Raw genomic sequence first — 72,089 nt, forward strand, 5'->3', positions numbered from 1 at the left:
GTTTTCCAAGATGTAAACTTCAAAATGTTAGGGATCCTTAGTGTTCCTTATTAATCCTATATAATTGATCATTCATGAATTCAACTGAAAACATTTTTATTCCATATAAATATACAAACACACACATATATATGTAAATATATGTATATGCACATACATATGATTAATAATCTATTTAACCCTTTCAGAATATATATATATGTATGTGTATGCATAGACACACAGTTAAAAACCTATTTAACACCTTCACAACTTAGATTTTTTCATCTGCAAAAGGGAGGGAGGTTAATTTCTTTAAAAAGGTTCAACTCAAATTTTATGGTCAGCTCATCTTTTTTTAGAGGTCTTTTAATTTTCCAGGTTGTACTGTTTATATGTGTGTGTATGTGTGTATATATGATTTTTTAGTCATATTCACTTCACTGTGCAGTATTTCACTAAAAGCTTCCTGCATATACTATGGTTGAAACTAAAGAACACCTAGTAGCTCAAATAAACTCATTTAGACTGTAAATTCCTTATGGAAAGAAACCATACTAAGCACACAGCATATGCTCAGTTAACTCTTTGTTGTTTAAAGTCTATAATGCTTCCTTAAGTAACATCTTGCATAAATGTGCTACTTACTGAATACTTGCGCTATTCTTAAAATGCTACCTTTCCAACTTCATAAGGAGTGTCCCAATTCTAGTATTTTGGGCTTTGTTGCTGTTTCTAGCCAAGGCCCCTAAATTTTGGGAGCAGGGGCTACACTTGGACTCCCTTCAACTGTGAATAAATTTAACTGAGTTTAGCAATTAATTAGCTGGAAGAGCTAAAATATTAATTTCTGAGTTTTTTTTCTTCTCCACCTCACAAAATACCCTAGTCCCAAGCAAAAACATTATCTTTGGCTGACTCTCAGAGTGCCATGTCTTATCTCACAAGTAAGAATTGTGGGTAACAAGAAGGAAAGACTTAAGAACAGAAGATAAAGGGAAGGAGAGATGAAAAGAATTTGGAACTTAAAACTTTAAAAAACCCTCAAGTTATTTTTATATATAATTGAGGGGAAATATTTTTTAAAAATAAAGATAGATGTTAATAAACTCTGTTCATTTTAAAAGTTAAAATTAATGAATCAAAAAACAATTGAAACTGAATGTTGCAAAAGAAAGCTTGCTCTGAAGGTGAGATATGAGAAGATACCTCCCCTTGTTCCTTTACAAAGGTCGGGGTCCATATTACATGTGACACTTGTTTTCTTCTCTGGTTTGATAGGTTTCACTAAATTTTTTCCCCTTCTTTCTCTTTTTACACAAATTCTTTTTTATAATGAGTAGGTGGGAGAGGAGAGGAAGAGATACAGGGAAAAATCTAGAAGAAGTAAAGACAAAAGATATAAATACAAATCTCTTAAAATTAAATGAATCACCTGCAAATCATATGCAAAGCAAAATGCAAATTGCTTTTTTATTTTTTTGAGTCAATAGCTCATGTACTTTTGACTGCTTGGCAACACTATTATTCGATGGTTTTAAGTATAAAATTAATCTATCTTTGTCACTTGAAGCCTGGCTGACAGATTCTTTTTTCCTAATTTTGTTTAGAGAACAAAGTGATAAGCAGATTTAGGAATCATAACAAAACCAAAATATATAGCAGATGTAGGTCAGTCAGTCAGGTGCTTCTTTTTCCCTTGTTCTTAGCTGTCCAGTCCTTTCATGATGACTTAAATTCCAAAGGTCTGAAGAGAAAAACCAAATAATAAAGAGCTAATCCAATTCACCAAGTCACATATATGTATATATATTTATATAATATGTAAAATATATAAAGATAAGAGTTGATCCCTGGAGAACCATACTCTCAAACTTATTATAATCCAACCGAGAAGAGGTTGATTTTATATATATATATAGACAACTATAATACATGGAGAACATAGTATATAGAGGAACTTGAGAAAAAAAATCATTTTTAATCGAGTTCAGTGAGGATGGGAGGAAGATGTTAGGAATAGCTTCATAGAGTTAGTGGGATCCTTCAAGAATAAAAGGTAGCTAAGCAACACTTAACTACCAAATACTAAGTAATTATTAATTAATTATTTAGATGAATTAAATTTAATTAATTAAAAAATTAATTATTACTAGTTAAGTAATACTCAACTATTAAAGGTAGTTGAGACAGACTGATCCGTTAGGAGGCTATTGACATAATTTAGATAAGTGATTAAGGCTTCAAGCAGTAGAAGTAGAAACAGGAGGATATATTTTTGAAAGATGTGGAAGTAGGACCAATAGAACTTGTTGTTTATTTGGATGTATAAGGTAAATGGAGAGAAAAAAGTCAAAACTGATTTTGAGGTTGTAATCCTGAGCTTCAGAAGTGGTACCTTCCAAAGAAATAGGGAATTTAGGGGAAGGGGAAGGTTTTGAAAGGATGAAGAGTTCACTTTTGGACATAACGGTGAGATGGAGATACATCTGGGTGGAGGTGTCCTGCAGGTAATTCCACATTCTTCAGTAGGCCCAAGTTGAGTGGTTACAGCATTTGGTTATCAGAAAGGTTGCCAGATCTTAGTGATGGAGATAATTGGAGGCAAAACTAACCTACAAAAATACCACTGTTGCTAAAATGTTTTAGATTAATAAAGGAATTATTGGAGTAAGAAACTAGAGATATGCAATAGTTTGCACTTAGTAGGAACTCAAATATTTCTTGATCAAACTTAATAAATGCTTGCTGACTGAATGAATGTTGTTCCAGGCTTCTGATTTAGCCACTGAAGTTGTATTTTTGGCTTGGCAATGTTTGGCTGAATGAGAGCCATAATCTCTCTGAGCCTAGCATTTTCTCATTTCTAAGAAGTGAATAGTATTATTACCCTCTCTTCTGCCTGCTTCACAGAGATATGATGAGGATGGATTACCTTTTTTAAAAAAAATCTATATCATGCTTTGAGCTCCTCAGAAATAGATGTTTTATAAATGAGGTGTTATTATGTTTAATGAAACAGATAGTACCATCACGTAATGGATAATACCATCCTGATGGATATTAGATACTCAGAATAGTCATAACACATATCATCAATCATAAATTCAATACACTTGGATCAGTATTTAAGCCATATTTTGTAATGACCAATCTTGGTCCAAGAAAACAGAGGATGAAATGCACTTTCCTCCTTCCTCCTTTTGACAGAAGTGGGGGATTATAGGTCTGGAATATTGTATACACTATAAGACATGGTCCCAGTGTTAGTTTTATTGAACTTTTTTGTATGATTAGGCTATTTGGAAGTGAATGATTTAAAAACAAAAGGTGATAAACTTTATCTTTCAAAAAGACTTCTACATTTATGCCATGTCGATTAAAAAAAAAAAAGGTATTGTGGAACTTTTTATCAATTATCATTTTATCAAGCTCTTTTTGTTAACCCAGCTCCCAAATCCAAAGACCAATCAATATGAAGGAGATAAAGGACCTCAAGTGGTAAGATAAAGGTCTTAGTGAAAGTCCCAGAAGGCTTAAAGAAAAAGTTCAGCTACAAACCCATGATTGTTTTTCAGTCCAATGGTCCCTGAATCCAGGGTCTTCCTTTGAATTGGGGGGAGGAGAAGAGGAGGAAGAAACAGGACATCTAGACTCTAAAATTATCAAACAATCAGAGGGCGTTCTCAATCTCACCCCTGCAGAATAGCTAATCAATAGCTAATCCCAGCACCAGTTTCCCACACAATCATATCTACCTTTATCTCACCACCCTTACAATTCCCTCCCAGTTTTCAGCAAATCCCCAACCCCCTACCCCACCCCCACTACTGAGCCTAAATAACCTGAAAAAAACCTCTATCCCCAGCAGCCGAGGAGGTACCATTAGGAAAATTCCACCTCCACACTTAGGAGGGCAGTGACTAGAGGATAAAAGATCTGACTTGCCTTTTTCAGTTTTGGGTGGGATAGATTCAATCACACAGGGTCCAGAGGTAGAAATGGATTAAGACCTATGTCATAGCTATTTCATTACCTTTCCTCACCCCACCATTCTCCTAATCTCTGCCAGAGGTACCGCCATCTTTCTAATATACCAGGTTTTTACATTAGTGTCATCCTTGACTCTTCCCCTTCTCTCATCCTACTCATTGAATTAAGATGTCAAATCTTATAAATTCTCTTTCCACATTTTTCATATCTCACTGCTCTGCATTCACACAACTAGGCTTTAGTCACCTTTCCAATGGACCACAATAAAAGCCTTTTTAAAAATTGTTTTTTTTATTTTATTTTAAAGCTTTTTAATTTTCAAAATATATGCATAATTTTCAACACTTACCCTTGCAAAATCTTGTGTTCCAAGTTTTTTTCTCCCTCCCTTCCCCCACTCCTTCTCCTAGTAATCCAATATAAGTTAAACAGTGCAAATCTTCTATATTTATTTCTGCAATTATGATGCACAAGAAAAATCAGATCAAAAAGAAAAAAAATGAGAAAGAAAACAAAATGTTATCAAATAATAAAAAACGGTGAAAATACTATGTTGTGATCCAAATTCCATCCCCACATTCCTCTCTGTGGGTGAAGATGGCTTTCTCTAGCATAAGTCCATTGGAACTGCCTGAATCATCTCATTGTTGAGAAGAGCCACGTCCATCAGAATTAATCATCTTATAATCTTGTTATTGCTGTATATAATGTTCTGTAAGAAATAATCAGCAGGATGATTTCAGAGTCCTGGAGAGACCTACATGAACTGATGCTTAGTGAAGGGAGTAGAACCAGGAGATCATTACATCAACAACAAGATTATGTGAAGATCAATTCTGATGGACATGGCCCTCTTCAACAATGAGATGAACCAAATCAGTTCCAATAACTTATCCAGCCATTCTCCAACTGATGAATGCTTCTCAGTTCCCAGTTCCTTGCCCTATTAAAAAGGGCTGCATTTTTGCACGTGGGTCTTTTTTTTTTTTTTTTTCCAGTAAAGTCCTTTTTTAACTGAGGCTATTGTCTTTTTCTACTCCAACCGACCATCCTCCACTAAGCTGCCAATTATGCTCCTCAGTCCAAGTCGGAACATCTCTCTTTGCTCAGAAACTCCAGTGGCTCCCTGCTGACTTCTGGGATCAAATATATTTTCTTTTTTTTTTTTTTTCATATTCTATTCATTTTTATTTTATGACATACATTTATAATTAGTAATACATATATGTAATTTATAAATAGTAGCTTAAAATGTTCATTTAGACTTTTGACACAGTTTATATACTACATTAAGGTGTGTGCTCAAAGAAGGTGCACAATCCAAAAACTCTGGTTTAGTCTATGAATTTTCTAGAAGCATGCTCTGTTAATTCTTATGTCAATTCACAGATTTTTCTTCTTTATGTTGTAGGAGAATGATTTCTTGATGCCTCTGGTTTCATTTACTGAAGTGGTAAATGCTAATCATCTGGCCAAAAAAAGAGAAGGACTCAAAAGTGGCTACAGGTTCTGTGTATGGAGCCAGTTCTTACCTCACTGTGTATGCTGACTGTTGTTTCAAGTCTATTTACACCCCCAAATTGTCAAAAAATTGTTTGATTTATTGTTTTGTGGATTAAAAAAGAATATATATATATTTGAGAATAGGTTGCTAAATAGCACATTATTGTTGTCGATTATCAGGTGCAATAAGCCACAAACATTATGAGGATCTGATATTGCAGTAAACGGTTCCCTGATTTGCTCCACTATAAAATCAAAAAGTTGGACCACAAATTTTCCAAGTTCACCCCCAGGTCTCATATTAAATGATATTTCTGAGCATTTTCACGCATGGTTTTTGAGATATTCCCTCCTCCTAGGAAGTAGGGAATGTGGGGGGAGGGACCGCCTCTGAGAGATCGGCTCTAAGGACAAACAGCTAACGGAGGTATTGTGGGATAAGCACTTACTGAGAGGTATTGTGGGAGACTAGAATGAGTGCTCTCTGATCTGTAGGTAGGCCTGCATTATTCTAGTTGTAATTCTGCTTACTTACTAAGTGAAAGATCCAGGGAAGATAAGTAAATTTTAAGCCACGGTTCTGTCCTCCGTAACAGAAAGATAAAAACACCCAGGTTGTAAATGCTTTGCAAGTTGTAAGTTCTACATAAATAGTCCTGTTGAGGAAGAAAGCCATGTTCCTCGCTGCCTCGTCTATAACACATTTTTCGGGATTTCGTGGGCCACATCTGGGATTCCAAGGAGATTTCGGTTTCTGTAGCCGAGCCCCAGGTGAAAAAAGGACATAAACGAGCGGGGTGAATCCTTGTTCCTCTGCCTTCTTAGGCCAGGAATCCAGTCTGCTCGTAAACTCCTTGAGGGCAAGAGACCAAGCATGCCCTGTTCTTTTACACTGTGACCTGCATAGAGGGCTCAAAGTACACGCAGAAAGACCCAGCCTAAGACAAAGCAAAGAAATCCGTTAACAGGTTGGCCGTTTCTAAAGGTCCACTTCAAGGCGGAAGCGGAGAGAAAAAAACCGCTGTGTTTATTTCCCTGTTGTGTTTGCAAGGGCCCGAAGCCTCTCGGGTTACGGAAAACAGACAGGTGAGATTTTTAGCTCTGGGAGCGAGAGAATCCAGTCCTCCTTTCCGGCGCAGGGCCGGCACCTCCAGCCACCCCGCTCAGCAGACAGACACCTAAGGAACGTCCCTGCTAAGCAGACTGCAAAGTGCCTGGAGCTGCGGAGGTCGGCTTCCAACCTCAGCCACGCTGCTACTGTATAAGTTTGGAATGTACTATATGTTCCCACAAAGCCAGCACTGGTCTCGCATGTGTGTGCAAACGGGTTCAGAAGCCCGACTATCTCCCTTTCCCTCCTTCCTCCAGGTTTGTTCCAACCCTTCCAACCCAGAGACCCTCCCGACTCAAGAAGGTGCAAAGTTCTCTTAATTCCCCCGTGCCCTGTGGTCCCCCAAAGTGTGTCAATATTTCTCGAATGCTTTACTAAACCTAAAAATAATTTTTTAGTATTTTTCCCTACTCTCAATCCCCACCCCCATAAATTGTGCTATACCAACAGGGCAAGGAAGGAGGCAGGACCCCATTATTATCACTGACGGTGAAAGGTGCATTTTGGGGAGAGAAGTATACATCAGTCCGGTCCCTAAATTTTAGAAGAGAGCATTTTTCAACTCTTCTTTCCAAATCTCTTTCTCCCCCCTCCCCATCAAGCATTTGCAATCCCATGAAATTCTGCTTTCCTTCTCCCCCTCCCGCCATGATTTAAGCAAGCCCAGGGAATCATCCTTAAGCACCCAGAAGAAGGGAACGATTCGATTGCAAGGTGATCTGAGACAAATCCACTCATCTCCCCGGCCATTTCGCAAAAGGGCTGGGTGGGTGGGAAAGAGAACACGATGCACGGCTTAAAAAAAAATAACCTGAGTTGGGATTTCCGTTTGGGATTTGCACTGATTATTTGTGGAATGGGGGAAATAGCATATATGTGTGTGTATATGTGTGTGTTGGGGCGAGGGGCATCACGAAAAAATGTTCTTCCCTTTTAAAAAATTTTTTTCAGACGTTAAATTCTTTTGCAAACATTCATGCCTAAGGAAGGGTTGGAACAAACCTGAGCCGCCTGAACCGGTCAGACAGGTAAGGAGGCTTGTTGACACCGTTATGTTTGCAGGGCGCATGCTCACTCCCAAGTTTCCTGGTGCATTTTCTATTCCACCTTATGAAACTTTTTTTTTCTCCGTGTGGTCTCACCCACGATTTAAGAAATAAGCGACGAGCTGGCGGAAAGATCGGGGGCCCAGCTGGGACACCGGAGGGCTAGGGGCCCTGGGGGGAGTACAGGGGAAAGGCGAGGCTAGGCGAGGCGAGGAGAGGCGGGAAGGTGGGGTGGGGAACCCTGGAATCCCCGGGCAGGAGAAGCAGCCGCCTCTTGCGGAGTTCTGAGAGAGGAAGGCGAGAGGGAGACCAGGGGGCTGCTCCCCGCGCGGAAAAGTTCAGGGGCGCGAGCTCGCCAGTCTGAGGGGGGAGCTTGAACCAGGTAAAGGTAAAGGGTACTCGAACCGCTCTCCCCCATTCTTCCAAACCCCACCATGCCCAAAGTCTTCCTGGTGAAGAGAAGAAACCCAGTGGCTGCGATCCGCAGTTGGGATGAGCTCCCCGACGAGGAAAGAGCCGACACCTACATCCCAGGTGAGCCGAGAAAGCGGAACGGGAAAGGGACCTCGCGCGTGGGTCCCCTCTCCCCAAGGGGAGGAAGCGGGGGCGCGGAAGGACTCGGGCATGGCTTCCCATCCCCGCCGCGGGGATTGGGGAGGGGGGGGACTGGAGAGACCCAGGAAGGGGGAGGCGGGGACTTTGGACAAAGTGCCCCCAGTGGGCGCTGTTACTCGGGCTCGACGGGACCCCTGACTGTAGATGGGGGGAGTGAGGTAGAGCCAATCCGAAATTAAGTAGGGGGATTCTGCGGGGATACTATTCCCCTGATTTGGTTTTTCCTCCTCCCGAGCACTCCAGCCCAAGGACCTTCCTTCCCCTAATTCATTTCTGCTGGAAGCGGGAGATGCAATTCAGCGGATCGAGCAGACCCTGCAGCCTGCCCGCCGCTCTTCAGAAGGCTTGCTCCCAGACCCTGGCGCACTGTGCCCGCTCGTGTCTGCGCAGCGCTCCCCCGCCAAGCTTCTTGGCGACCCCCGAGCCCCCGCCGGGGCTGCTCCCGGGACAAAGCCGGGAGGGGACCGTCCTCCTGCCCCCCCCTTCTCCAACCGTGTTGACACGTTTTCAGGGCTCCCCGGGGCTTCCAGCCTCCCCACCCTAGCGCCTTTCTCACTCGGGAACACTTGGCACGGCTCCAGGTCCCGGGCCGGGGCCGAGGCCCCGCCCGGAGGTCAAACAGCTCGCCCTGCGCTCCCTCTCCCCCGGGCCCCGGGAGGACCCCGAGGGACTGACTCGCCCCTGTTGTGTTCCCCTCCCCCTCAGTGAGCCTGGACTGCATGCTCCGCTACCGCACGGAGGACTACCGCAGCGAGAGCAGCAGCAGAAGCAGCAGCAGCAGCAGCGAGAGCGGCGGCGGCCACGGGGACCCCGGGGGCGCCCACCTCTGCTCCGCGCAGGAGCCCCAGGCGGGAGCCCCGGAGCCCAGGACCGACGAGCAGCCGGGGCTGCACCTGGCAGGAAAGCGCCCCACCGCCAGGTCTAAAATCAAGGTACCGGATAGACTGTGCCCCCTCTCCGCCCCCGCCCCCGCCGCGCCGCCACCGCCACCACGCCCTGGCGTCTACCCCCCTCGCGCTCCTCGCCCCTCCCCGCCCCCGAGCCCGCTCCGCGCCGCGCCCGGGAACCTGTGCACGCAACCGTCGCCGGCTCGGTGCACCTGACTCTGGGCCCGGGCCAGCTGCGCCCTCCGGCAGCCCCGGCGGCCGCCTCGGGCTCGGGCCCGCCGCGATCCCGACGGATTGCTTTCTCATCACTAATGCATGTGTGCACAAAGGGGAGCGTGGCCGCGGACGCTCCGGCGGGGTGCTTTTATTACACCTTGGTAGCTTTCTGCTGGTTACAAAATGGCCCTCGCGCGTCACTCGGCGAAGCGTCGGGCGCAGTTTTTGTCGCGGTTCCGCAACTGCCGTTTGTGCGGGGACTGATCCCGCAGCGGCTGCACATCCAAGTTGCCGGGAATCCATATTGAAAATGTTAGGTTTTGAACGGACCTGGGAAGGGCTGCGCTCCCGAGGGGCTCGCTGCGTAACCCCAACTAGTTTGCATTTCCATTGATCTCCGCGGTTTCGCGGCGTTTACTCGGGCCGGAGGTGGAGGGAATTCCCACCCTTCCGCTGAGGGCAAACTCTGGGACATTCTCCTCTAAAGGCAGGGGAAAGACAAAAGGGGCCTAGCCGAGGTCGGGAAAGCGGTTAATTGAGAGCGGGATAGCATCTGTACCTCGGGACCTTGGCTGTGCTCCTGCGCCAGCCGGGACCGAGCCTCCCACCTGATGGGGCTCCTTGGGAATTGGTGAGACCAGGCTGTTTTCGCAAGGAAAGAACCTATTTCAACTCGCGTTTAATTCCGCGGGTTTTCTGCCGAGTGGGGAGGATGCGTGTCGGGGGCTATTTGGGACTATTAGGAGCTTGTGGGGTGGAGAGGGCCCAAATCTCCAATCTTTGAAGTCAATCAGTGATGTTTCTAGCTGAGGTAATCTCGTTAGCTGGAGGTGGCCTGTCTCGAATTACTATCTCAGCATCTTTGATGACATTTATTTAGTCTTATTCAGTGATTTTTACGGTTCTTTTCCTGGACCGGAAGAGAGGAAGGATTTTTTTTTTTATTCCCCTTACTCCCAATTTCCTTTTACTCTATTCCCACTTGAAAGTGAAAGGCATCGAGGGAGGTGTGGGAAGACTGGAGGGTACCCCACTACGTTATCCATAAACTTGTCAGAATGAGAAGATCTTTTTCTAAGTGGGGCTATTAACGGTCCTGGTCTTCCTCCTCCCCGCCACTTTGTGTCTAAGGGACAATAAGGCTAGGGATTAAAGCGAATTGTGCCCTTATTGAATAATTACCATTTCCCCTCAATCCATAAAGATCAGAATCGGAATTTTCTTCCTGGTCTTTGCATTTCTGCGTTTTCAACTAATTGTGTCCCCTCTTAGCTGAGTTCCTAGCCCCCCACTAGCAAAAGGGAATTTCTGCTCTTGTTTGTACTCCCAGTACCAGACATTTTGAAGTCTGAGCAGAATGTACCAAAAGGATGGCCTGTGGGGATTATAGTACATGTAGGATTAACATCAACCCATGTGACAGGGTGAATTTCGAGAAATTTGGGATTTTTTTTCCATGTACATTGTTAATCACAACCTCTCATCACAGCTTGAAGCTTGTCTAAGGAGCACTGCCTTTCCTGGAAGAATTATGTGTCTAGTTTGAATATTCTCCTTGGGCAACCTGCTATTATGATAAAAAGGACTCAGGAAAGTAGAAGTGATTTTTACCCAACGTTTTATTAACTGCCAAGGACACACAGACTAGTATTGTGCAGTTTGCTGGGGGAAGATTGTAGGTTTAATTTAATTTGTACATTCGATGAAGGAAAGGATTTCAACAGGTGGAACTGGAAAAAGATTTGTAAGCAGTGCAAAGGTTTGCAGAGTGGAGAGTGTGTGTAGGGAATGGTGAGAAGTTCAGTTTGCTTGAAGCAATTAAGTGGAGGGGGGCAGGATGGTATAGGGCCTGAAAAATAGGGAGGTGCCAGGATGAGGAGTGCCTTGAATGCCAGGGGAGGGAGTTAGAGCTTTACTCGGTTGGTCATAGAACCCCAGAAGGGTAATGAGTGAAGACTAGTGATTTAACCAGATTATAAGAAAGATAAAACTAGCAGAGATGGGAAGGATAGTTGAGGGGGAAGAGAGGTGGGATTATTTGTTTGGAAGCTATTCTAGTACAAGCAGATGGTAAAGAGTTTGCCTTTACTGGGGTGGTGGCAGAGGGAAAAGAGAAGAGACAAATTTGAGAAATATCACTGGAACATTTGGTAACTAATTGGATAGGAAAAGTGAGAGAGAAAAAAAAAAGAATGAACACTCTTGTTTTAATATGAGAGACTCCCAGGATGATGCTGCCACTGGCAGAAATAATGAGGTCAGAAAGAGGAGCTGGGTAAGGGGAAAGATAATAAGCTTGACTTGAGATGGCTTAGGTTTGAGTTACCAGTAGTAGGACATCCAAGTAGGGATCTTCTCAAGGCAGTGGGAGAGTGATCAGGGCAGGAGATTTATTGGAAATCATCTTCAGGTTTCAGAAAAGAAGGAAAGAGAGAAATATATATATATAAAGAGAGAGAGAGAGAGAAAGAGAGAGAGAGAGAGAGAGAGAGAGAGAGAGAGGAGACAGAGAGAGAGAGAGAGAGAGAGAGAGAGAGAGAGAGAGAGAGAGAGAGAGAGAGAGAGAGAGAGTGTGTGTGTGTGTATTCTCTGTGTTTTTCAATCAGAAAAATGGCTGTTTCAAGAGTATCAAGCTTCCTGATTTTTTTTCCCCTACCAACGGTTTTGTTTTTGTTTTTTCTTTTTCCTGGAAAAAGCCCATCACTCTGATATGCCAATGTGTCAAAATCATCTTAAAGGCTTTGTGCTATATGGGCAATTGACCCTTCAGGTTCGAGATGAATCATTGGTTTTTAAACAGAGAAATCTCCATAGAAATGAATTTTTTTTTTTAAAGTAGTTTCCTTGCTCTATTTTTTCTTAAGTCACTTAAGAGAAAAATATCAGAAGCCTGTTTAACTAAGTGTTTAACAAATTCCTGTTCAGGTGTTTGAACTGAGTTGTTAATTTATGATGGGAGTGGGCATTGTATTTTTTTTTTCTTTTTTTTTTTCTCTTTTTTTCATGAGCATTGTATTGAGAGCAGTAAGAGTTTATTGCTTTGATTAATGGATGGCTTAGGTCTATGACTACCTTTTCAAATATGAACAATTCTTTTTCTGTGTCAGAAAATGTAGACTCCTGTATGAATGATATTTATGATCTTTGATTAAAAAAAATATCAAAAAGCTTCCATGCATCCCAGAAAGTTTAAAGTGAATTTGCATTTTGTCACAATATTTACACAATTTGAAAATAGCGTATGTAGGAGGTATTATTTATTCACTCTGCTGGAGGTATCTTTGCTTATTTATTATAGTGAGTCATGTTGCATATTTTGTTTGTTACAGTTCAGCTAGATAAAGATAGGTAAAAAGATCTAGCTTCTTTGTCTGCAAGACCTGGGTTCTAGTGGACTTCTATCCTCAAACTGGTTTTATAGGCAAGTAACTTAATCTTTTAGTACCTGAGGCCCTTCTAAGTCTCTAAATTATAGAGGTATTGCTAATTTGCATCAGGACCAAAAGAAATCTAGCAGACTAGTTGATCTGAATATGGATTCACTGACTTAATCCTTCCCCCTCATTCCCAAGTCAGATTTGGTTTAGAAATATGGTGTTTCTGGAGCTAGATGGAATCTTCCCCAGTTCATTCAGTTCTTCTGGGCCAGTACTAGAAACAAAAGAAAACAGTTCTTGCTCTCTCAAAGCTTACATAATACATCCTTTAAACGCTGATTTCATCCTTTAAACAAAAAAGCCTTCCAGGAGCCTACCATCCCTGCTAGATGTTTCTTTCTCATTCAAACTTCTTGAAAAAGTTTTCTTTACTCATCTCTTCCTCTGACTCCTCAGTCCTCTGTAATGAGGCTTCTAAACTTATCAATCAACTGAAATTACTCTGCATAGTTACCAGAGATTTCTTAATTGCTAGATCCAGTGACCTTTTCTCAGCCTTCATCCTTCTTGATTTCTCTGCTGCATATGAAGTTACTGACCATTCTCCTCTGAGTATTATCCTCTGTTTTTTAAAAAAATAACTTACTTTCAAAATATATGCAAAGATAGTTTTTAACATTTACCCTTGCAAAACCTTATGTTCAGATTTTTCTCCCTCCTTTTTCCTCAAACCCTTCCCCCAGACAGCAAATAATCCAATATATATTAAACATATGCAATTCTTCTATGCATAGTTCCACATTTTTCATGCTATACAAGAAAAATTGGGTCAAAAAGGAAAAAAGATGAGGAATAAAAAGCAAGCAAACAACAAAAAAAGTGAAAATGCTATGTTGTGATTCACATTCCGTTCCCATAGTCCTCTCTCGGGATACAAATAGCTTTCTCCATCACAAATCTATTGGAACTGGCCTGAATCACCTCTTTGTTGAAAAGCCCTAAATCCATTACAGTTGATTATCCTATAATCTTGCTATTGTCCTATTCAATGATCTCCTGGTTCTGCTTATTTCACTCAGCATCAGTTCATGTTAAGTCTCTCCAAGCCTCTCTAGTATTCATCCTGCTGACCATTTCTTACAGAACAATAATATTTCATAACATTCATATACCATAACTTATTCAGCTATTCTCCAACTGATGAGCATCCATTCAGTTTCCAGTTTCTTGCCACTACAAAGAAGGCTGCCACAAACATTTTTGCACATGTGGGTCCCTTTCCCTCCTTTAAGATCTCTTTGAGTTATAAGCTCAGTAGAGACACTACTGATAGCCCTTTGGGTATAGTTCCAGATTACTCTCCAGAATGGTTGAATCTGTTTACAACTCCACCAACAATGCATCAGTGTCCCAGGTTTCCCACATCCCCTCCAACATTTGTCTTTATCTTTTCCTGTCATCTTAGTCAATTTGCCTTTATGAGTTTTTATGACACTTTATTTCCTCCTACACAGACCATGTGCTCTGAGTCTCCATTGCTGCCATCCCCACTAGATGTGGATGTACCCTAAAGCTCTCTTTTCTCTTTACATTCTTCCTGGATGACCTCATCAGATCCTGTGGGTTCAGTTATCACCTCTGGAGAGATGACTCTGAGATCTGTATCTCCATCCCTTCCTACCTTGCACTTCACTGTTAGCTCTCTAAAAGCATCAGTCTTCTTTCCTGTTTACAACATAGGTATTAAAATTGCCTCTTCTCACATCCCTTCTCTCCCCCTCCCCCCATTTCATTAAACTGACTTCTAACACTATGAACAAATAGCTATTTTGGGAACATTTAAATCTCTTGTCTTCAATTTATCTTTCAACTTTATTTCTCTCTACACACTGAACTTTTGGCTGGATTCTGATAGGTCAGCCTCTGTCACTTTTTTGCCTTGCAAGTCCCTCTTTATTTATTGTCTTCTCTTTAGAGTGTAAGTTGCTTGAGGGAGGATGAATTGTCTTGATCACTTGTATTTCTTCCCCAATTATTGTTTAGCTTAGCTGGAACGTAATATTAATAAATGCTCTCTCCTTCCCCCCCCCCCCCCCCCCCCGTCTATTCTCTGTCTGGTTCTCTCTCTCTCCCTCTCTTTCTTAATTCACTTTTGCCTCTTAGAATCCTTGATGTTCTTCAAAACAGCTTAAAATAATCTCACTTCTCCAAGAACCCTTTCTGTAGTTGTATTTACAGTAACCCAGCAAATTCTCTCTCTCTTTCTCTCTGTCTCTCTTTCTCTCTGTCTCTGTCTCCTGTCTACCTCTCTCCTCTCGTTCTGTCTGTCTCTGTTGCTCTCCTCCTTCTCCCTTTCTCTTTTTGTATTTGTCTTTGACTCTCTCCCCTCTGTCTCTCCTTCCTTCTATCTTTATCCTATTTAGTCTTTTGTCTATCAGTATATCTTTTTATGCTTCTCTGGATGCCTATAGATTTCAACTGTTCTAGTCTGAATTCACTTTTGCCTCTTAGAATCCTTGATGTTCTTCAAAACAGCTTAAAATGATCTCACTTCTCCAAGAACCCTTTCTGTAGTTGTATTTACAGTAATCCAGCAAATTGTATACCATTCTGGAAAGGAATTGTCTGCACTGATGACCATAGCTAAATAGAAGAAGCTGACCCAGGATACAGTCTGATGATCTCTAAAAGATTTGACCCGATTCAAAAATTCTGTGATCTTAGAGCAGAAATAACTTTGGTAATCTAGTAAAGTTTACGAATCCCTTCTCAGAATGTTTAAAAAATGCATAAAATAAAACATAGCAAGTTACAAAGGAAATTATATTGAAATATAGTTTGTAGACAGGAAGACTGAAATCATGCAGATTCTAGTGGCAATTTAAAGTAGTAATGAGCATAAAATATATTTTGAAATAAATATATAACAGTATAATGAGATAAGATATTTTGAAATTATTAATAGTATTTTATTTTTCTAAATACATTTAAAGATAGTTTTGAGTATTCATTTTTGTAAGACTGTTCTAAATTTGATCAAAGATATTTTGAGAGAAATTTTAATGTAATATGAAAATACTTGATTTCTGTTGATGAGAGAGTTGTATTTACTTTTGATACTGTGTTGTTTGTTGCCTATATAATTGGAGGAAATGCAAAATTTTATTTAGAGGTTAGTGAAAATTAGGGTGCAATTTGGTTTTCTTTGCACCTAAATTCACAAACCTCCAGAAATTTATTTACAAATCCCATGGTAGTTCTTGGATCCCATGTTAAATAACAATAACTTTTTATTTTCAAAATATATGCAAAGAAAGTTTTCAACATTCATCCTTGCAAAATCTTGTGTTGAAAATTTTTCATCCTCCCTTCCACCCACTCCCTTTTGTACACATCGAGTAATCGAATATATGTTAAACATGTACAATTCTTCTATAAATATTTCCACATTTATCACACTGCACAAGAAAAATCAAATCAAAAGGGGGGAAAATAAGAGGAAAAAAAATGCAAGTAAACAACAGCAAAAAGGTAAAAATGCCATATTGTGTTCCACATTCAGTTCCCACCGTTCTCTCTCTGGGTGTAGATGGCTCTCTTAGTCACTGAACAAGTGGGACTGGTTTGAATCATCTCATTGTTGAAGAGAGCCATGTCCATCAGAATTGATCATCATATACTTTTGTCGTTGCTGTGTATAAAGATCTCCTGGTTCTGCTCATTTCATTCAGGATCAGTTCATGTAAGTCTCTCCAGGCTTTTCTGAAATCATTCTGCTGATCATTTCTTACAGAACTATAATATTCCATAACATCCATCCATATACCACAACTAATTCAGCCATTCTCCAGCTGATGGGCATCCATTCAGTTTCCAGTTTCTGGACACTACAAAAAGGGCTGCCACAAACATTTTTGCACATGTGGGTCCCTATCTCTCCTTTAAGATGTCTTTGGCATATAAGCCCAGTAGAAACGCTGGTGGATCAAAGGGTACGCACAATTTTATAGTCCTTTGGGCATAGTTCCAGATTGCTCTCCAGAACGGATGGATCCATTGACAACTCTACCAACAATGTATCAGTGTTTTCCCACATCCCCTCCAATATTTATCCTTATCTTTTCCCTGTCATCTTGGCCAGTCTGAGAGCTATGTACTGATATCTCAGAGTTGTCTTAATTTACATTTCCCTGATCAATAGTGATTTGGAACACCCTTTCATATGGATAGAAATGGTTTTAATTTCTTCATCTGAAAATTGTCTATTTGCGTCCTTTGACCATTTATCAATTGGAGAATGGGAAAAAACAAATCTTGAAGAATTCTTTCACCATAGTACCTCATAAAACCACTGAGTATAAAATACCAATGATAGTCCTTGCTGCTCCTTTTCTCCAATTGTTTTAATAGTGCACTGCCTTGGAAGAGGGATGCAGAATCCAAATATTATTCTAACATAATTTTCTATCGTATAAAGCATATATTTATCATATAAATGAATTGAAGATCAGCCTTGGTCCCAAGAAGACCAGACTTCAAATCCTGACATTATTTACTGGTTGTGTCTCTCATAAGTTTATACTGTGAGAGTTAGTCCACTCCGGTGAAATGGGGGTACTGGTGGGGAGCTTCCCTGCCAAATCTAAGTGAAGGATTTGGGGATAGTCACAATAACACTTAGCCATTTGTGTGAGGTCCTATATAGCTAAGAAAGCTATTAAATGTTAAAAGGCTTTGCCAGATAATTGAAAATGAAGATAAAATCCCTCTGATAAAATTAAATAAATTCTCAGTTATGAACAAATGAATATCTAATGTGGGGCACTGAGTTATAGAGGATAAAGTAATTTAAAGGTTTAAGTTTCATGACATCCTTTTTAAGTGGTATGGCAGAAGTAAAAGATCCAGAGAGACAAAGGAAGAGTTTCTGGAGAACTATGGGGTAGTCCAGGAAATCTGTGGACCCCTTTTTTACATTCATAAAATATATAATTACAAAAGAAACCAATTTTGTTGAACTAGTTCTCAGAATATATTTTTTAAAAAGCAACAAGTTCCCTGACCCTAGTTTAAAAACCTCTGCTCTAGGTCTAAACCTTCTTTCTATTTTTCTCAGACTTCCTGATTTTAAAATTACTGGGACAACTCTTGGGCCATCTTGCCCTCCACCATCACCCTTGTGCACAGTGCTGATTCTCCCTGACACCGGGCCCTGAATTCTGTTCAGTGTGCCAGCTAGACCCCTCACCAATCTTTTTAGCTCTCTACTAAAGGCTCAGTTTCTTGCAGCTGGATGTTTCATTTACCTGAGGTAAGAGTGGTTAAAAAATCTAAAAATATGACATTAACCTAGCTCAGTGATTCTAATGGGGAGGGAATGTGCACCTAAGGAAAACTATTTTAGAATGTTTTGAACAGGTAGCCTTTTTGCAAAAAAAAAAAATGAAAGGAAGGCCTACTTTTGCATCCCAGGATGGCTGAGGCAATCTGAAAGAGATTGAAAATATGCAGCCTCTGGAGACAAGCCCATTAATTTAATTAATTTATCTGGTAAAAGGATCATTGATTTTTTTAAAAATCAGTAGGTTTTTTTTTTGTGTGTGTTTTGTTTTGTTTGTTGGTCGGTTCTTAGGAAAGCTTTGAAGTAAAATGCCAGAGTTCTCATTGCTTTCTGGCTGCTATTGTTACTCTAGTCCAGGTAAGACAATGCTAGGTTTGTTTGTCACAAAGATTGTTTGTGAGAAGAGCAAGCAAGAAACTTAGCATGTTTTTTAAAATGAAAGCTGAGATTCTGTAGCAAACTGGACAGTTTGCAGAAAACTTTTCCCTAAAACCCCTGGGGCTTTTTGCAACTAACTACTCATCTTTTATTTTTTCTTTCCCCATATCTAGAAGATTTGGTCTCATTGGACTCTGTTTTTTTTACCCTCAGGACTGTGTGTCCTTTTCACTTAATCAATCTTTCAGACTGTTTTCTGGTTGGGATCAGAAGGTTTTGAAACTTGGCCCTCCCTCATTCTCACTTTGATGACCTTGGCCTGCCTACCAAGGTAATAGTGGCTCAGTTTCCTAGGGCTTTCAGGAGGAGGAGGACCTTCTCTCACTTTTATACCTCCTTGGGGCCAGTGAAAGTACCATTATCCCAATTTCATAGATGAGGAAATTGTCTGGTATTTCAAAAGGCCAAAAAGTGTCCTGAAACCAGCTTTTCTAATCCTACCCAAACTTGACTACTCTGGGTGTCTTTCCAGAGTCCTAAAAGTCTTATTTTCCTTCTTTGTCATAATAGGGGAAGGAATTTCCTTCTATTGACACCTTTGTTGGATGATAAAAGTTTGTAAACCTCTTCTCTTAAGTAATTGGGAGTGTATTCCAGTGAAATCTGGTTCACCAGCTGAAATTACTTAAAATGTGCTCCCCTGAAAAGTTTACAATTCACAGAAACCTGACACTATGATTGGATGCTCCATGTTGAACTTTAGGAAGATAAGTGGGTATCAATCTAAACAAGTAAAAAATATGAGTCCATATGATAAAAAAAGTGAGGTTAAACACTAGGAAGTAAGGGACCTATAATTCAATTCGAAGACCTTTTTTTTAAATAAAACTTTTTATTTTCAAAATACATGCATATAGTTTTCAACATGCACCCTTGCAAGACCTTGTATTACACATTTTTTTTTGCTCCCTTCCCCACTATCCCCTCTTCTAGACAAGTAACCCAATATAGGTTAAAAATATAGATTTCTGCTATAATTTAAAATTTAAACAAATATACAATTCTTTTGTACATATTTCCACATTTGTCATGCTGCATAGGGAAAATCAGATCAAAAGAGGAAAAAGCGAGGAAAAAAAACAAAATACAAGCAAATAATAGCAAAAAATGTGAAAATACTATGTTCTGATCCACACTCAGTTCCCACAATCCTCTCTCTGGATTCAGTTGTCTCTATCACAAGACCGTTGGAACTGGCCTGAATTGTCTCCGTGTTGAATAGAGCCATGTCCATCAGAGTTGATCATCACATAATTTTGTTGTTGTGTATAATGATCTCCTGGTTCTATTCACTTCACTTAGCATCAGTTCAAGGAAATCTCTCCAGGCCTCTCTGAAATCCTACTGTTTCTTTTAGAACAATAATATTTCATTACATCTATATACCATAACTAATTCAGTCATTCCCCAACTAATGGGCTTCCACTCAGTTTCCAGTCAAACAGCATTTATTTAAGCAAGTCAGTTACTATGGTTGACACAGATGTTACAAAGACAAAATGACAATATTTTAGGAAGATTTGAGGGTGTATTGAAGGAATTTTAATATCTTAAAGTTAATTACCTTTGGGATGAATTATCATAAAATAGTCTCAGGGAGATTGATGAGATTGTTTCCATCATGTGTTGACACTATTTGACCTTTTTTAAAAAAGTAGTTATAATAAATAACCTAATATATATTTTTAATTGTATTAAAGTTTTATTAATACATTACTACATGCCAGGAGTCATTCTAGACACTAGAAATACAAAAAGCTAAAAGTGATGATTAATGGATTATTGTAAATATAATAAAGAGACAGATAAATCTGATGGAGGGATTAGGATCACCTAATCTGAATATAGAGATTAGAGTTGGGGCAAATAAAGTAGAAGTAGAAAAAAATGAAACCTTGGGGGTGGAGTTGCATTGTTACTGGCCAGTATATTTCCACAAATCAGTTCCAAAACAATTGCTGGGTTAATACAAAGCTGTGTTTAGCTTAATGATTTGCTGTTACATCCTGGAACCGTATTTTTCCTGCTTCTGAAATAGGGATAATTTGCCCACTTTTAGGGGTCCTGAGAAAACTGTAGAACCTTTGCTGAGGGATAAAGGCAGAAGTGCTATCTTTAAAAGCGGAGGAAAGGTCACACTTTGTGAATGGGAATACATAGTCATTGTTTCTCCTCTGTTGGAAGCTGATAACTTTTCTTGATGCTGATTATATACTTGCATTCTTAGGGGCCTTTGCTTTCTTGGCTGTGATTTCCCTCCAGCTTTTATATACTTTTCCTCCTGAGGGAATGTCATTTCTTTAGTGGTTTTTTACCCCCACCTGAATGAGTGTCCTTTTTGATCTGAGTGAGATTGTAAAGGGAAAGAAACATCCTTTCTTGCGTTTATTTTTAAATGGGGGATTTACAAAAATGAGAAGTAGGGATGATTCTATAGCTAAACTATTGGTCTTCCTGGGTGACAGTGAACTCTTACAGACTTTGAAGGTAGAAAACTGAAGATTTTGGCTCTTTGGACTCTTTTTATACCGTAAAGCCCTTCTCAGTTTGTTAGTATCTACCCTTTTTTTCAGTTGACTCACTGTTTATGGAATTATTTGTATGGGTCTGGCCTTAACCATTTCAGATCATATCTGGTCTACTCTTCACCCTATATAATTTTTATCTAAGTCCTTCCATAAATCTAAGGCCATCCTCTACAGCTCAATCTATTCTTGTGCACAAGAAAAATACCTAAGTCTATCCATTTTTCTCAAGATTGCTAGTGAGGTCATTCCCTGAACGTTCTCCAGGTTATCAAATGTCCTCAAAATCCAGGTTAGAACTGAACAGCACATTCCGGCCTCTGACCAGCCAGAGTACGGAAGAACTCTCACCTTCCGTGCCCTGGACACTGCTTCTCTGAATGGAGTTTATAAATCCAGTTGGCTTTTATAGCTGCCATGTTGCTTTGTGGACTCTTAATGAGCTTTCCAGTCATTAAAGTCCCCTGGACTAACTGACTATCTGGGCGGGTCTCCTCCTTTTATCTTCTTTGGAAGTTCCATAGAGTACTCAATTTGATGGGGATTTTTCTCTGGTTTTGTTACAACAGTTGTTATTTTAATTCTAGCTCTCTGGTTGTGTCTCTTGCCTTGCCCTGGCTATATTAGCTGACTATACAACTTTATTTTAACTTGTTAAATTTATATATGGGTGGTTTTCTGGACAAATTATTTCATATTTCATAGGAGTTGGTATCAACTGTTTTGGAAAGCAGTCATTTATTTCAACACATCAATCAACAAGCATTGAACAAAGCTCTGACTATGTGCTTGGTGTTGTGACCAGTGCTGGAGGTAACCGGACAAAGAAACAGCCTTTGTTCTCTATGAGCACACCTCAGTTACTTAAGATCAATACAATAATCCATGACAATTTCAGCGGATTCAGTTAAAAAACTGTCCACCTTCTGAGAGAGAACTAATGAATTGAGTGTAGATTAAAATATATTTTTTGAATTATTTTCTTGCTTTTTAACACTCATAAAAATAAGGAAATTTTTTGTAACTTAAAAAAAAATTAAACATGGAAGTCCTCACTTCCTTCATAAGTATCTTTCCAGTTAAAAATAAATTGATTTTTAAAATTTAAAACATTTCAGTACCACAATTTTGACATCATCATATGTTATCTTTTGTTAAATGTATTTTATTTTATTTTTTTGGAGGGATACCCCTTTGAAATTCAGTAACTTGGAGCAAATTGTGTCCTTTGTTTTGACCTGAATTTTGTTGCCTCTTAGTGTTTGCATTTGCATCGTTGTCACATGCTGAGTGAATTTCCTCTGCTTTCTTTATGCAGCTGAGTTTTGTTAGGTTGCTTGTTAACTCCTTTACACTTGGTGACTACCCATTGGTTAAAGGTTGGATGAGTAAATGAATGAATAAAAAAGAATTTATTGAGCCTTGTTATCTGTTAAGCACTTTCCTTTTAAGCCCTGGGGTTGTAAATGCCAAAGTTAAAAAACTACCAAAAAACCCTCCTTCCCTCAGGATGCTTATATTCTAATAAGGGGAAGATTTTTCTAGGATCTGTTTTTTCTAGGAAGTGGATTAAGAAACCTCTAGTGGCTGGTTGGGTATTTTCTTTAAATATATCTGGGGTTCTCAAACTACGGCCCCAGGGCCAGATGCGGCCCACTGAGGACTTTTATGCGGCTGGCCGGGTTATGAGACAGAGTGTGAGTTTTTGTTTTTACGATAGTCCGGCCCGCCAACGGTGAACTGGTCCCCTATTTAAAAAGTTTGAGAACAGGGGCCGCTAGGTGGCGCAGTGGATAGAGCACCAGCCTTGAATTCAGGAGGACCCGAGTTCAAATGTGGTCTCAGGCACTTCACACTTCCTAGCTGTGTGACCCTGGGCAAGTCACTTAACCCCAGCCTCAGGGGGAAAAAAAAAAGTTTGAGAACCACGGATAGATCCTTTCACCCCTTGGCTAAGTGGATGTATAGTGTTGGACTCAAAATTAGCAAGAACTGGGTTCATATGTTATTTCTGACACTGTATGTCTGTAGGCAAGTTTTTAACATTTTTGAGCCTCAGGAAACTCATATTTTAAATTATCCATTGAGTGGGAATCAATCTTTTCATAACCTTGTGAAAGAGAAACTGACATGGATAGAGCAAGCATAAACTGTGACTTGTATATAGGGTCTGTAGGTGCAGACCTTTCACAAGTGACTTGAAAGCTATTCGTTTGGTCAGCCAAAAATCTAGCATTTATTAAATGCCCACTATGTGCCAAGCATTGCACTAAGAACACATTTGTTAAGTCTTTTTTTTTTTTTTTTTTTTTTTTTTTTTTGTATAATTCATTATATTAAAGCACTAGGAAAGAAAAACCAGATACTGTCTTTTTTTTTGTTTTTGTTTTTGTTTTTTTTGAGTTTTTACCACTTAGTACATGTAGAGGTAAATATAATACAAATAGGAAAAAGATAAAGTGCAAAAGAGAAGTAGGAAATACTATGAGGAGCAGCTAGGTTGGCACAGTAAATAGAACACTGGCCCTGGAGTCAGGAGGATCTGAGTTCAAATCCAGTCTCAGATGCTCAATGCTTACTAGCTGTGTGACTGGAGATAAGTCACATTAATTCCAATTGGTGCCTCTCTCCTCCATTATGAGATTAAATTTGCACTTGGCCTTGAGTGATAGTTCAGATGTTAGTAAACTTAATGAGTTGAGGGGTGGGTGAACAGGACAGAATTTGGGGAAAAAATGTTTGGAAGGTAATCATCATTTTGACCAAGCAGGAAGTATGTTACTAGGAAAGCCTAGAAACCCTGGAGTTTGGTCTTATGCATTAAACACTGGGAACCATCCAGAGTTTTTGGTATTTGGAGGGATGCATTTTGATGAGGATGAAATTGTATATAGTGTATAGAGTGTATAGAGATTTACTTGTAGGAGAAACCTCAAGAAAACTCATAGGAAATATCTTCAAGGAATGTAGAAGCTTACTATCTAGCTGCCGGAACTACAGGTTGTGAAACCCTTACGCAATACAGCACATCAGATAACAAAGGGCTCCTGGGGTGGCCCAGATTGGAAGCATTTCTGGGTAAGAGGAGGCCGAGGTCTGTTTTGAAAAACTGTCCTGTGGGAGAGACTTGTCTTGCTTGGCCCTGAAGGGCAGGACGATGGAGTCCCTTTATGTCTGACTCTTGGGGATCCCATTGGGTTTTCTTGGCAGAGATGCTGGAGTGATAGGCTATTTCCTTCTCCAAATCATTTTACAGATGAGGAAACTGAGGCAAACTGGGTTAATTAAGTGACTTGCCTAGGATCCCATAGTAAGTAAGTGCCTTCGTCTGGCTAGGTGATCATTAAGATTTCTTCCACTTCTGATCATGTTGGAAGAAAACAATCAGAGCAAAAGGGAAAAACAATGGGAGAGATTAAAAAACAGAAAAAAGAAGTATAATAAATAGCATGTGTTGATTTACATTTAGCTGGTTTTATTTTAAATCATAAAGAATGGCCTCAATTTTAATCCCTGTGGCTCCTCAAGAAGTACAAGGGGATACTGTTTTCTTATTGTCCACCTTGGTCAAGTCATCTGACTTCCAGATCTTAGTTTCCTCAGCTGTAGTTCACCTCACAAGACCCTTTCAGTGCAAAATCTAGGATTCCATTTGTCCCTGCCCCATTCTGGTTTTCAGACTCACTTTTTAAGATGAGGAGAAACAGAATACAAATAATTTACGCCTTACTCATTCCCATTTGGATTCTGATGCAACATGAAGCATTTGCCTGGTATTTTTAGATAGTGGAAACCTGCAGCCAAAGCTAGCGGCTTATTTTGGGCAGAACATGCTTCCAAGTAAGCTCTTGCCTACGCTTCCTCCATTTGATTGCTGACCTTTTAGTCAGGCCTTTTGGGGGAGCCTTTGAAGCCGGTAGAGTGTAAGTTCCTTGAGGGAAGGGACATTTCCTTTTTGGGGGGGTCTGTGTATCTCCAGCTCCTAGCCCAGGGCCTTAGAGGGGGAGCTTATTGGATGCTTATTGAATCAGAACCAGACATTCCCTCCTTCGTTCTCCCATTCCCGCTTTCCTAATCACTTTCTCCCTCTCTAACCTGGATTCTTTTTCTGCCCGCAGTTCACCACAGGGACCTGTAATGAAGCTACCGTATATAGCTGCGAGCTGTGCGGCAAAGGCTTCCGTCTCCAGCGAATGCTCAACAGACACCTCAAGTGCCACAACCAGGTGAAAAGGCACCTGTGCACCTTCTGTGGCAAAGGCTTCAATGATACTTTTGATCTGAAAAGACACGTTCGGACTCACACAGGTAGGAAGAGTTGGGGGGAGGGGTTGTGTTTAAAGTTGTATCCTTCTCTCGAGTCATTTCCTGTTTCCTCCTGGACTGACTCTGGAGTCTCAGGGCCCTTCTGGGGGGTCATCGACTGACACTTACCCAGGGCCGGAAGGGCTTCATCCTGGGCGTGGTGGTGGACTCGGTGTGAGTCTGTCCTCCGAGGATCTATGTGGCCAGGGAAGACCCTCATCCTCACATTTTGGTCACAACTCTCCAAAGACTCGATTTTACTACAAGCTTCTGCTTAATTAATTAATGATATCCATTATTATATTAACTGGTTAATTAATTAACGAACACTTTTTTAATGCTTCAGTCCTTTTCTGATATGTTGCTTTGTACTCGTTGAACCTACCTGACACTAAGGAAAAATCCCCTAACAGTTAAACAAAACGGGCAGATGGGTTTGTTACATTCTGCATTCAGAGAATCCCTAGTCCTTTACCTTTTGATAAAGAGGTGGGGAATTGGTTTTCACCATTAGTTCTTTGGGACCAAGATTGCTCCCTGAATCTAAGTTGCTTTTCACTATTGTTTTCTTTCTTCTTTTTTAGTTCCAGATTCTCTTCCCTTCTTTATTAATCTTCTCCCCCATCCATTGAGAAAACAAGAAGTATTTTAACCTTTATACTGATGAATTGTTGTTTAGGTCTTGTATATATTGTTTTCCCCTCTCCCCCACACTTTGGGCTGTTTCATATAAATCTTTCTGTTTTTCAAACTTCTCAGTCATCATTTCATACAACTTTACTCCTTTTCCAGCTCTCAAAGTCTATTGAAGGGAACATTTTTGGGGAAATAGTGTAATGGATGGACAGTGTTTGGCCTGGAGTCAAAAAGACCTAAATTGAAATCCAAAGTCAGATACTTACTAGCTATGGGGATCCTGGTGGGATTACTTATCTCTCTCTGCCTCAGTTTCCTGAACTGTAAAATGGGGATAATAATAACACCTACCTCACAGAATTTTTAGGAGGAGAAATGAGATATTTGTAAAGCTCAGCAATTGCCTGGAACATAGTAGGTACTTAATAAATGTTTGTTCCCATTCCTTTCTCAGCCCTCAGTGTGGAAGAAAGAGCACTGTTTGAAGTTAAGAGGTTTGGGATTTTATTGCAAGTTCTGAGACTGAGCAGCTGCAGGGTTTAGGGAAAGTTTTGTGATCTGAGCCTTGGTTTCTTCATCTATAATCTATAAAATGGGAATAATAAGACCTGTTCTCTCTGCTTTATAGTTACTGTGAGGATGGCACAGGTGAAGACATTTAGAAAAGTATGAAGAACCAGGCAAATATAAGTTACTGTTATTTATTCCATGTTCCTCTGACATCTTTGACTACTAAGATATAGTTCTCAATGGCACTGTTCCCACTGATATTTTATACAACTTTCCTGGGAAATGAGCCTAATTCTAAATGGCACTCTGTTCCTGTTGAAAGGACAAAAACGGAAGAAGGGAGATCTTAGTTCTGTTTGAGATTCTGCCCCAGCCTCCCACTCTGACCCAGCATATACTGCTTTATCTCCTTGTCCCTTAGTGGAGCTATTTAAAAAAGGCATAAAATTTTCCTTGCCTTCTAACCCAATGATGGTGGTGTTTTGTCCAATAGTCATGTCTCATTCTTCCCAACCCCATTTGGAATTTTCTTGGAAAAGATACAGTAATGGTTTGCCATCACCTTCTTCAGCTTATTTTACAGATAAGGAAACTGAGACAAACCAGATAAAGTGATTTGCCCACTGTCATGTAGCTAGTAAATGTGTGAGGTTAAATTTGAACTCTGGTTGTCAGTGTTCTAGGACTGTTGCTCAATTCACTGTATCAACTGCCATAGCTCTAACCCAATGTTATCAATTTAAATAGGATAGGGGCCACTAATCATCCATACATAAAGATCTTTGCAGGCCAAATAACTGACTTAGTTTTAAAATGTTTACCAGTATCTCCGTTTTATTGCATTTTAATTTATTTTATTAAATATTTCCCACTTACATTTGAACATGGTTCTGGCTGCACTTGCCAGTGTTTGACACTGATAATGGGGAAACAATTTGAGCATAAAAGTAAGCACAAGGATGAGTCTATCCAGCATTCAGGGAGACTGGAGACCAGTAAGTAGTCATTGTATTTGTGCTGCATAGACAACTGATTCAGGAAAAGGATAAATCAGTTAAAATAAAAAATCCAGGCACTATATTGAGGGGTTTGCTCAGTACAGATATCTGAAGGCCCCAAATCTTTGTTTGCCTCCATTTGGTGGGCTTCTGTTGTAATTCTCTTATCATTCAATGGGTGTTATGAAAGCATCCACATTTTTTTCAATAGTTGTCTCTACATCATCAGAGTGGATAGAGGAAACCTGACAATAGTAGATTGATTGGACAATCTGGATTTGAATCCTCCCTCGATTATTAGTTGTCTGATGATTGGCAAGGCAAGTCACTTTACTGATCTCAACCTTATTTTCCATATCTGTGAAATGGGAATGTTAAAAATATCTAGCACATTTATTTTGTATAGAGTTATTGTGAGGCTTACAGTGATATTATGTAAAGCACTTGGCAGAAGTACATAAATGTCAGTAGTGGTCATGATGGTATGTGTGCTTAGGATACATGACATTATTTTTTAAAATTCGGGATCTTTGTTTTCATTGATGTGGGGCTTTTTCAGGGAGGAAACTCCCTCTACTGATACAAGTCAGCAACTATTCCAATTCATTTTCTTAGAGATTTGGCTGGGGTACATCAAGATGGAAGTTAAGTTACTAACAAGGGGCCCAAAGCTCCTTATTGAGCCTATACTCTATTACACTACTGTCCAGAGTACAGAGTTGCCTCTCATGAGACATTAATTACACAATTAGGTACATTTTACTTCAATTTTAACTACTCTCTTTTAACCAAGAGAGATAGCCCATGGAATAGTGGATCTAGTCACCCTTTGATCAATAAAGACTTCAGCCATAATCTATTAAGCCTAAATTGAACTCTCAGGGCATATGTCCTTGTCGAAAAAGTGTTTCTTTTCATTCTAGATCTAGAGCTCTATTCATGATAATTATTGGTAGTGTGTGTGTGTGTGTGTGTGTGTGTGTGTGTGTGTGTGTGTGTGTGTAAAACCTTATGTCTGTCCATTTGCATCCTTTTCAACAGAATATGAGGCAGCCAGAATTTAGCTAGCCCCTCAGGTTTGGTGAATGAACATCATCCATTGAGAGTTCATTATGTTTAAATTTCTTTGGATTAAAAAATGATAATGGAAAACAAGATAGAACTCTTTAAGTATTTACTCTTCTTTATATATATCATCTTCCCTGTAGGTTGTAAGCCCTTGAGGGCATAATTTATTTCTCTCTCTCTTTTTTTTTTGGCTTGAGTCCTAGCTTAATGCAGTGATTTTCACATTAATTTGCATAATTGAAATGTAAACTTAATTCAGATACCCTAAAATATGTGTATGGAAGAGTCAGTGCACAAGGGCTGGATTTTCAATCATAGTTCACATCTTGGTTTTGCTGCTTACTGTCAATATATTAACTTCGGACAAATCACTTTTAACACGTGGGCTTCAGTTTTCTCATCTGTAAGATGGGGGGAGAGGTTTGTCCTAGGTAAGATTCCTTCCAATTTAAAATCTGTTATCTGAGGAATTGGGATTAAATGAATGAACCAGCTGGTATTATGGAAGTCTTTGTAAAGAAAGTTAAAGGTGAATGAGCTTGCGGGAAAAGATATGGTTGAGTTGAGAGGAACAGAGAAGGCATTTCAGATGGGGAAATAGTCTGGAATTAGATTTTTTTTTAGTTCAGTAAATTCAACAGGCTTTCATTAAGTTGTCAATCAACAAATATTAAGTACTTATGATATGCTGGGTACTGTGCTAGGTTTGGAAAGGCAAGTTGTAAATACAAAGAATGAAATAAATAAAATAGGGGGCAGCTAGATGGCGCAGTGGATAGAGCACCAGCCTTGAATGCAAGAGGACCCGAGTTCAAATTTGGTCTCAGACACTTAACACGTCCTTGCTGTGTGACCCTGGGCAAGTCACTTAACCCCAGCCTCAGGGGGGGAAAAATAAATAAAATAAATGTGTGAAAGGTACAAAGTAAGGGTATGTAAGAGTCAAGGATGGAATCAAGGAATAAATTGATCTCAAGAAAGATGATTAAATGATTAACAAGTAGGAATTTTTTGTTTTTGTCTTTGCCTGAAAAAAAGTTAATCCTGGGAGTTAAACAACTAACTAGACTTTCTTTTTCTCCGTTTTTTCTCAACAGAATCTTATTTTTCCAAAGACATATAATTTTCAATATTCACTTTTGTAAGTTTTTTTCTTCCTCCTCCCCAAGACAGCAAGCACTCTGATATAGGTTATTCATGTATAATCTTTTAAACACATTTCCATATTTGTCATGTTGTGCAAGAAAAATTGGATCAAAAGAAAAAAAAAACATAAGAAAGAAAACAAACAAAAGAGAAAATACTTTTTTTTGATCCATATTCAGACTCCCTAACTCTCTCCTTTTTGATGCAATTGACATTTTTCATTCCAGCTCTATTAGAATTGTCTTGGATCACAACATTGGGGAGAAAAACCTAAGTCTATCAGTCAGTCAGCACATAATCTTGCTGCTACTGTGTACAGATTCCTCTTATTCTCAATTTATTCAGCCTCAGTTCATTTAAGTCTTCCCAGGCTTTTCTGAAATCAATTTGCTCATCATTTTTTATAGAATAATAATATTCCATTACACTCATATCCCATAACTTATTCAGCCATACTTGTTGGGCATTCACTCAATTTCTAGATGCTTGCTGTTATAAAAAGGGCTGTCACAAACATTTTTGCACATGTGGGTCCTTTTCCCTTTATATGATCTCTCTGGGATACGGGCTCAGTTGAGACACTGCTGGATCAATGGGTGTGCACAGTTTGATAGTCCTTTGAATTATCTGAAATTTCTAACTCTGGAAGCTTAGCTCATGGGATTCAGATTTCCAGGCCTCTGACTTTCTTTGCTAGCCCATGTTATGTCAGTAGTTTCATTTGAGGTTCAAAGGTTTAAAAAAAAAGTATCCGTTAACACCTGTTGGACTGACCCTGACACTCAGGGTGTGGTAGATTCGCGCAGTTTATCCCCCATTCTTGTTCTTTGGCCATGGCTGGCTGGCAGAGAGAAAGGTGCTGTCTGAATACCCAGTGATGACTTGGTCCTCTGAGTCCCACTTTTAGCTGAAACATACAGATGAATCATCTAGATCTTAGCATGATGAGATTTTGCTTCTGCATTATTCATTTGAGGATAATGCTAATGTCTCTCAAAGAGGTTATATTAACATGTATGATATTTAATAGTAATATGCTTTTCCTACCTTTCTTTTTGTATGTAAAATCTTCTTATTAAAAGAGAGGATAAGTCTCATTTAGCTGCTAGAAGTTTAGAGTGGAGGTGTTCAGTTCTTAACTCCAGAGTGAGTCAGATAAAAATGTTTTAACAAAATAAATAAAAATACCTTATAGTATAGCTATTTTTAACTTGTAGTTTTATAAATCAACATGTGGCCTGTAGGGATCCTCATGTAGGGTTTAGAGGCTGGTTTGATACCACTAGATTAGAAAAGTAGCAAACCATAGATAATAGAAATAAAATCAATGACACAGTTTAAGACATTCAAATCAATTGTAACTTTAAGAGAGGTTGTAATAATAAATAGGCAGATTGCCTTAAATGAGTTCTCTTTTTCTAGCCCCAATTCATATTTTTGGTGGAGCTGCTATTAGGTATTGGAATGGAGGGGTTTAAAAAAAAAAAAAAAAAAAAAAAGAGCAGAGAGCCCAAGTGATACACAAGCTGCTTCTAATAAAATATGCCATCCTTTGGCCTCCGGCTTTTTTTTTTTTTTTTTTTTTTTTTTAAATGAACCCTCCTGCCTCCCTCCTTATCCACACTTCACCTGAATTCCCTTTAGGTCCCAGTAAAATCCTATCTTCTACAGAAAGCCTTTCTCAGTTCCTTGTAATTCTAGTACCTTCCCTTTGTTAGTTACTTCTTGTTTATTCTGCCTAACAGCTTGTTTGTAAATAGTTGTTCTCATGTTGTCTCCCCCATTGGACTTTGAGCTCCCTGAGGACAGGGATTATTTTTTGTCTCTATATCCCCAGTACTTTTCTTGATCTGGCATGTTGTGTAAGGCACTTGCTAAATTTTTTTGTCTGCTTGGATAATCCACTCAGGAGCCAAGAAAAAGTGTTCTCTCGGCATAAAAATAATCTTCCTAGCAGCAGGACAAGACTCTTTTGGGGTTTCTCCACCACTTATCCTCCTTTATTGTTGTTGTTGAGTCATTTCAATCATGTATGATACTTTATCACCCCATTTGGAATTTTCTTGGCAAAGACACTAGAATGGTTTGCCATTTTCTTCAGCAGCTCATTTTACAGTTCAGGAGATGGAGGCAAACAGGCTGAAGGGATTTGCTGAGGGTTACACAGCTAGTAAATATCTGAGGCCACATTTGAACTCAGGTCTTTCTAACTCCAGGCCTGATACTTTATTCACAGTGCCACCTAGCTACCCTGTTCCCCTCTAAGAAACACATCAGTTAAAATGCTATCAATAGATCAGGGGCAGAAGTTTGAGGTTCTGCATATTTTTGGATCTATATAACTTTTATTTATGAAAGCTTTTTAATTTTCAAAAGATAAGCATGAATAATTTTTTTTAACATTAACCCTTGCAAAACCTTGCATTCCAGTTTTTCCCTTTCTTCTCTGCATTCCCTCTCCTAGATAGCAAGTAACACAATATATGTTAAACATGGCAAAAATTTGTTAAATCCAATATATGCATACATATTTATACAGTTATCTTGCTGCACAAGAAAAATCAAAAAGAAAAAAATGAGAGAAAATAAAATGCAAGCAAATAACAACAAAAAGAGTGAAAAAGCTGTATTGTTTGATCTGTAAAACTTGATCAATACAAAAGACCTCAGTATGGGTTAATCAAAACAAATTGGCTCAGTAGAACAAATGTAGCCTTAAAATCTTTCAACAAGATTTTTTTTTTCTTTTTGCACATTTGGAAAAAAACCAGATAACTGTTCATCAGTATTCTGATGGTCAGTATCAGTTAAGATAAAAAATAGGACAGCTTACTTATGGTCACCAAAAGTGTTTTGCTCGTGTGATGGGTGAATGCACGTTCAGAGAGCATGGTTTGTTAGCTTGCTCAGTGCCCTCATGCTGACTTTGCTCGGTTCACAGAGAAATCCTACCACCACCCAGTTGTATCAAAGAGTATCAGAGAATAATTAGTTGTGGGGCATTATAATTTCTCTACTCAACCATTTTAGCCTCTGCCAATGTGTTTCCTCTTACATAAGAAGAAAACGTTCATAATCATGTCACTTTCAGATCTGAAACCTAATAATAACACACAGGTACTCATGTTAAAACAAATGCAGGAATCGTCCTGAGTTGGTACTTTTACATCAATGCAGCTAATAGCTGTTGAAGACACTTGGTATGCACGGAAAAATGCCAAGGAGGCAAAGAAATGAGGAAAAGGCTTGAAGAATTCTGCAACTCTGAAATTGTAAACTTCATCAGTGTCCTTTTTCCTGTCTTAAGAATGATCTAAAAAAGGCTTTTTGACGAACATAGCCTCTATGTTGTACATCTTTGCCTAAGCTGAGTTGGTCCATGCTGTACTTTACTAATCTCTTACTCGGCTTCAGCCAAACTAATTGATCTACCCAGTGAATTCTCTGGTTCTCTGCTTTCAAACGGTTTTTTCTGCCCAGCTGAATTTAACTCCTAAATAGCAACTGTAGTATCCATTACTTCTGGCTTCAAATTCAAGCAATACAGTTCTGAAAACTCCTCTTTCATCTTTCTCTCTCATTCATCTTGCTGGGGGAACAGCTCCACCTTAGCTTATGATTATTAACCAAATTATTATCTTCATTTTCAATCAGATAAATGTGTCCCAGAATGATAGAACAGTTCTGGTGGCCATAATTCAAAATGATCAGTTGCTTATCTTGGAAGACCTTGAGTTTAACAATCTCATTTTACAGACAAGGAGGACACTAAAGCAGAGAGAGGTTAATTGATTTAACCAGTTAGTAATAGACTAGATGGCTTGTTAGTTTGTTAGCTTGTTAGACAGAATTTGAACTCAAGTATTCTCGATCCCAAACCTGGTACTTTGTTTACTTAGCTGCCTCTTAGAGGTATAGCAAGGGTAAATAGTAACAGATGGGCAACTTAAGTGTAGCAACTGGTATTTGCAAAATATTTTCAAAGACCTAGATTAAAGGGCAGCCTCTCCTCTTCAGGATAGATCCTTGCAGATGATTTGTGGAATTGACATAGACAACTGTCTCATGTGTCTTAATTGTGAAATGATATAGACAATATGTCAATGTCACAGCTAGGTTGTGATATGAATTGTTGGAGAATTTAACATCAGTTAAATGTTGAAGTATTTATTATGTCTGTTATTAATCAGTATCAGGAACAAAGATACAAGCATTTATTTGTGTAAGAAAATAGAAAGCATCTGTCAGTAGGAAATGGAAAGACTTGAGCCATGTAATGTTGCTTCTGTGGTCCTGGGTTTCCCCTCTCTCTGAGCTTTTCCGTTTCCTTAAGTAGGGATAATAATATTTGCCCTACCTATCCCATTGTGTTGTGAAGAAAGTGATTTATAAGTCTTAAAGCGCTCTATAAATGTAAACTTATTAGCTAGTCTCAGTGGGGGTTTTTTTAGTTGTTTAAATTATCCTATTCAATCTTTTGAAAAGAAAGTTTTGTCTTTTGGAAAGAAAGCTGCACTTCCATGTCAAGAGAAAGCATCCTTGGCTTTAGGTATTTTCTGTAGAAGAAGGCTCTTTTGGATAGACTATGCTTTCATATTTAACCCATCCCTCTCTTACCCTGTCCTTACAGTCACCCACACTCCACCTCCATCCCCCCAGTTTGGAATTTGCTTCATAATCTTATACAAATGCACAAATTCTATCCATTCTTTAACATTAACGTCCTCAAAGCACATCCTGTCGCCTCCTTCAAATGCCTTATTATAGTGTCTCACTTACCCCATGTGGGGATATAGCTGGAGGTGGAACATGTGTCCCAAAATCCAGAGGCGTCACATGTTCATGATTGGGCAGTGAACACTGTAGTTTCTCAGTTTCTCTTCCAAATGACTTATGTTTCTGTGGATGCTGCCCTCCCTCCAGTCATCCCCAGTCCCACTTGTACAGTGAATTGCTAGATCTTGCCATTTTTACTTTTATGCCTCCTACATTCATCCCCTTCTCTCCACTCATACATGCCCAGACCATTGCACTATTTGTCCTAATTGTACTGTTCCCAATCTGGTCTATCCTCTTCTACTCTGTCAGAATGATTTTCTTAAAGAATGGAAAGTTCAGTAAACTACCTTTATGATCAAATATAACAAATTTCCCTATTTAGCATAAATCTTGAATGTATTTCAATCTGATGAGTTAAATATGTGCAATCCTTTAAAAAATATTTCCATATTTGTCATGTGGTACAAGAAAAATCAGACCAAAAAGGTTAAAACCATGAGAAAGAAAAAGCAAACAACAATCAACCAAATAAAAAAGATGAAAATACTATGATTTTGATCCACATTCTTTTTCTGGATGCAGATGGTATTTTCCCTCTGAAGTTTATTCTCTCTGAATCACCACATTGCTGAAAAGTGGCAAGTCTATCACAGTTGGTCATCACATAATCTTGCTATTACTGTGTACAATGTTCTCTTAGTTCCACTCACTTCACTCAGCACCAGTTCATGTAAATCTTTCCAGGCTTTTCTGAAATCAGCCTGCTCATCATTTCTTATGGAACATTCCTTTACATTCATATAGCCTCACTTCTTCAGCCATTCCCCAACTGATGTTGCCACAAACTTGTAGCTTTGTTATTCTTCTTCACACATTCTCCAATCCAGTATTCAATGGAGGAAGACAAATGGACCTCTTTGCTGTTTCTCATCCATGGCGCTCCATTTCCCACCTGTGGGGCTTTGCAATCTGTTCCTCAATATAGAATGCATATTAACTAATTTCCATCTCTTATGATGCCTCAGTTCCTTATCTGTCAAATGAGCTGGAGAAGGAATTGGCAAATCATTCCAGTATGACCCCAAATGGAGTCATGAAAAGTCACACACCATGGAAATGACTCAACAATAACCACAATAATATGATGCCTATGGCTTAGGTACCATCTCCTGAGTGAAACTTTCTTTAATCTACTCCTCCCCATTCCACCTCACCAAAATACTTTTGATACAAGGGGCCAGTGCTCTCTAGTTTTTTAAATTAGTTGGTATACACTTTAGGTTTACTCATATGTATCACTTGAGCAGAAAATATAATTTGCAAGGGCAATATTGTTTTGGTTTTTGTCTTTGTATTATTCCCAGCTTGTAGCACAGTTCTGGCATATGGTACTTGACAAATGTTGATTGATTCCTTTGTTGAATGGAAAACAGAAGCAACTAAAGAATAATGCCCATCAGTGAGAAAGCTACTCAGTGAGATGGTGGGCAGTCGGAATGTATTCAAGGTTGTGTGCTAGGTCCATAAGATATTAGGGTTACATTGGGCTATAAAGTTCCTTTCCTCCTTTAAAATGTAGCTTTGACTGTGAGATTCTTTCTCTTCCCTTTGGCCCATTTCCCCTCCCCCCATCCAAGGTATAATATTTCTTTTTAATGATTACTTTTTTTTTTTTTTAAATTTAAAGCTTTTTATTTCAAAATATATACATGGATAATTTTCAACATTAACTCTTACAAAAACCTTGTGCTCTAATTTTTCCCCTTCTTTCTTCCTATCCCCTTCCCTAAAAGGCAAGTGATCCAATATATGTGCAATTTTTCTTTCCTTACTTCCACAAATATCATGCTACACAAGAAAAATCAGATCGAAAGAAAGTAGAATGCAAACAAACAAAAAGAGTGAAAATACTATGTTGTGTTCCACACTCAATTCCCACAATCCTCTCTCTGGGTATGGATGGCTTTCTTCATCACAAGATCATTGGAACTGGTTTGAATAATCTCATTGTTAAAGAGAGTCACGTCCATCAGAACTGATTGTCGTCTTCTTGTATATGGTCTTGTTGCCATGTATGATGATCTCCTGGTTCTGCTTATTTCACTCAGCATCAGTTCATGTCTCTCTAAGCCTCTGTGAAATCATCCTGATTTGTTTCTTACAGTACAATAATATTTCATAACATTCATAGGCCACAACTTATTCAGCCATTTCTCAATTGATGGGCATTCACTCAGTTTCCAGTTCCTTGACACTACAAAGAAGGCTACCACAAACATTTTTGCATGTTTGGGTCCTTTTCCCTTAATGACTGACTTTCAGGAAAAATAGATCTAGGACTAAAGAGATTCAAGGACATAGAGGATATAGTGACCAGCCTGAGGATGGTGCACCATGAAAGTTCTCTCACAAATTAAGGAGTGTGTGTGTGTGTGTGTGTGTGTGTGTGTGTGTGTGTGTGTTGGGGGTGAGGTGGAGAGGAGACATTAAAGTTCAAAAAAGGGACTTTAGCCTATAACAATTCCTTTTGGTTCTTTAGCAAATCATTGAGAGATTCTGTTCTCAGAGAAATTTCATAAATGAAGCAATGATTCATAAAACCAGAGGTTGTTTAGATGGAGGGTCAAAACACAACTAGGAATGGGGGAATATGCAGTGTCCATGGTAGTTCCCCATACCATCCCCTAAGGACTATAGAACTACATGCTCTCTGGAGAAGCTGCCCATTTATCCAAAAACAAGATACTCTGTCTCTTATTTTCCTGCTATTTTCTCTAGCTATCCCCCCATGCCTAGAATATTTTTTGTCTTCTGTTCCAACCAATGATCCCTCCCTGGCTTCCTTTTTAAGCTCCACCTAAAATCTAATTTTCTGAAAGAAGCCTTCCCTAACTCCTTTTAATTCCAGTGTTTTCTCTCTGTTAATTATTTCCTATTTATCCTGTGTATTGCTTACTTTTTTATGTACTTGTATTTTTCTCCCTCCTTGGATTGTAAGCTTTTTGAAGGCAAGGACTATATTTTACTTATCTCTATCAATTAGCACAGTACTTGGCACAGAACAGGTGCTTAATAAATCTTTATTGAATTCACTCAGCTTTACCTACATGAAAAGAAGCCTCTAGATAGCATGACAAATAGTAATTCAGGCTCTGTTGGGGCAGGACACTCTCTTGAGAGTTTTTGGACAGCTCTAATGATTAAGACTTTCTAGATCTTAAGAGTCATTTTCTCCTTTGCAAAAGCTCCTAATTCTGCTCTCAGGTCAAACAAACAAACAAACAAACAAATGCCTAATATCTCTTTTACATGTCATGTGTTCAAATATTTGAAGATGACTATCATGTCCTCCTCTGAGCCTTCTTTCTGTCAGGCTAAATATTCCCAGATCCTTTTAACTGATCTTTTCATGTCAGGGTCTCAGAGCTCTTCCCTCTCCATTGTCCTGGTTTCCTTGCTCTGGACACCTTACTTTCTCTGTAGGAATGTGAATAAGGACAGAACTTGTGATTCCATTAGTATGGAGAGAAGGAGAAAACTCTACAAATGTAGCTTAGCACTTTCTCTGTAACTTGGAGCACTGAGGCTTACGTGATTTGCCCAGGTTTACAGAGCCCAATTTATTTGGACAAAACCCAGGTCTTCTTGACTTTGAGATCAGCTTTCTATTTATTGTGCTACATTCTCTCTCCCATTTCTCAATTTTGTTGTTCAGTGTTTTATTTTGTTTTCCAATTGCGTCTGACTCTTAGTGACCCAATTAGGAGTTTTGTTGGCAAAGACACTGGAGTGTTTTGCCATTTCCTTCCCAACCTCATTTTGCAGATGAGGAAACTGAGATAAACCAGGTTAACTGACTTGCACAGGGTCACACAGCTGGTAAATGTCTGGGACTAGATTTGAATTCAAGAAACTTGAGTTTTTCTGATTATGGGCCCTGCACTTGATTTACCTCACCACCCAGATACCCTTTCTTAATATCTTTAAGTGATTCCAGAGTTGACACTACAGAATGCATTAGTTATTGCCACTCACTGACAATCACCATTATATTGGTAATTTGTTACAAACTGGACTATGAGACACAGAAGAAGAGACTTCTCTCTTGTGAGGAAGTATTATCAGGCAGGTTAAAGTGTGAACTGAGTCTGAGCTTAGGATCCTTGGTGTTCAGTGTTGTCCAGTGCCTGAGCTTGGGATGCTCAGTTTCCAGGGTTCTGGCCATTGAAGTAGGGCCAGAGGAATGGCAGAGTGCATTCTTTGGCGATCATGATGAGTTATTGGTCATCTCTATGAGGATTCTGATGGGTCTCCCAAGAACTAAAGGATCAGGGATTGTTTTTTCCATGGCAGATCTCATCACTGACTCCTGCAAGCACTGGTGAAGTCCTTGACCATTTTCATTTTGCTGTTGGCAGCCTTGTTTACTTTTTTGCATGTGATGATTTGTATAAGTTGCTTCCCTCCTTAAGAAGGTGCTCTCCTTGAAGGTAGACATTCCTCCCCCATTGCTTAGCCCAGGGTCCAGCACATGGTAAGCGCTTAATAAATTATTGTTGATTGATTGCAGAGGTCATCAAAAGTCTGGAACTTTTGGAAGTCCTTATTAAAACAGCTCAAAAAGGCACTGTTCTCAGAACATGAGCCAGTGAGCAGCCTGCCCCAGTAATTGCCACACAGGCCACCTTTGTCTGGTTGGGATGAAATTCCTTGGGCTGTCTTGCTTGGGTCGGGAAACCTGGGGCCTTGGATTGGCCGAAGGCCTTATTTGGGAATTCTTTGCCCTAATAAGTCTTGAATTGACCTCAGTGAGCTATTATCACTCTCCTCCTCAGGATGAAAGCCTCCCCTGGGGTGCGATGTTCTCACTTGTAAAGGTTATGGCAGCCTGAATCTACACCTTCTGTTTTGCCTTAACTATTGTGCAGATGAATAAAGGCTGAGGGTCAGAACACCTGGGGCTCTGAGGACTGTGGGCACTGGGTTGGGATTCTGGATATGACCTTTAGCGCTAGAGTTGGATAAGGGAGGGAGGGATTGATATAAGAGATCCCCTGCTTCAAGGTCAAGCACTGGACTCTTCCACAGTGCTGGTGGGGGGTAGAGACTCAAATCCCACCAGCGGGTGTGATAACGAGGGAGCAGCAGAGAGGCTGGTTGGTTCTAGAGCAAGGATTCCAGACATTTTTTTTTTGTCTTAAGGACAAAATGTTTTCTCAGAATGCTTTTAAATGCATAAAGGAATATCACAAGGGAAATAAATTTTGTTTTAAAATTGTTATTAAAAAAACAAAACAAAACTAAAAAAACCCAACTGTACAGATTCTGGGTTAAGAACCAGTGTTCTAGAAGGCAGATCCAAAACCAAGTACACACTAGATGCAAAAGCCCTTGTTGCGATCCAGGGTCATTTATTTCATTGATGATTTCACCTCAGTGTGTTTTTTCATAATATATGAAGATTGTTCCCTTCCACCTTTTTAGCCAGTGGAAAAGTCCAGCTCCTGCCCTTCTTTCCTCAGTTTGAGCTTTTCCTGCCCCCTTTTCTCATTAACATGAATATACTCATCCCTTTCCCCAGTGATCCACCCCAGCCCCTGGATAGAAGCTAAGTTCCTAGTGGGGTCGGGGCTGTTTTTGTTGTTGACCTTAGAAGTGGTTGCAGTTCCCTTTTTGCTTCAAGTCATTCATTTGTTGTCAGGTTGAGCTATGAGTTAGAGGCCTGTTTTCAAGCATTAAAAAAAACAAAAATTGCCTGCTCCTCACCAGAGGGCAGGAGGCTCTAACCTTCCAACCCCAGCCCAGATCACATAAACCTAGCTCTCTCTTCCTTGGGGACTTTCTGAGATGGGTCAATCTCTGTAAGAGTGGAACAGCTGGTGCTTTCTGAAATGTTGGCCCCTCTGCCTTGATGTTGGTTCTGCTCGATGGCTTTATCTTGCTTGGAGGTCAGGAAACAATGGGATTGCTCAGAAGGTAAATAAATAGTCTAAAAGCTGCTGGTTGTAAACAATATTTGCCAAAGTCTATCTTCCCAGAACAGTTGGGATGAGATACTGAACCTATGTCAGGGAAGGTGTAAAGAGAGGAGAGGTTGGGGTGAGAGAATTAATCACATGCTGCCAGTGGAGAAAAACAAAAATTTAGTTTCCCTAACTGCCTTATATTTAACAGCTCAATGTTAAATGACAATGACAATTTAATGACAATTTAAAAAAATCATTCTTTTAAAAAATTCTTTAAAATCTTATTTTAATAAAGCCTTTTGTTTTTTAATCACTTTTATTTTTGAATATATCCTTCTCACTTTCCTGACCCCTCCCTTCCCTCACCGTTAGCCATCCATCCCTTGTTTAAAGCATTTGAATTCAGATCTTCCTGACTCTAAGCCTGGTCTTCTATCCATTGTGCACTTATCAGTGGAAGTTGACAAATCACTTGGTTTTTCTAATTTTCTTACCTTTAAAAAAGGAGAAGAAAAAAAAAAAAAGATTCACTTAGGGAACATCTAGATTTGGTAAGCTCGAAATTAAGAAAACATTTTTCCCTTTGAAACCCCTATCTAAAATAGTTTTAAGAACTCCATTTTGTGTTTGAGGAAAGGTTTTGTGATACAGTCCAAAGAATGAACGTTTTGGAATGAAAAGGTCTGTTACTGGCCTTCCTGTATGTATGATTGTAGACTAATCACTCTCTTGCTAAATGACATTTTGTAAAGTGACTAGTTAACTAATGAGTTTCCTTCTAGCTCACTAATATTACTCAGACATATAATATGGATTTTAAAGCTATTGAGTGCTTGTTTCTATGTATTTATTCATTTAATCCTCACAATAACCTTAAGCCTATATGAAGCTTTTTATATTTTTTTACATTTTATATGTTTTTATATAATTTTTTTTTGTTATACATGTACATTAGTTTTAAAAAATACACATTACTTTGTGAATCATGTTGGGAAAGAAAAATCAGAATAAAAGAGAAAAACCACTAGAGAAAAAAAAAATAAGAAAGAGGGGGGGGAGTGAACAAGTGAATCAAATGCACATCAGATGCAAAAACCCATTTCACCAGCAATCTCACCTCAGTGTGTCTTTTCGTAATGTATGGAGAAGATTGTGCCTGTCTATCTTTACCTAGTGATTTATATTCAATCTCCAGAGGATAGTTTTTAGTCTCTATTTTGTAGATGTAAAACTGTGTCCCAGAGGTCAAGTGGACAAAGCCCTCTGTTTTTTGGGTCATTGTTACAATAGATCCTACTTTGCCTATATTTTTATAATCCTAACAATAATATAATCCTAATAAGGAAAAAAGCCCTTATATTTATTGTGGTATTTCATAAGCTTTGCTCCCAACAACTTTCTCAGCAGTTTAACTAAACCTGTAATACTGGCATGTTTCCAGCTCCACTTTCACCCTTCAGTGCCTAGCCTTAAGTGATGTTTATTCAGTAATATTGGGCTGTCACATTAATGGAGAGAGAACTGTTGCTGCTAATAGGCTTATGAGGAGAATTCTCTGTACGACTAAGTGGGGAGTGCTGGGCCTGAATTCAAGCCTGACTCAGACACTAGCTGTGTGACCCTGGACAAATCCCTTAACCCTCTATGTCTGTTTCTTCATCTGTAAAATGAGTGGTGGAAGAAATGGCAAGCCATTTCAGTGTCCCTGCCAAGAAAATGCCAAATGAGGTCACAGAGAGCTGAATACAATGAAAAAACATCAAAGGATTCTCAAAATTTGTCTTCAGACTTTTTCCTTGTGGTTTATTCTTCCCTGCAGTGTTGCTCCTTCCCCCCATTTCTGAGCCCCACTTTTAAGGCCACCCTATACTCCCCAAAAGCATGGAAATCATGCTAATATCTTTTTATCCTGATGGACTAAGTGTTTCCCTGAGGTCAGAACAGAAGGGAGGAGGTGATCCTTAACTATTGATTATAATGTTGAGGGGGGAAGGAGGGAATTCCTGGAAATGAGAAACAAGGGGACACATCACTTAGGTCCCTAAAAGGAAAGGGAGACACAATCATTATGCGTACCTCTTTCTGGATAGGCCTGTGCTTCTCATTTATGGAGGATATGAAATTTTGAATGATAAAGTTATATTGACTGCTAAGGAGAGAAGGGGGAATGTGGTGGATATTGGGAAATTCATATTGGCAAGGTGAAAGGTGAGAATTACATAAACAAGCTGAAGGGGAGACTGTGGGAGGTGATAGTCAAAAAACGGAGCTGTTTGGGGCTGACCCTTCCTCATTTCCAGGATTTCTTTAGCTTTCCTCTTTCCTGATTCTAGATTTGTCTCTTTATCTACTGTATCACCAAGATGGAAGACTAGCCATTTTTTCAGGTTCTCATGATCTCTCATACTTCCCCAAAATGTGTATGAAAGTATGTGTAAAAGATAAAGCAATTTTATTTTTCTCAGAAACTTAGATTTAGGTGTCAAACTCAAATACATATCCATTCCTTAAAAAACCACAGATTAGCATTGCCTTTATTTATTTTGTTAAACACTATATTTTACTTTACTGGGATGTTTTGTGGGCTACAAATTTGATATCTCTACTCCACATCATCAAGAACCTAAATGAAGAACCTACAACAAGAGAATGCTGATCCCTGACACAATTGTTACTTTGTGTTCTCTCCAGCAGGGCTGCACAAACCAATCCTCAGCTTCCCACAAAATTCATCTCTCTCTTCTCCCTCCCCCATTTACCAGCACTGTAGAAATCCAAAAGGTGATACTTGTCCTAGCTAGGACGAGAGTCCCATCAATGCCATGGGAGCTCCAGGCCAGCTTCTGTTCCCTTGTCACAGATCTCTCCTCAGAGCCTCCTGACTTTTCTGTCTGAAAGCATGTCTCACTTGAACTTTTGTTGGCTCTATCACTCCAGAATTCCAATTAAGACATTATTTTAAAAGTGTTTGGAGGGGAATGGTAGGAGAGTTCAGTTGAATGCCTCTTCAGCCCCTCTGTCTTGGTTGCACCACCAAAATAATGGTTTAAAGGAAATCAGAATTGTGAAAAGTTGTGGATTACACGCTTGAAGTAATTGATAGAATAGAAAAATTTGAATCCAATTCATAGAAAATAACTGATTAAGAATGCAAATATACCATCTAAAAGATAAGAAACAAAAAACAGTAATGTTAAAAGAAAACCTAGACATCTTAAGAAAAATGCATGTTATTATATTTCATTTAATGCATATTATTACATGCATTAAATAAGAAATAATATAAGAAAATTGCATGGACTTTATGAGCACAGAAAATAAAGTTCTGATTGAAAGAAGTCTCAGATCACATATCTTCTGCTACAAATTCCAAGACCCAGAATTGTTAAATATAACAATTTCAAAGCCTAACAATAAATTCTGCCTGCTACCTGGAGAAAGACCTTCAAATATAATAGAAAGTTAATTTGAATAACAAAACTATTATGTATCCACTCATAGGGAAAGGAGTAATGTGTTAGAAAGAACAAATTAAGTTCAACGTGCCATCCAGAGTGACCTACCTGCAAACCTGAACCTAACCTTTACTGAAAAAAGATATTCAATAAAAAAGTTCTTTGAAGCGTTTTAGAAATAAAATGGGACTTGATCAAATTATTTGCTTTGTAGATGCCCCAGACTACTGAAAGGCAAAAAATTAAACAGATACAGCAGCCAAGAATCACAACAAAACAATAGCAGAGAGACCAATAAGAGATTTCTTCTCAAAAGTACATAGGGGAACCAAAGATGAAAGCAGAAGGCAAATAGAAATGATAATGGAGAATCAAGTTTAAAACATCATGGACCAAACATTAAAATACCTCACCTATAAGTGAATCATTATTTTTTGTAAGAAAGAATTGCAGAATGGGAAGGAGCATGAAGGGAAAAGGAAAAAAGAAGAGAAAGGAGAATATATAACATACCTTAATCAAATCAAAGGTTAACAATGAAGGAAAAATAATTCCTGTAGTTTCTCAAGAAGAGTGGATAAGGATGTGAAGAGAAGGAATGAAATGATGAAAGATAAAGGGAAAATCTTATTTCATTGGTAGGAATGGGCTACTACTGATTAATGCTTCCATGAATGAGAAAAAAATATAAAAGGGCTATGGGGACCATACAGTGTATATAATCTTCAGATATTTAGCATCTGGGGAGAACAGTGGTCCTGTCTTGCAAGAGCAATCCAAGCAATAGACATCCAGAAAGGCAGGAGGCCGTGAACCCAGGGAGAATATTTAATGGTAAAAGGTAGAAAAATAACCGTGGGGAGGAAGAGGATTAATAATGAACTGCACAGTCAGGGATGTAGGAAAATTAACATTCTGTCATTTGCAGGAACCCTTATTTGTAAGAGTGAAATACAACAGAAAAGGAAAGTCCAAGGAGCTAGATTATAAAAGATAAGCTCTAGCCAGTGCTGGGGGGGTTATGGGAAGATAAACACTGGTGGGTGACCGATAAATCAATTCATGATATTGATGGGAGCTTTGGAATTATGTAAATAAAGTGACCAAAATGCTTTTGCCCAGCCACCCACAGATTCTATTAGTACACAAACCTAAACAGGCTATTGATAAGGGGAAGTCGCAGATATAGCAAAATATTGATAGCAAAACTTTTTGTGCAATCAAAGCAAAGTATATTAGAGAATGGGAAGCAAACAGTGGTAAATGATTCTATTGGGTTAGTATTGTAATGGAAGAAAGGAGAAATGTCATGAATATAGAGAAACATTCCAACATCTGTATGAACTGATGATGTGTTGAGAAGAGCAACAACAATCATCTAAACAAAAAGAACCAGTGCTACAACAATCAAAAGTGAAGGATTCATTGCAAAATTTATAAAGAGCAAACATGATGAGAAAGAAGAGAAAAACACTGAACTACTGCCCCTTTTGCTGAGATGAAAGGGCCACAATTGCAGTATACATTGCACATAATTTTAGCCTTTTTCAACGTATTGAACACTTATGTTGATTTTTTTTCTTTTTTTCTTTCCACTATTTGACATGCAACAATAATAGTTACCATTCATAAAGTATTTTAAAGTTTGTAAAGCTTTTTATAAGTATTTCATTTAAGGGGAGTTGGGGTTGTTATTATCCTCATTTTATATATAAACAAACTGAGGCAGAGAGGTTAAGTGACTTGCTCTGTCTCATATATCTACGAAGTTGACAGAGACAGAATTTGAACTCAGGTCTTCCTGACTCCCAAAAAAATGGCTCAGGATGGGGAGGTGATATAAAAAGCAAAAGATGGAAATAATTTTTTTTTTTAAAGAATTTCTATAGAAAGATTTGGAATCTAAGAACTTTAGTTTAAATTCTAGCTCTGCTCCTGAATACTTTTGTGGCCTTTACCAAATAACTTAATCTCTCAGCCTCAGATTCTGTATCTGGAAAATGAAAAGTCTGGATTATAATCTAGTCCAGTTTAGAATCTGATCACTAGGTCACCTCTGAGGGTATTTTCTGCTCTAAGTCTTATCATCATGAATCTCATAAAAAAGCAATTTCTCCCCTTGCCTCACTTAATAGTTTTTTTTTTCCCATTTAAATGTAAAAAATAGTTTTCAACATTCACTTATAAGATTTTGAGTTCCAAATTTTTTTCCTTTGCCTTCTCCAAGATGTCAAGCAATTTGATACAGGTTTTATATGTATTTTGCATATATTTATTTGTATTATTATATTATATGTATATCATATGTATTAAACATATCATCGGTCATGTGGGAAAAAAAAAGAATTGGGACAAAAGGATAAAAACATAAGAAAGAAAGAAAAATGAAAATAATGTGTTTCAACCTACATTCAGACTCCATAGTCCTTTCTCTGGATATTTTCCATCATGAGTCAAAAAACAAATTCTCAGTGCATGATTGTTTTAAACCCTCTACAATGGCCTCTTGCTTCATAGACCTTCAAAAAATAAAGTTGTTTAAACCATGGAACCAGGTGAAACTTCACGTCATATAAAGATGAGAGTAAGTCTGTTTAAATATCTTTTTGAATATCATGGAAAAGAAATAAATTAGAGTTATGGGAGAGAGTCCTTCTTCATCTATACATGAGAGAATGGCATTTAATGACCTTGTAACTGAATTTATGGGAATGGAAGTTAAAATTTTTTTGTCCAAACTCTGTGAAGGGTGTTTGATCTGATTCTTCATGACCTCTTTTTTTTTTTTTTGGCAGATACTGAAATGGCAGAAGGAAGTAGTCAGCACATTTGTTATCTGGCCATCTAATAAGCATTCAACAAATATTTGTTGATGGGCTTGATGAGGGATGATAATGTCAGGATGAAGTGAAGGGAACTGGAGAGAGGGAACTCCTTAGGAATCACCTCTTGTTGAGTAAAACTTTGAGCCAAGATATTTGAGAGGAAAGGCAGAAAGACTAGTGGGGGATGTCAACTTTTCCAGGCCCATTTGGAGGCAAGAAGTCCTTAGTCCTCCTTAATCTTAGTGACTTCCCTCTTATTCTATATCCTATCTTTGCGACTCCAGTGCTTAGCACAGTACCTGGTATGCAGTAAATGTTCTGTAAATGTTTATTAACTAACAAATGGTAGTCAACCTCTTTGAGCCTCAATTCAATTCAGTAGAAATTATGGAGGGGTAATATGCTGTTGTAAGGCTCTAATAAGATAAAATATAAATCAATTTACAAACCTTAAAGTGCTCTATAAATGTCAACTTTTTTTTAAGAGAAAGTTGATAGAGGGTTTAAAAGTGTTGATTCTGTGTGTGTGTGTGTGTGTGTGTGTGTGTGTGTGTGTGTGTGTGTGTGTGTATATGAACACTACAAGTCTTGAATGTAAAGAATTTTCTGGCCAGAGTATATTATATACTAACTAACTTAAAAACAAAATCGGATGGAATTAAGGTGTACATTTGCTGTCAGATAATCTGATTGACCTTTCTTCCTTAAAGAAAAACACTCTTTAGCATTCTTTTCTTTTGAGGTTCAAATGCTCTCCCTTTCCTACCCTTCCCCTACCCATGGAGAAGGCAAGCAATATATAAATTCATGTGAAATAATGCAACACATATTTCTGTGTTAATCATATTGCAAAAAAAAAAAAAAAAAAAAAAAAAGGCAAGAAAAGTAAAGTGAGAAAATTACACTTCAATTTATAGTCAGTTCATCATCAGTTCTCTCTCTGGATATGGCCAGCATTTTACTTGTCTTGAGACCTTTGGAATTGTCTGGGATTGTTTTGATCACAACTGCTTTACAGTTGATCATCATTATACCTTCGTTGTTACTGTGTGTGATGATCTGCTGCTGATAGGCATCCCCTCAATTTCCAATTCTTTATCACTACAAAAAAAGCTTGCTATAAATATTTTTTGTTGTACACAGGACTTATTCCTTTTATTAGACCTCTGTGGGATGCAGGCTTGGGAGTGATATTGTTGGGCTAAAGGATATGGATAGATTTATAGTAATTTGGGCTTCCTCTTTAAAAATAGGGCAGATGTTAAGGTTCTTATGGGTGGTCTAAAACAAAACAGTAGAGAGTAATAAATAAAACTAATGTCCAAAACATAGAATGAAGAGAATGAAAAGAAAAACAATTAAAATATGTTTAATTGGATATTACTCTGTTTTCAAAATCTGCTCCCTTTTTGGTGACATGAGCTGTTAATGACACTGTTAATGGAACAAGCATTAATATAGCCCCTACTGTGTGCCAGGTGCTATGCTAAGTGCTTTTTAAAAATATTGTTGCATTTGGGAATAATAACAACAAAGTTGCTATTGAGATCATTTTACAGTTGAGGAGACTGATGCAAACAGGTTAAGTGTTTTGCCGATAGTCACATAGTTAGTAAATTATCTGCAGCCAGATTTCCACTTGGGTCTTCCTAGTTCCCAAGTCTAGTGTTTTCTTCACATCATTAGCTCCTGTTAACTACCATTTATGTACCAGGTGCTATGTTAAAGGCTGGGAAAAAAAAAAAAAAAGATCCTGAGTTCAAGGATCTTACAATCCAATTGGAGAAAACTGTGGTTGTCTGGATAAGGATGTACAAGATAATTGCAGAGTAGATGGAAAGTAATCTCAGAGGGTTAGGGTACCAGCCTTGGGTGTGATAGGTTACCGAATCCATGTCTTATAGTAACATCTTAAACTACCCAGTTGGGGTTGGGAAGCTTTCTGTGATCTCTGAGATTTCTGAACCTTGTGGAACTCTTAACACGTCTTAATGGTTTCGTCTTTTATTACTTAAGGAGGTAATATTAGCAATCCCATACATTTTACATGTGTTACAGTATAACCTAGATACAATATATGTGTGTAAATCCAATTTTCTTGTTGCAGGTTAAGTATTAGATTCCGAAGGTATAAGATTAACCTGGGTAGAAAGACAGTAGTGCTAACAATTTACATTCACTTCCCAGTGTTCCTTCTCTGGGTGTAGTTGTTTCTGTCCATCATTGATCAACTGGAAGTGAGTTGGATCTTCTTTATGTTGAAGATTTCCACTTCCATCAGAATACATCTTCATACAACATTGAAGTGTACAGAGATCTTCTGGTTCTGCTCATTTCACTCAGCATCAGTTGATTTAAGTCTCTCCAAGCCTCTCTGTATTCCTCCTGCTGGTCATTTCTTACAGAGCAATAATATTCCATAACCTTCATGTACCATAATTTACCCAACCATTCTCCAATTGATGGACATCTGTTCATTTTCCAGTTTCTAGCTACAACAAAAAGAGCTGCCACAAACATTTTGGCACATACAGGTCTCTTTCCGCTCTTTAGTATTTCTTTGGGATATAATTCCAATAACAGCAATGCTGGGTCAAAGGGTATGCACAGTTTGATAACTTTTTGGGCATAGTTCCAAATTGCTCTCCAGAATGGTTGGATTCTTTCACAACTCCACCAACAATGTATCAGTGTCCCAGTTTCCCCACATCCCCTCCAACATTCATCATGGCCAATCTGACAGGTGTGTAGTGGTATCTCAGAGTTGTCTTAATTTGCATTTCTCTGATCAGTAGTGATTTGGAACACTTTCATGTGAGTGGATATAATTTCAATATCATCATCTGAGAATTGTCTGCTCATATCCTTTGACCATTTATCAATTGGAGAATGGTTTGATTTCTTATAAATTAGGGTCAGTTCTCTATTTTGGAAATGAGACCTTTAACAGAACCTTTAACTGTAAAAATGTTTTCCCAGTTTGTTGCTTCCTTTCTAATCTTGTTTGCATTAGTATTGTTTGTACAGAAACTTTTTAATTTGATGTAATCAAAATCTTCTATTTTATGATCAATAATGGTCTCTAGTTCTCCTCTGGTCATAAATTCCTTCCTCCTCCACAGGTCTGAGAGGTAGACTGTTCTCTGTTCCTCTAATCTATTTATGATCTCATTCATTTTGATCTTATCTTGGTATATGGTGTTAAGTGTGGGTCCATATCTAATTTCTGCCATACTAATTTCCAGTTTTCCCAACAGTTTTTGTCAAATAATGAATTTTTGTCCCTAATGTTGGTATCTTTGGGTTTGTCAAACACTAGATTGCTATAGATGTACCCTTTTTTGTCCTGTGCACCTAATCTGTTCCACTGATCGACTGGTCTATTTTGGTGACTGCTGCTTTATAATATAGCTTTAGATCAAGCACAGCTAGACCACTTTCATCTGACTTTTTTTTTCATTAGTTCCCTTGAAATTCTTGACCTTTTATTCTTCCATATGAATTTTGTTGTTATTTTTTCTAGGTCATTAAAATAGTTTCTTGGGAGTCTGATTGGTATAGCACTAAATAAATAGATTAGTTTGGGGAGTATTGTCATCTTTATTATATTCGCTCGGCCTATCCAAGAGCTCTGAATGTCTTTCCAATTATTTAAATCTGACTTTATTTTTGTGGCAAGTTTTTCGTAATTTTGCTCATATATGAATATATATTAGTTCTTATGTGGAAGCCTTTAGACAGACAATTACAAAGTGACTACCTCTGTCCTTCAAGGAGGTTATATTCTAAAGGGGGGACCACCAGCTTGAAGAGGGGGTTAGTGGGGGGGCCTGGGGAGCAGATTAACACATCCTCTCTGGAACCAGCAGGGAAAGCAGCTTTTCTCTGTGCTGCTCCAGGCTGCGACCTTCTCTGTAATTTCTCTCCCCCTCCCCCCTTAGGATATGAGTTTTGGGGCAGGAACTTCATTTATTTTGTATCTTTTTGCCTTTCTTTGGCACTTAGTAGGCGCTTAATTAATGCTCCCCGACTCCACGGAGGATGTTCCGAGTTTTGGCTCCTTCCATAGGAGCTCTTTCCAGCGGTGGAAGCTGTCTGGAGATCTGGGCCCTGGTCTCAGCTATCTGAGGCCCCTTGGTCCAGGAGCAGAAGCCAGGGCTCCAACTGTCTGTTTTCCGTGGCCCTTGGGCTTGGGCTACCCGGTTTCCCCGTGCTATTTAGTCACGGTGGGCTTGTGATGTGGCTCCTCTCCGAGCAGGCGCGCGGCAGCTTTCCCGGACGAGCCCGGCGGCGGGGGAGGCCCGGGCCTGTCTCTGGAGGGACCTGGCCCAGCCGGCCCCGCTTTCAGATCTGAAGGGCTTGAGTCAGGAGTTAAGGAGTCCCACCGCAGCGGGTGTGCTGGGACCGGGCCTCGGGGCAGAAAGCCTAGGTGGGGACGCTGGGAGCGCCTGGAAGGGCCCCTGGGCCCTCCCTCCCACACGCTGGCAGAGTGGAGGTCTAGAAGAGGCCGCAGGGGCCCGCCGTGGCTTGTCCCGCGTTGAGAGGGGTCCAGGCCCCTCCTGCCTGGGGGTCTGTGTGCTCCTCCGAGCAGACTGGGAGGGGAGGGGGGCCCAGGAGAAACTCGAGAAGCAGGCTGGCCGGGAAGGAGGCCCCAGGAGTCCCAGCGCCCCAGGCCCGGGGGTACGAGAGCTCTCCTGGTCCTTGAAGGCCTGTTCTCGTCCTTTCAGTATTGTCTCCTCTGTGCAAAGCCCGTGTTTTCCAGGCTATCGCCTTACTTGAGTTCAAGTTATTTTCCACTGCGGTGGCTCATTTTCTCTCCTCGAAACCCCATCCCCCTATTTCACCAAGAGTTCAGCTGGGGTGGCTTACTCGTTTTCTTTGACATTGCTGTTGTTTAATATTTTAGTTTTTAACAATTAATAACTATACATATTGTGTATATGTAATGATATATAATAAAATATTTATAATTAATTTAACAATGAACACATTTAACAATTTAACGGTGTTCCTGCCTTTGCTCCAACATCTTGGCTCGGCCTCGTTTTCCAATTACATGTAAAAACAATTTTAACTCTTTTTCAAAGTTAGAGTTCCAAATTCTCCCCATCTCCCCCAAAGGTAAGCAGTTTGACCTACGTTACACATGTGTGGCCAAGCAAACACAATTCTGAAATTCTAAATGCTGAAAGTAGAAAAAAAAAGACAAAAAGATCCTGAATTCAAGGATCTTGCAATCTAATTTGAGAAGACTGTGGTCGTATGGGTAAGGATGTACAAGATAATTGTACATCACAATCAAAAACACAAATGAAAAAAACTCCCAAGAACATTTTTTAAAAGGATCTTTGATCTGTATTCAGGCTCTGCCAGTTCTTTTTGTGGAGATGACCAGCATCTTTAATCATAAAGTCCTATGGAACTGTCTTGGATCATTATATTGTTGAGAATAGCTAAGGTATTCATAGTAGATCATCGGACAATATTGCTGAAACTGTGTATGATGTTCTCCTGTTTTTGCTCATTTCCCTTTCATGTTAGTCTTTCCATATTTTTCTGTAACAAATTATTTTCTTCATTGAATTTTTCCGCCTCTTACCTGCTCATTTCTTTTTTTTTTGTTTTTTAATAATACATGCAAAGATAATTTTCATCATTCACCTCTGCAAAACCTTGTGTTCCAAATTTTTCTCCCTCTCCCACTTCCATAGATAGAAAATAATCCTATATAAGCTAAACGTGTACAATTCTCCTGAACATCTCTCCACATTTATCATGCTGCACAAGAAAAATTAGATCAAAAAAGGTGTGTGGGGGAGATGATGCTCATCATTTCTTAAAGCACAATAATATTCTATAGCAGTTATATTGAGCCATTCCCCAGTTGATGGCATCCCTTAGATTTCCAATTCTTTGATGCTGCAAAAAGAGCCACTATATAAAGGAAATGGAAACTTGAGAGGATGCCCATCAGTTGGAGAATGGTTGGGTAAATTATGGTATATGAAGGTTATGGAATATTATTGCTCTGTAAGAAATGACCAGCAGGAGGAATACAGAGAGGCCTGAAGAGACTTACATCAACTGATGCTGAGTGAAATGAATAGAACCAGGAGATCATTGTACACGGCAACAAAATTATACAATAATCAGTTCTGATGGACGTGGCTCTCCTTAACAATGATCTTGTGATGAAGAAATTCATCTGCTGATGTTTGCATGCATTTTATTTTCTTTCTCATTTTTTTTCCCTTTTTGATCTGCTTTTTCTTTTGCCGCAAAATTGTGGAAATATGTATAGAAGAATTGCACATTTTAACCTATATTAGATAACTTGCAGTCTAATGGAGGGGATAGGGGGAAGGGAGGGAGAAAGAATTTGGAACACAAGGTCTTACAAGGGTGAATGTAATGCTTTGAAAATAAAGCTTTATTTTAAAAAAGAGCTGCTATAAAATTTTTTGTACAAACAATGGGTCCTTTTCCTTTTGGTTTTTTATCTCTTTGAGATACAGATCTAGTAGTGGTATTGCTTGATTGAAGGGAATGCATGATTCTATAACCCATTGGGTTCTAAATTGCTTTCTAGAATGATTAACTTCACCAGTAGTACAATAATGTTTTAATTTTCCCATATCCCTCCCAAACATTTGTGATTTTACTTTTCTGTCATATTAGCCAATCTGACAGATGTGAATTGGTAGTCCAGAATTGTTTTAATTTGCATTTCTCTTATCAACAGTAATTTAGAGTATTTTTTCACGAGTATAAATAGCTTTAATTACTTTGAAAACTTTTTGTTCATATCTTTTGACCATTAATAAATTGAGGAATAGCTCCTATTTCTATAAATTGGACTCAGTTTTCTATATGTTTGAGAAATCTTTATTTTTTTCTATACATTTTTCCACATTTATTAAGCTGCGTAAGAAAAAAACAGATCAAAAAGGAAAAAAATGAGAAAAAAACAAAAAGCAAGTAAACGACAACAAAAAGTGAAGAATACTATACTGTGATCCACATTTAGTTCCTACAATCCTCTCTCTGGGTGCAGATGACTCTCTCCATCACAAGTTTATTGGAATTGCCTTGAATCACTTCATTTTTGACAAGAGCCACATTCATCAGAATTAATCTTCATAGAGTCTTGTTGTTGCCATGTATAATGATCTCCTGGTCCTACTCATTTCACTCAGCATCAGTTCATGTAAGTCTCTACAGGCCTTTCTGAAATCATCCTGTTGGTCATTTCTTATAGAAAAATAATATTCCATAACATTCATATACCACAATTTATTCAGCCATTCTCCACTTAGTGGGCATCCACTCAGTTTCCAGTTTCTGGCCACTACAAAGAGGGCTGCCACAAACATTTTTTTGCACACACAGGTCCCTTTCCCTTCTTTAATATCTCTTTGGGATATAAGCTTAGTAGAAACACTGCTGGATCAAAAGGTATGCACAATTTGATAGCCCTTTGAGCATAGTTCCAAATTGTTCTCCAGAATATATCAGTGTCCCAGTTTTCCTACATTCCCTCCAGTATTCATCATTAACTTTTCCTGTTATTTTAGCCAATTTGACAAGTATGTAGGGGTACCTACAAATTGTCTTTATTTGCATTTCTTTAATTAGTAGTGATTTAGAACATTTTTTCATATGATTAGAAATGTTTTTAATTTTTTCATTTGAAAATTGTTCATATTTTTGACCATTTACTAATTGGAGAATGGCTTGTATTCTTATAAATTTGAGTCAATTCTCTCTATTTTAGAAATGAGATCTTTATCAGAACCATTGGATGTAAAATACACCTCCACACCCCCCCCACCCTGTTTTCTGCTTCTTTTCTAATCTTGGCTGCATTGGTTTTGCTTGTGCAAAAGCTTTTTAATTTAATAAAATCAAAATTATTCCTTTTGTATTTTGTAAATTCCTTCCTTTTCCACAGATATGATAGGTGGACAATCTCCTTTTCCTTATTTGCTTATAATATCACCCTTTGTGTCAAAGTCATGAACCTATTTCGACCTCATCTTGGGGTGTGTGTGTGTGTGTGTGTGTGTGTGTGTGTGTGTGTGTGTGTGTGTGTATAGTTAGGTATGGGTCAGTGCCTAGTTTTTGCCATATTATTTTTCAACTTTCCCAGCAATATTTGTCAAATAGTGAGTTCTTATCCTACTGCCTGATCTTGGGCATGTAGGTGTATAGAATAGGTATACATATCAAACATTTACTGATAAATCATAATTTTGCAACCTCCACATTCACTTAGATCAAAAACCACAATTTAAGAAGCTGCTCTAATGCCTGCTTATTAATTCTGAATGTCTCCCAGGATTCTATCCTTGGCCTCTCATCTTTTCTATCTGATTATTTCATCAGCCCCATTGAGTTTAGCTACCATTTCTAAGGCTGATTCTCACATTTCTCTATTCGCTCTTGAATTTCAGTTCCATATTGACAAATATCTTTTTTTTTTTTTTTTTTTTTTTTTACATCTTGATTGGATGAATCAAATTGAATTGGATGTTGCTTCCAAACTCTTCTCCCCCCCCTTTTTTTTTTTTTTTTTTTTACTGTTATCATCAAGGGTATTGTTCTTGTTGTTGGTCACTTGTTTCAATTAAATTTGATTCTTCAGGAACTCATTTGGGGTTTTCTTGACAAAGATATCAGAACAGTTTGTCATTTCCTTCTCCACTCATTTTACAGTTGATAACATAGAGGTAAATAGGCTAAGTGACTTGTCCAGTGTCACACAGGTTTATCTGATTCCAGGCCTGGTCCTTTTATCTTCTACAAGGAATTTTTATTCAGGTAAAGGTTGGATTAGATGGAGATGGCCCCTGAGGTGGTTCTCTCTCTGGAATTTTTTGGTTACTGATTGTCTTTTAATACCTTAGGGACTGACATCCTATGATGTCATTCAGTTCAAGTCAGTAAACATCCATTAAGGTACCCACTCTATGAAAACATAATTTAGCTTAAGCTGAAGTTGAAAATATGTGTGAAACAAAACTAAGGCAGCCAAAATTAGAAGAAAAATAGAAAATTGGAGGGAAAATTTTTATAGCAGGTTTCTTTATTAAAAGCTTCATTTAAAAATATACATAAGGAACTGAACCAACTTTGTAAAACTAAGATCCATTTCTCAGGTGATAAATGGTCAAAGGATATGAACAGGCAAGTTTCAAAAGAAGAAATCAAAGGGATCAATAATCCCATGAAAAATTACTCTAAGCCACTTAGAGAAATACAAATTGAATCAGTTTCAGGATATCATCTCATATCTCTCAGATGGCCAATATGACAGAAAAAGGAAAACACCACACTCAAGGGGGTGTTGGAAAATAGGGACACTAATGCCCTATTGGTGGAGTTGTGAAGTGGTCCAGCCATTTTGGAGAGCAATTTGGAATTATGCTGTAAAATTGTATGTTCTCTTTAATCACTTTCTAGATCTGCGTCTTGAAGAGATGGAAGAAAAGGACCTATTTGTACAAAAGTATTTCTAGAAGCTCTTTTTGTGGTAGCAAAGAATTAGAAATTAAAGGGATGTCCTTAATTGGGGAATGGTTAATCAAGTTGTACATGATTGTGATGGAATGCTATTGTGCTATAGGAAATTATGGGCAGGATGGTTTCAGAAAAACCTGGAAGGATTTTTATGAATTCATTTCAAAATGGAGTGTGCAGAAGCAGGAGAGCATTGTAATGTAACGATCAGCTGTAAGTGACTTAGCTACTCTAATCAAACCATTGTCAAAGACAGTTTAAAAGGATCCTGTGAAAAATCCTATCCACCTCCAGAGAGAGAAGAAATCGGTGGGAAACAGATTAAAGCATATTTTTTAAAACTTTAAAAATGTTCATGGAGGGTATATATGTTTTACAACATGACTAATACAGAAATGTCTCTTGCATGACTTCACCTGTTATATTGCTTGCCTTCTCAAGGGATTGGGGAATGGAAGGAGGAAGAGAGAGAATTTAGAACTGTTTTTAAAATGAGTATTAAAGAATTTTAAACTTAAATAGGAAATATTTAATGAAATAAAATGCACCTGTGATGCAAAAACTAACGGCCCTCACCTTTCCTCATCCCAGATGGCCCCCATATGTATACCTGGGGGATCTCACTGAGTGATGGGCTCACGCCTCCTTTCTGGTTTCCCTTCCTGCAGGTATCCGCCCTTACAAATGTGAGATCTGCAACAAGGCCTTTACCCAGCGCTGCTCCTTGGAGTCTCACCTGAAGAAGATCCACGGGGTGCAGCAGCAGTACGCGTACAAACAGCGCCGGGACAAGCTGTACGTGTGCGAGGACTGCGGCTACACCGGCCCTACCCAGGAGGACTTGTACCTGCACGTGAATAGTGCCCACCCCGGGAGCGCTTTCCTCAAAAAGACATCGAAAAAACTGGCCGCCATATTACAGACAAAGCTGACTTCTGTTCTCCAGAGGAACGCCAAGCTGAGCGAGGAGGACAAGTGAAGGGGAGGGGACTGATGCTGTGAAGTTTACATGTTGGATAAGTTTATAGGCTGGTTTTGTCCCCCCTTTCTTTTTAGATTTTTTTTTTTAAATTAAGAAACGTTCAGATCTCTCCCCTTCAGGATAGTGGTCTCCTCCTCCTTTGATCTGTTATGTACCGCCACTGATGTAATGTTGGCGTCGTCTTGAAACTAAGAGAAGTTGAAGCAAGACTTGCCAAAAGGTAGTCCTGTGTTTTGTTTTGATTTTTTTAAACAGGGGCCCCTGCTGTGTTTTGTACAAAGTCTTCTGGAAGACACTACCATTTTTATTCTGTGAGATCCGGGCTTGCTGGTACCATGAAGGAAAGTCCCCTCTCTCAGATGTTGCTAAAGTGAGAACGGGAGCATTTCCTTTCTGACCGAGTTTACAGAAATTATTTTAATAAATGAAATGGCCCTACAAACCTTTTTTTTCTAAGAAGAGATCAACTATATTTTCTTGTCAGGCTTTATGGTGTAAACTTTGACTTCAGATTGTGTTTTTGATTGTTTTTGTGATTGGTTGGGAAGGGAGTTTTAAAAAAAGACATTGAGGCGGTTGAGAGCTGGGGCAAAACCATCAGCTAAAGCTGTGCAGTGTCTAAAATGCACATCTTCAAGATTCCCTGCCCGCCCTTCCTCTGGCAGGTGTGTCGGCACCTTGTGGGCACATGGCAAGGGGCTGCTGCAACTGTAAAAAAATAAAATAAAAGAAGGTAAATTCACACACCCCTTCCTTTCGCTTTATTGTCACGGAGGCAGCTCTACCATGTACCTGAGACATTGATGAGACTTCACAGGCTCATCTCCATACTGTCCTACAGGCTTGCAGGAGGGGCCCTAATTCTGTTCCTTTTAAGCAGGTTCCGTTTTATCGCCTGTTTCCAGGACTTAACAAATCAGGGACTGTAGGGGGAAATCCGCTCGCTGGCAGTGTGTGCTAATTGACCTTTGTCTACATCTTTCTCTGTACCTGGAGTGAGACCAACTCACTGCGAGGAAAAACAAATGAAGTATTTCTTAACCAAGACAGAGTAAGAGGTGCTAATGGCCCCAGCCTGTGTGGTCTCCACCTCTTCTGGTTGGGCAACCCTGTCAGATTTAGAGCTCAAAGGAGCCTTCGGCGTCATGTGGTCCAGGCCTCAGAGAAGGAAGTCAAGACCCAGAGTAATGAGATGGCCTGCCCAAGACTACAGTCATGAATGTAGCTGAATATTAATGATCAACCAACCTTTGTACAGTGCTTTAAAGTTTACAAAATACTTTACAAATGTTAACTATTTAATAGAAGGGAGGAAACCATTTATTAAACACCTACTGTGTGCCAGTTACTGTGCTAAACACAAATACCTCATTTGATCCTCACAGCAACCATGGGAGGCCAGCCCTGTTAAGCTTCTTGTTTTTCCAATTGAGGAAACTAAGGACTTAATTTAGCGTCACATAGTCTTACAGTTTCCTTCCTATCATGTACTCTTCCATCTAGTGACATTAGCCACATTGCTGTTCCACAAACAAGATACTCTCTCAGCTCTAAAGTATTTTCCCTATTCTCCCTTCTCTCCTGTCTGCTGTTTTAGACTCTGGCATTCTTTAAGACACAATTAAAATCCTACCTTTGATAGGAAGCCTTCTTAAACCCTCTAAATTCTAATGCCTTCCCTCTCTTTGGTCCTATGTTTCCTATATTTGGCTTATTTGTACATAATTTTTGCTTGTTTTTCCTTTAGATTCTCCTTCAGGGCAGTAACTTTGGCTATTCCTCAGACAAAACAATGTGCCAGTTTCTTTTTCACTGACAATCTCTCATGCCTGAAATTCTCTCCCCCTCCTTATTTCTACCTTTTAGTTTCTCCAGTGTCTTTCAAGCCTCCACAAAAAATCTTGAAATTAAATTCTGAAAGACCTTCCTGATCTTCCTCACTGTTATTGGAAATTTTTTTTTAAATTTTTTCTTTTCTATTTTTTTTTACAAAGCTTTTTATTTCCAAAACATATGCATAATTTTCAACATTCACCCTTGCAAACCTTGTATTCCAAATTTTTTTCCCCTTCCTTCCCCTTCTTAGCCCCCCTAGAAGGCTAGTAATCCAATATATGTTAAACATGTGCAGATATTCTATACATATTTCCACAATTTTGCTGCACAAGAAAAATCAGATCAAAAAGGGAAAAAATGAGAGAAAAAAAGCAAGTAAACAACCAAAAAGTGAAAATACTGTTCCACATTCAATTCCCAAAGTCTTCTCTCTGGCGCAAGTGACTCTCCATCATAAGACCACTGGAACTGTCCTGAATCATCTCTTTGTTGAAGAGAGCCACCTCCATCAGAATTGATTGTGGTATAGTCTTCTTGTTGATGTGAACAATGTTCTCCTTTTTCTGCTCATTTCACTCAGCATCAGTTCATGTAAGTCTCTCCAGGCCTCTCTGAAGTCATCCTGCTGGTCATTTCTTACAGAACAATAATGTTCCATAATATTCATGTACCACAATTTATTCAGCCATTCTCCAAATGATGGACACCCACTCAGTTTCCAGTTTCTGGCCACTACAAAAAAGAGCTGCCACAAACATTCTTGCACATGTGGGTCCCTTTCCCTTTTTTATGATCTCTTTGGGATATAATCCCTGTAATGTTCTGTTGTCTCTAGAATACAATCGTTCTCTGGGTACAGATCTCTTGGGGAGCTTCTGGGGAGGCAGCCTTGGCTTTAGTTCTGTATTGTGTCTTTCAAAGTCTTGAATCTTTTCCTGTCAAAATCTCTCCAGCCAGCTTCAGTCTCTAGCTCCCTCTGAATCCACAGCCTTGAAGCTTGAATCTCGAATCACGAAGGTAGAATCTTGAATCCTTTTCTTCCTGAATCCTGGCTCTGAATCTCCTCGAACTTCCCTGAAGTTCTCCTGGGAAGTCTTTCTCTTGACTCACTCCAGAATCCCAGTAGAGACACTGCTGGATCAAAGGCTATGCACAAGTTAATAGTCTTTTGGGCTTTTTTTTTTTTCCCCCCATATTTTTCTGCAGAATGGTTGGATCACAGTCTGTGAGCTTTTTAAGAGTGGGGACTTTTTTTTTTTTTTTTTTTTTTTTTTGGTCATTCTTAGTTTCCCCAGCATTTAGAATAGAATTTGGCACATAGTAAGCACTTAATAAATGTTGGTGAGTTGAATGGAAGGGAGTATGTCCAGGAGCCCTCCCATCTTCCCTCTAGCTCTTCTGTATTGTTAATATCAGTTCATGATTACCTTCGGTCCTCTCACATTGGCCCATCCTCACCTGGGCCCAGAGAAGTTCCTAGGAGGCTCAGAGTTAGTGTAAGATTCTGAAGGACGCGGCTCTTTCCAACAATGAGGTGATTCAGGCAAATTCCAACTCTTGTGATGAAGAGAGCCATCTACACCCAGAGAGAGGCCCGTGAGAACTGAGTGTGGACCACAACACAGCACTTTCACTCTTTTTGTTGTTTGCTTGAATTTTATTTTCTCTCTTTTTTTACTTTTTGATCTGATTTTTTTTTTTTTCAATAAGATCATTGTATAAATATGTGTTCCTGGGGCAGCTAGTTGGTAGAGTGGATAGAAAGAGTACCAGCTCTGAAGTAAGGAGGACCTGAGTTCAAATCTGGCCTCAGACACTTCACTTAGCTGTGTGACCCTGGGCAAGGCATTTAATCCCTATAGCCTCAGCCTCTCTCCCCATGCCTATTATGCATTTAACATATTTTTACTATGTTTAACATATATTGCATTACATGCCATCTAAGGGAGAGGGTTGGGGGTAAAGGGGGAAACATTGGAACACAAAGTTTTTCAAAGGTCAATGTTGAAAAAATTATACTTGAATATGTTTTGAAAATAAAAAAAAACCTTCAATAAAAATAAATAAAAGAAAAGAAAAAAAAAGAAGTAGTTAGTATAAGTTTATGAACTGGAGCATTTTCCAATGTATGGGTAATAAAGGTCCTAGGCCAACTGTGGAATGACTGGAAATCCCCGGTAATTCTTGAGCCACAACGTATCATCCTAAATGACTTTTTCTGAGCAAATTGCTTGGTTGTCTCTATTTGTCATCAAGGATACTGTTGGTCATAACACTATAAAATATGATAAGATATTGATCTTACAAAGTGAAAGTATTGGTAAGATAATGGATAATTAAGGCAAACCTTGCTTTATTCACACATGGGTCATTCCAGCAAAAGTTGGTTGACTGACTTCTATTTTCTCTTCCTTTCCCCAAAATCCAAGTGAATAAGATTAGGTAGAAATAAATACTTATCTTCATAAATTAACAACATGATGACAAATACAAGATAGTTTTATGGGTGGGGCAGTGAAGGAGAAGCTTTCTGGAACTTGATGTCATAATCTGGTGAATAAAGGAAGGCAAATCTGGACCCTTCCTCAAAATGGAGGAAAAGGAGGGGTAGCAGAGGAGGGACAAGTCAGCAAAGACATGCTATCAAAGTGTAGAGAGTGAGTAAGGCTAGTCTGGGCCTTTCTTCAAAATGGCTCCAGGGCCACCTCAATTTGCTACACCTGCTTCTCATTCTGGAAATGAAAATCATCTAAAGTATGTGAGCCTTTCCCTTGCCTTTTGACACAGTGTACTGAACAGAATCTGACCTTTTCTTTTAAATAAAATAATTGTTAACAACCATCCACAAAAACGAAGTTATACTCCAAACAATTTATAGTTATAATTTAACTTCTTTATACTCTTTGTAAACTTCAAGGCAGTATTGAAATATAAGGTATGATGAGGATTAAGTATTGATTCTGAACTCACAAGTCCTTGGGTTCAAATCCTTTTTTTCTTTTTCTTTTTTTTTAATTAAAGCTTTTTATTTTTAAAACATGCATGGATAATTTTCAACATTTTCAGCATTCACACTTGCAAAACTTTGTGTTCCATATTTTTTCTTTTCCCTCCAACTTTTCCCCTAGATGGCAAGTAATGCAATATATATTAAACATGTGCAATCAAATCCTCTCTAATGGCTTAGGGCCTTAATTATGAATACCAAGATTTGATATAAAAATAGATTCACAGAGCATTTTGCCTAGGTAACTCATTTGATTCTCACAAGAATTGTTAGGTAAATACCATGGTTATTCCCTTTGCATAGATGTGGAAAAAGGTAAAAAGAGGTTCAATAGCTTGCCTATGGGCACTTAATTTAGAAGGCATGGCTCGGGACCACCAGGCCAGAGGGATGGCCTCCGGGAATATGGTATCCTGCAGCCTTCCCCTCCCTGAAACAAGCCCAGATTTCTCTGCTTCTATCTCTTACTGCATCCTTCCATCTTGCCTTATTCGCTGATGCCTGCCACCTGTCTATTTCCCTGCTGGCCATCCCCCTTCAGCTTGGTTGCCTCTAAGCCTCCTTAGATCCTCAAGTAAGCAAGAGTGCCAAAACTCAGCCTCAGGTGGAGGGCCGAGGCTGTGGACATAGGGCCCGCCCCCCTGATGCATGAGTGAGTCTGGGGCCTAAGTGCTAGAAGAGCTGGGGGGGGGGTACCTGATGGAGTGGTCAGGGAAGGCCTCATGGAGTGTGAGGTAAGTTATTCTCCCCTCTTTGGTTTTACATTCATTTTCTTCTTCTCCTGTCTTGTAGTAAACCAAGCCAGATGAAGTCTTTCCCTTCCCTTTTCTTCCTACCCTTCACCCCAAAATAAACAAAGGACTCCTGAGGAACTAGAAAAGGGGACACGGTGCATTGGACCTGGAGTCAGCCGGACCTGAGTTCAAATCCAGTCTTTCCCAGCTGTGTAACTAAGCAAAGTCCCCTACTGCTATCTGCCTCAGTTTCATCAATTGTAAAACGTAAATAACAATTGCACTTATTTTTCAGAGTTGTGAGAATTAAGCGAAATATTATTTGAAATATGTGTAGAATAGTGCTTAGTACATAGTAGGCACTTAATAAATGTTTATTTCCCTTTCTTCTTCTCAGACTGAGCTGATGGGACTGAGGCAGTCAGTGTAATAGGGTTGGGAGGGAGAAGTGGAGCCCTCAGCCAGGTTTCATTCAGCCTGTGCTACCCTCTCCTGTTTGGGATCCCCTAGCCTTGGGGGAGTAGAGACACTGGGGATTGCCTCAGCCCCAGTGACACATTTCAGGAGTAAAGAGAGCACTTAGTAAAACAAGGAGGCAAAAGGTTCAGTGATAATTGGGAGAAAGTGAGGTTAAAGTGAGAAGAAAGGTCTCTAGGGGATACACAGTTGGGAACCACCCTGCCGACTGATGGGACTTTGACCTGGGAAGCCAAGAGCCCTTAAAGGGGAAAAAATGGAAGCTGTTGATCAGTAGGATAGAGGTGGAAGGGAGTGCACTCGAGGAGGCATTGTGAGGGTCAGAAGACCCGAATTCAAACTATGACATCGGACAAATTAGCCTCCTGGGACTCAATAATTGAGTAATCAGTGTGTAATTTCCTCATCTGAAAAATGAGGAGGTTGGACTAGAGGTTCCCTAAATTTGTGATTTGGGGAAGATGGAGTCATTGGGGTATTCACACCCAAAGCCCCTGCCAAAGGGCAAAACTTTGATCCTCATTTTACAGAGGCTATTGCTCTGAAGCTTTGCCATGGTGAGCAGGAGAAGCTGGCCTCCCAGGCTGCTGATGTACCAAGAGAACATAAGCTCTGGAAGAGACATCCTGGAGCGAGGCAGGACTGAGGCTCTCATGAAATGGACAAGACAGGTTGTCCATCAGTTGTCTTAATTTCGGGAGAAACTCAGCATCAGGTTAGCTTCAAGAGGATACATTTTTCAGCCACTTTCAAACCTCCCAGGTAGAAGTACACTGCATCAATGGAGAGGAGATCTGCTTCAAACTTGGGAGCATTTATGGACAAGAAAAAGAACTTCTGGGTCCCTGTCTACTAAAAAATTAATCTGGAAGTCAGATTTAAAAATATTCAAGAGGCACATAAAACAATAGCTGACAATTCAAGTGTCCTCTATACATGGTACTGGGTTGAACAATCCCTACTTTTAGGGATCTCAAGCTCAAATTGAGAAGAAGGGAAAAAAGATTTCTGGTTCATTGAAAAATCAAATTCTGAAAATTATTTTGTATTGAATTTAACTACCTCCATCACTCACCTTAAAAAAGAAAGGAAAACAAAACTCTTGTAATAAATATGCATAATTAAGTAAAACCAGTTCTTGTATCAATCAAGTCCCAAAATATTCCTCAGTACAACTACCCTCTGAAGTATACCCATATTTCAGTTAGGGAAAGTGAGGCTTAGAGAGTATATGGCTTAAACTGAGGTTTCACAATTTTAACAAGTATAGAAGGTAATGATTTAAATTTGACTCTAGGCCCACCATGAAAGGGCTTAGAATCTCTACCAGGTTGTCTTTTTACAAAGTGCAAAGTACTGCCAGAAGGCAAGGGATCTGAATGTTTGCAGAAGAATCTCTGCTCACGTCTTTGTGCCCCCAAGGTCAGGGTTGCTCCACTAGCCTGGTGTAAGGCCAGTTAGAGGAAGGAGGAACAGATGGACATTCCCCAAGAGGAATCTGTATGGGAGAGAGGGAATGGGAACCGATATTTGGAATTCCCTCGCCAGCCTCTTACTGGGGAGGGCCTGGCCCGAGAATGGTTCGATAAGCGGAGGGTCCGCGGCTTTGCCATGAACGGACAGATCTGTAGCCCCCCTTCTGCCCAGTTGCTATTTTGATTTTCTTCCTTGTATACATCTTGTTAGTTGGCTGGCCTGACATTTACCAGGCGGATTCCGGATACTGCTTACTTACCATTTTAGTTGACGTGGGTGAGCATTTCATGGGGGCAGCAGATGGATGGGATGACAAATAGCAGGATGGTGGTTAGAGCTAAGAACTGCTTTTCCCTGTACCACTGGGAGCCTTGTGTGGTGGCCATACATCCACGTGCTCGAAGTGCAACTTCAGGCATGTTGTGTGAAATTAGTAGCATGTGCCTGGCTGGCTGTTAGTCATAGCATGTGGGAGATAGGAGTGATTTGAAATATAACATCCAGTCTCATCCTTTTGAAGATCAGGAACCCTGATCACACAGAGACCTACGAGGGCTAGGCTCTATCTGCTTCATACAACTTCACAGAGCTAGCCTGTGTTTTTTGTTTTTGTTTTTGTTTTTGTTTGTTTGTTTGTTTAATTAAACTTACACCAGGAAAATTAAAAATCCTAAAGAATGACATGATTCTCAGGGCATTCCAGAAGACTAATCAGAAGTCCTGTTCCCTTTGCCCTACTTTGCTGCCTTTCTACACTTCCAGCAGCTGAAATCTCATTCTTTTTGTTTCTGTGGTTTTCCCACTTTTCATAGCCTTTGAATTCAAATCCAAATAGGCAAAACGTTGCAGGAGAAAACACCAAAGCTGAAGTGAGGGCACTTGGGTTCAAATTCCAGTTCTTTCATTTACCATGTGTGTGACATTGAGTAAATCATTTAAGAACTAGTTTTAAGTCTAGCTTCTCTAAATTTAAATTTTCACATTTGTAAAATGAGGGCTTTGGATTAAACTCTAATCTATAATGATGCTAAAGCATTTTTTATAAACTTGATAAACATTACTACCCAGATCGTATATAAAATCTAGGAAGTCTTGATTAACAATGGTATTAGAGTTCAGGGAAATTAATTATTAAATCTTTGATAATTTATTCATATTTATTGAGCTCTCCTTTGTGCATAATTGTTGGAGCAAATTACAATTCTAGACATTAAAATTTGGGGGCAGTGTTTTCTCAAATTATTTCAAGTTTCTTTAGATCAGATGAAAATTCAATGTGTGCGAAATGTGTATTAAAAGAGTTGAGAGGGATGCAAAGAATTAAGATATTATCCCTGTATTTATAATACTTTTGGAAAACTACCACATATCATCTATTCTCCAAGGAGAAAAAATTATGATATCCAAGGCCCTCTATTTGAATCCTGGCTCTCCCAGTTACTCCCTGTGTCACTTCAGGCAAGTCCTTTAACTTTTCTGGGTTCATTTTCTTCCGCTATAAAATGAAGATGTTAGAGCAGATAGACATTAACATGTCTTCTAAAAGTTATGAGCCTCTGAAATATGTGTTTAACTGCCAAGGCAAATGATAGAGACAAAAATATCCAAAGATGAAGAAGATCTGGACTGAGCTTGGGCTGAATCTTGAAGAATGGATAGATTGGGAATGATAGGCAGAAGGAAGACGGAAGGATATAAACAAAGCTCTGGACTCAAGAATGAATTGGGAAAAAAAAAAAAAGACAAAGAATACCCCTGGTGTTTTGGACAGTAAGGTGCGGAAGAGCTCATCCTTTAACTACAACTACTCAACGGTAAGATCAGAGATCTAGAGCTAATGAAAGACCATGGATGGATTTATGATTAGGCTATCTGTCCAAGGTCACACAAGTGGGAAGCCTCAGAGTCAGAATTTGAACCCAAGTCTTCTGACTCTGGAGACACTAAGTCTAGTAACACAACTCAAATCAGTCCCACTGGCACAGCAATTCTATGTAGGCAAATTATTTTTAAAATATATAATAGGCTTGGCAGATTATTTTTAACCATAATTTTTATTGCTATCTTTTATTTTTTTTTACACCTTCATTTCCTCATATAAAGTTGTCCTTTGCCCCACCCAGTTTTTTTTTTTTTTTTTTTTTTACTTTCTTACAATAAAATTTAAAAGGGCATGTTATTTTAACAGCTTAATTCCTATTAAAGGTATATCACAGAAGGTCTTAGACTAATGTATATATTTCACCGCTTTTCCCATTGAATATTAGTACTTTTTAAGCAAAGCTCCTTCAGATTTCTAAGTAGGATTATTCTAAGTGAAAAGGAACCTTATAGATGGTTGCTTCTATTTTCTCTCCTTCCACTAACTTCTTCTTAACTTAATCTATTAATGGGACCTCATTACTCAACTGAAGCTAATCTTTGCAATTTTGAAAACCTCTTATTTTCTCAGTCCAATGGCTTTTTCTCCATCCTTTCTGCTTTCTTGACCTCTCATTTGAGCATTTGAGACTCTTAACTGCTGTTGCTCCCAGATGCTTCCATTGATCCCTTTTAGACTCCTTTGGGGAAATAATATCCCAGCTTCTACCAGAATATAAAGCTCTGTCCAAGTCTCCCTTTCTTTTTTGGTAATCTCATTTGTTTCCATAGGTTCAGTTATCTTTACACAGAAAGCTCCCATGTTTAATAATACTCAACCATATTTTCTCAGCTTTGCTTTGTTACCAGAGGTCTTTGGGGCATCTCCAGATAGATGTTCATTGGTCTCTTAAATTCACAGTTTAAAATGGAACTCATTATTTCCTCCCTAAACCCACCTCTCTAAGCTGCCTTCTTTCATTGAAATCACCCCAATCCTTTCTATGCCCTAGGTGTATAACCTTAATTCTTTTCCCTTTGATTTCCATATTCAATCAGCTGACAGTTCTTAATGATTCCACTTGCATGGGAGAGCCAGAGAAGATCACAAAACCTCGGGACGTTTGTGCTGTATGATATCAGCGGGTTCCCCTCCCTGCAGCAAGGCCATCCTTTCAGGCCTCTGTACTTGACTGATTGATTCACCCCACGGGCATTCCAAACCTTTCTATCCTTCTCGGGCCACTCTTCCTCCCAGCCAGGCTGCCAGTCACCTCGATTTTATTAAGCTCCTGTTATGTGCCAGGCACTGAGCTAAGCACGGGGCTATAAAGAAAGGCAAAAAGCAAAGACTTCCTCTCCAGGAGCTCGTCATCCAAGGGGGAGGACCACATGCAAGCAGGAGACGGGATCGTTTGAGGGAAGTCTCTGAGAGGAGGCTTTGGGAGGAAGGAAGAACAGGAAAGGCTTCTTGCTGAGAACTGAAGGAAGCCAGGAGGTAGACAGAGGGAGTGTTCTAGACGTGAGGGACAGCCAGTAAAAGCACCTGGAGCCAGGAGAGAGAGCTGAGTGTCACAAGACACAAATGGGAAGGGGGCAGGGTATGAAAGGCTTTAGAAGACTGGACATTTGAGCCGCTGTCTTTGCTGAAAGCTTTGCCTCATATTTCCCAGTAAAATCGAGGCCAATTTTTTGGCCTGCTCATTTATTGTCACTCAGGTGTTTCCCCGCCAATATCCTTCTTCTCTCCCAAGAAGAGGTATCTTTTTGCCAAGGCAGACCCCCGCTGCATGAACCTGGTCCTCCAGCAGATTGCCCCCTCTGTCCTTCCCACTTTCTCACTAATCTTTAATCCCCGTCTGCCACTGGTGCCCGTCTGTCAACATGCTTGTATCTCCCCCACCCTCAGAAACCCTTTGTACGGATAAGACTCCCTAAGAAAGCCTGCTATATTTGCTGCCTCCACTTCTTCTCCTGCTCAGTCGCTTCTAAACTCCCTGTAATCTGGCTTCGGACCAAATTATTCCCCTGAAACGTTCTTTTTAAAGTTACGAGTGATGTCTTCTCTGCCACATTCAATGTCCTTTCTTGATCCTTGATCGGCTGTGGATCGCCCACTCCTCGGGGATGCTCGCTCTTCTCCTTTTGGGGTACTGAGTTCTCCAGGTTTTCCTCCGATCTCTAATTCTTTCTCAGTCCTATTTGCTGAATGTCCTTCCAGGTCTTCACCACTTAGTGTCTGCCACTTTTTTCTTCTCCCTCCACATTATTCACTTGGTGAGCATTAACACCCATGAATTCAGTTACCATGACTACAGAGAGGATTCTCAGATTGGTTTATCTAGGTTTAACTTCTCTCCAGACCTACAGTTTTGCATCAACAGCTGTCTAGTGGACATCTTGAATTGGATATCTTGTAGACATCTTAAACTCATAATATTTAAAATTCGTTATCTTTCCCCTAAGACCCTCTGTTCCTCTAAATTTCCCCATTATTGTTCAAGGTACCATGACCCTCCCAGTCACTCAGGATCACAATGTAGGTTTCATCCTTGTCTCCTCACTTACACTCATCCCTGACATTCAATCCCTTGCCAAGTCCTGCCATTTCTGCATCTCCTGTATACATGCCCTTCTTTCCACTCATACTGGAATCACTCAGGTACAGGCCCTCACCACCTGACACCTGGACATTTTACAATAGCTTCCTGGTTAATCTCCCTATCTCATCTCCCTTCTCTAGTCTGCCATTCAATTGTCAAACTGATCTCCCCAGTTTCCTCCCTCCTTCCCTGCCTCCCTCCCTCTCTCCCTCCTTCTTTTCCTTCCTTCCTTCCTTCCTTCCTTCCTTCCTTCCTTCCTTCCTTCCTTCCTTCCTTCCTTCCTTCCTTTCTCTTTCCTTCTTCCTTTCTTCCTTCCTCCTTTCCTCTCTTCCTCCCTCCCTGCCCTGGCCCTTTTTATGTCCTTTTTTTACAATTTACAATCCTTCACATGCTCTAAGACAAAGAGATACAAACCTTCTTACTACTCCTTGCACACACTACATATTCCACTTATTGCACTTTTTTTTTGGGGGGGAGGATTATTTATCTTTTTATTATTTCTAGTCACTATTAATTACCTTCCATTAATTTAATTTTTATAAAATACATTTTCAGGTAATTGTCCATTATTTCAGTTAATTTTTTATTCATTTTAATTGGCTTTCTCAGATGCTGATTTCATATGAAAAATGTATTGCTATATATAATATAGGCCTGCAGCTACAGTCATGTAAACTAATTAGTTTTTTATTCCAACCACAGAGGGGTTACTGCTGACACAATTACCAAGTCCAATTGACCCCGATGCTGCAACTTGTAGTTTGTGTGATGCTGCTTTTGACACACAGAGCTCTACCAGTATGACTTTAGTCTAGACTGAGCTTGATCATTCATGATTTTATGGGCATCTGTTTGCATGGGCTGCTTTCAGTGTTTTGCCTGCATACTTAAAATTAGCCTTGCGGGACTTCCCCCCACCCCAGTCACACTTTTGCAACTGTCCTAGCTCACAAGAGCTATAGAAAAGCTGCATATGAATGTATTTTGCAACATCTTCACCCACTGTCATCCAAGAAATATTAGGAAGAAAGATAGTTGGTAAAAATGATTTTAGGTCCAAGAAAAATACAGTCAGGTCAGGTATATATGAAACTAAATCAACAACTGGACAATGGGAATAAATACATAGTAGTCATTTTAAGGTTAATCTTGACAACTCCAAACAGCACAGCTGTCACCTCAAAAGGCCCTGTGACCATCAGACTGGAATGTCGTTTGCAATTTGCAAAAGATATTTTTGTGGCGTTTTAACACACAAGATCTTTGCTCCCAAAACAGCAACAGCATTTATAATGCTCAGTGTTTCCACCATCTATCAAAAACTCTTCAAGAGGAGTTAAACCATTTAGACACATTTACTTATAGTTTACTGGCTTTGCTTTTTGAGTGTCAAGATTTAAAGGAGTAGCATTGCTGTTGGTTCAGCAGCATACATCTATTTGCCAGACAAAGCAGGCACTCATGGAGGCGTTTTTTGGTTAAGATTTTGAAAAGGGAGACAGGGATTATATATATAGCTTTCATTTAGCCTCTCAATAGAAGCACGTTATTCTTTTTTATAAAGGACTGGTATGGAATATTAAATATTTCAAATTTAAAATTATCCCAGGTAATTCTAAGATTATAAATGTTAGAATTCTTATAGATCTACTTTAGGAGAGGGAGTGTCCTCATACCTCAAACTCTTCCTTTCATGGAAACTATAGGCCCATTGAGGATCCCATTTATGTGTTACTGATACTTTACATCCCACTATCCATCTCCACCCTGCTCAGATGAGGCTGTCATATGAGATGAAATGAAAGAACTGTCCCCTACTCAATCCAAGATCATTTAAAGAGCATTTCCTATTTCTGTGCTATAGAGATCAAAAACAAGAAAACATGGCTCCTTCTGATAATCTATTTGCAGAAATAAGATGAACTAGCAAGAAACGCTGAGAAAAAAGTGTATTTGATCATGTTGATTATAATTCTTGTTATTTAAGGAAAAATTGTTCATTCTAGACAATGAATGCTATAAAATTTGGGAAAATAGGAGGCAGAGCTAAAATGGAAAACTAGAGTCAGTAACCTATATGAACTCTTTTAACATTTCCCTCTAAACAACTTTAAAATAAAACCTCAAATAAAATTTTGGAGTAGTAGAACCAACAAAAGATCAGGCTGGCACAATTTTCCAGACTGAGAAAAGTTAGGAAGGCAGCAGGAGAGATCTGTGACACCAGGATGGAAGACAAAGACATTAAGTCAGAAGAAGACAACAATGTTAAAACAACTACAAGCAAAACCTTAAAGAAAAATTTTAATTGGACATAAGTCTAATAAGAATTCCTAGAAGTATACTTTAATATATTTAACATGTATTGGTCAACCTGCCATCTGGGGGGAGGGGGAAGGAAGGGAAAAATTAGAACAAAAGGTTTGGCAATTGTCAATGTTGTAAAATTACCCATGCATATATCTGGTAAATAAAAACTATTAATTAAAAATAAAGAATTCCTAGAAGTTAAAGAATTAAAAGAGGGGTAGAATAAAAAGTGGGAAAAGAAATGAGACTGATGGCAAGAAAATTACGAAAAGATAGCTTGGTAAAAGAAGCATATAAATATTGAAGAAAATATCTTAAAAAGTAGAATTGATGATAAATGGTCAAAGAATATGAACAGACAAGTTTCATTCATATGAAGAAATTAAAACCATCTCTAGTCATATGAAAAGGTGCTCTAAATCACTATTGATCAGAGAAAATCAAAATGCAAAGTAAGACAACTCTGAGATACCACTACACACCTGTCAGATTGGCTAAAATGACAGGAACAAATAATGATGAATGTTGGAGGGGATGTGGGAAAACTGGGACACTGATGCATTGTT

The 72,089-nt window shown here is 39.1% G+C and overlaps 1 protein-coding gene across 4 annotated transcripts; it reads left to right on the forward strand.

Annotated features, from left to right (window-relative positions):
- Nucleotides 1–7,608: 7,608 nt before the first annotated feature.
- Nucleotides 7,609–57,962, forward strand: OVOL2 (ovo like zinc finger 2). Of its 4 annotated transcripts, none has more exons than XM_074287784.1 (4): nt 7,609–8,166; nt 8,953–9,179; nt 25,150–25,339; nt 56,907–57,962. In XM_074287784.1, the coding sequence occupies exons 1-4, from the start codon at nt 8,067–8,069 to the stop codon at nt 57,215–57,217; spliced, it is 828 nt and encodes a 275-aa protein (XP_074143885.1). In that variant the 5' UTR covers nt 7,609–8,066; the 3' UTR covers nt 57,218–57,962. The 4 variants fall into 4 exon arrangements, with proteins under 4 accessions (XP_074143885.1, XP_074143886.1, XP_074143888.1 ...); XM_074287785.1 differs by lacking the exons at nt 7,609–8,166; nt 8,953–9,179 and adding exons at nt 9,339–9,662; nt 17,844–18,038; XM_074287786.1 differs by lacking the exons at nt 7,609–8,166; nt 8,953–9,179 and adding exons at nt 9,651–9,981; nt 17,844–18,038.
- Nucleotides 57,963–72,089: the final 14,127 nt, after the last annotated feature.

Source organism: Sminthopsis crassicaudata, chromosome 2 (assembly GCF_048593235.1).
Source record: "Sminthopsis crassicaudata isolate SCR6 chromosome 2, ASM4859323v1, whole genome shotgun sequence".
Classification (NCBI taxonomy): Eukaryota; Metazoa; Chordata; class Mammalia; order Dasyuromorphia; family Dasyuridae; genus Sminthopsis; species Sminthopsis crassicaudata.

Coding starts and splice junctions, on each gene's coding strand:
- OVOL2 (XM_074287784.1), top strand. CDS start 8,067: ATGCCCAAAGTCTTCCTGGTGAAGAGAAGAAACCCAGTGGCTGCGATC. Junction 9,180..25,149: donor CCGCCAGGTCTAAAATCAAG/GTACCGGATAGA, acceptor TTCTGCCCGCAG/TTCACCACAGGGACCTGTAA. Junction 25,340..56,906: donor ACACGTTCGGACTCACACAG/GTAGGAAGAGTT, acceptor CCCTTCCTGCAG/GTATCCGCCCTTACAAATGT.